Source organism: Prosopis cineraria, unplaced genomic scaffold (assembly GCF_029017545.1).
Source record: "Prosopis cineraria cultivar Desert tree isolate PC_DT_omini unplaced genomic scaffold, ASM2901754v1 PC10, whole genome shotgun sequence".
NCBI lineage: Eukaryota > Viridiplantae > Streptophyta > Magnoliopsida > Fabales > Fabaceae > Prosopis > Prosopis cineraria.
In genome coordinates this window covers 10751368-10816121 of record NW_026555341.1, presented here as the reverse complement: position 1 = coordinate 10816121, position 64754 = coordinate 10751368, and the positions used below count along the sequence as shown (strand labels likewise).

General features: G+C 31.8%; 3 protein-coding genes and 2 pseudogenes across 5 annotated transcripts; all 5 read right to left on the bottom strand.

Moving 5' to 3' along the window:
• Positions 1-9987: 9987 nt before the first annotated feature.
• On the bottom strand, positions 9988-11392 carry LOC129284602 (dof zinc finger protein DOF5.7-like). Its single transcript, XM_054920129.1, has one exon. The coding sequence runs from the start codon at positions 11137-11139 to the stop codon at positions 10231-10233; it is 909 nt and encodes a 302-aa protein (XP_054776104.1). The 5' UTR covers positions 11140-11392; the 3' UTR covers positions 9988-10230.
• A 9571-nt stretch (positions 11393-20963) lies between these two features.
• On the bottom strand, positions 20964-23615 carry LOC129322757 (probable mannitol dehydrogenase). 3 transcript variants are annotated; one of them, XM_054969127.1, is made up of 5 exons: positions 23252-23615; positions 23053-23158; positions 22446-22959; positions 22195-22348; positions 20964-21669 (listed from the first exon to the last, which is right to left on the bottom strand). In XM_054969127.1, exons 1-5 carry the CDS (start codon positions 23331-23333, stop codon positions 21461-21463), a joined length of 1065 nt encoding a protein of 354 aa, XP_054825102.1. In that variant the 5' UTR covers positions 23334-23615; the 3' UTR covers positions 20964-21460. The 3 variants fall into 3 exon arrangements, with proteins under 3 accessions (XP_054825102.1, XP_054825103.1, XP_054825101.1); XM_054969126.1 differs by having other exon boundaries at positions 20967-21669; positions 23053-23166; positions 23252-23612; XM_054969128.1 differs by lacking the exon at positions 23053-23158 and having other exon boundaries at positions 23252-23614.
• Positions 23616-29150: 5535 nt separating this feature from the next.
• On the bottom strand, positions 29151-31129 carry LOC129322758 (probable mannitol dehydrogenase; annotated as a pseudogene).
• Positions 31130-37290: 6161 nt separating this feature from the next.
• Positions 37291-43650, bottom strand: LOC129322102 (probable mannitol dehydrogenase; annotated as a pseudogene).
• Positions 43651-49143: 5493 nt separating this feature from the next.
• LOC129284447 (uncharacterized) lies at positions 49144-58277 on the bottom strand. Its single transcript, XM_054919933.1, has 17 exons — positions 58153-58277; positions 57773-57889; positions 55208-55289; positions 54970-55091; positions 54766-54801; positions 54547-54663; positions 54328-54447; positions 54113-54248; positions 52382-52558; positions 51249-51404; positions 51038-51144; positions 50837-50930; positions 50610-50751; positions 50320-50479; positions 50097-50213; positions 49865-49994; positions 49144-49727 (listed from the first exon to the last, which is right to left on the bottom strand). Exons 2-17 carry the CDS (start codon positions 57865-57867, stop codon positions 49479-49481), a joined length of 2040 nt encoding a protein of 679 aa, XP_054775908.1. The 5' UTR covers positions 57868-57889; positions 58153-58277; the 3' UTR covers positions 49144-49478.
• Between the last annotated feature and the right edge of the window lie 6477 nt (positions 58278-64754).

Here is a 64754-nt window from a genome sequence, read left to right as displayed (position 1 = left end):
CATATGTTAGCCCAACATTCTCATGAAAGTCATAACTTTTGCACCTTTGATTAACCTTTTTTTTTTTTTCAAAAAAAAATTTTTATTATTGAGAAGTCCTATAAAATTTACAAAATACTCTCACCTCCCAAATTAGTACCCAATTGTTAAATATCCTCTATCAAGTTGTAAATATATAACAATTTAAAATTTAAAAATATTTTGTGAATTTCATAAAATCTCTCAATAATAAATTCTCTTCTATAGAACTTATGTGTAAATTTTTTTTTTTTTTGTTTGAAGGTGATAGATATGAAAGGAAATTTATTGTTTGTAATTTTAGACTTTTCATATTGAATTTTGATTAATATAGATATGGTTATCTCTAAAAAAAAATAAAAGAAAAGTACACACAAGCATCATACAAGACATTTAAATATTATAAAATTCATTAACCAATTCAACAAATGAAAAAAATATTATTTTAATTGTCATTTTCCTAAATAATTGTCCATTGTTGAGTTGTTAATGGATGTTGTAATATTTAGATATACTATGCGGATTTCTTTGGCAATCTATTTATTGTAGCCATTATATATTTAACTAAAAAGGCAAATCACAACTTGAATAATCACGCTTGAAGAAGTGTAATGGGAGAGAGTAGATAAATTTCAGCTTCTTAGTTAAATAAATATATTTTATTTTATTTTTTCAATTTTTCTCATTCTTTATTTCCTTTTCATTTTCCCCTCCTTTCATACCAAACAAGTGAGAGGTGAAGAGAAAAAGACAAATTGAAACTAAGAAGTGAGATTGAAAAGAAGTACGTGGGACAAAAAGATGAAGAAATGAAAATAATTGAGGGCAGAGGAGGTCCCTCATTGCTCCATCCCAAACAGAGGAAGAAATACTATTTTATTTTATTTTTTCAATTTTTCTCATTCTTTATTTCCTTTTCATTTTCCCCTCCTTTCATACCAAACCAAGTGAGAGGTGAAGAAGAAAAAGACAAAATTGAAACTAAGAAGTGAGATTGAAAAGAAGTACGTGGGACAAAAAAGATGAAGAAATGAAATAATTGAGGGCAGAGGAGGTCCCTCATTGCTCCATCCCAAACAGAGGAAGAAGACAAAAAATCTGGGTTCTCTCCCATTTCCCTTCTTTCTTTTATTTTTTAATTAAACCAAAAATTTAAGTTTCTTTTTTTAAATTACATTGTATCTGCACCAAACGGTCATTCTATTCCAATAATGCAACCCAACATATCTTCCGACACAGGGGAGGCGTCGCTATCAACTTATGTCTTTACTATATTACGGAATACGGAATTGAATAATTCAAAGGACTTGTGAACAATGGCTTTGACAAAATTTTTTATTTAATTTCCTTAATATAGAGAATGCTTATTCTTTGCTTGGAGATAATAGAATAAAAATACAGGAGGGAGAGAAGTTAAAAATAGATGTTTTCTTTCCCTATATTTGGATAAACAGATAAAATTAAATTGCATTATCTAATAAAATTACAATTTTTAATCAAATAAAATTTTGTGTTATTATTTCTAATGATTTTATTTTAGAATAAGGTGTCTCTTAATTTTTTATTTTTTTCTTTCTATCATCATTAATAACAAAATCAATTTATATTTATAACCATATAACTAGAGTTAGAGTTAGGAATAAAGGTCGAGCTTGGAGGCCCTGTTTAAATAAAGGTTTAGGCTTTAAAATTATTTTTTTTAAAGTAACCGGGCTTGAGGGCTTGGCCCTAATAAGCCCTATAAAAAAGGGCTCAAACCTGGGCAAAACCCTCCAAGCTCGGTTAATTTTTTTAAATAATATAAAATAATAGTGTAAAAGTAAAATGTGATTTTTTTTGTCCAGTCCAAACCTCACCCTTATGTTAATGACTTAATGTAAACTGTAAAGCATGTTTGTGTTTTTTATTATTAATTTAAAAAAAAAAATTTGCCAATCCAAACTGAAGTTTGCATTTTCGAACCTCACTCTCACTCTCTCAGCCACGTGCCTCAATCCTCACACAGCTCTCAGCCTCTCACACAGTGAACCCTAAGTCCTCACGCCATCGCCATCACTCTTCTGCCTCATGCCGATGCTGGATCCCTCGCCCTTGCCCTCGCCCTTGCTCCTCTACCTCACAGAGTCATAGTCTCACACCTCTTGTTCTCGTTCCCCTGAATCTACTCATATTTCCTTCTCTCCTTCTTCTCTGTTGCAGCTTGTCGACCGTCGCAGCTCCCTCGATCATCTGAATCTCCATCTCCTTCTTTTTCGTCTTGCTCGTCTCGTCTATACTCTGCTCTCCTTCAGACCTTCATGCCTCACGTCTCTGCTTCTTGAATCTTGTCTCTCCTAGTCGACGTCTCTGCTTCTTGAATCTTGTCTCTCCCAGTCGCTCCTCTCGGCTTTCACAGGTTAGTCAATTTCCAACATATCATAGTTTTTTAATTATACATAACCGTGACTTAATCAGTTAATCATCTACCTGATTAACTTTATTTAATTTTTTGACTTGGATTATATCATAGAAAATAATTTATTCACTTGATTAAATAACAATGCTGTCTATCTTTGCTTTGATGTTGTGTCCTAATTTTTTGTAAAATGGTGATATGATGCTGTTGGTCTGAGTTTTGATGCGTGGTTTTTAATTTTGATAATGTGGTTTATGCTTGTTTGCACAGTATGTCATCCTTTAATGCCAAGAGTAATGAAACTAGTAAGAAGTCAGTTGAAGGGGATGGTAAAAGAGAATCAACTCCCACCCAATTTACTACATGTAGTCTAAAACCACCTAAGAAAGCAAAAGGTTTGACTTCAGATGTTTGGAGATCTTCTCTCGAGTGGTTAATGAAGAGGGGGTAGCAAAGGCTAAGTGTAATAGTTATGAAACTGTGTAGCATGTAGTGAAAATTATGGCACTTCACATTTGAGTCGTCATATTAAGTAATGTGTAACTCTTCCAAAGTTCCACAATGTAAGTTTGATGATGTTAGATAATCAAGGCAATATAAGATCTAGACAAATCAATAATCTACGTATAAGGGAGTTGTTGGGATGTTGATTGTTGCACATGATTTGCCATATTCTTTATTGAATTTCCTCTGCTTAGGGAGTTACTTAAGAAATGTAATCTTGATACTAAGCTTATGAGTAGAAAGACTGTGTGTCAGATGTTAGAAGATTGTATGAGGTATAAAAGGACAAGTTAAAAGTGATGTTATCAAAGTGTCCTATTAAAATATGTTTGATCTCTGATTATTGGACTTCTATAACATCCGAGGGTTTATATTTCTTAACAGCACATTTTGTGGGATGAAAATTAGAAGCTTAATAGTAGGATACTTTATTTTTGTAAAATGGAGGCTTCACATTTGGATATAAATTAGCCAGTAAAGTTTTTGAGAGCATAAGTGATTGGGGGATTGAAAAGAAATTTTTACAATTACTTTGGTAATACATCTACAAATGATTGTATGGCTAAGATCTTGAAAGAGAGATTGATTTTGCAAAATAATTTGATTTGTGATGGAAAATTCTTTCATGTGAGGTGTTGTGCACATATCTTGAAACTTGATAGTTCAAAAAAGTTTGAAAGTGACAATGCTGCAATAAATAAATCCGAGACAGCATTAAATATGTAAGATGTCTGAGTTCAGGATGAAAATTTTCAAGCAATTTGTTGAGCAAGTTGGCGGTATTGATACCTCAATGGGATTGTGATTAGATGTGCCTACTAGATGAAATTCTACTTATGACATGCTTGAAAGTGGAATTAATATAAAAGAGCTTTTGTTTACATGTCTTGTCATGACATTAATTTTAAGCATTCTTATCAAATGAAGAGTGGAAGAGAGTTGAAAGAAGAAATGTGCATTTTTTTACAACACCATTGCAATGATTATAACTTTGATTTCTGGCACATTCTATACAACCTCCAATATGTATTTTGGACAAATAGCAAAAGTTAAATTTTGTTGAATGATGCCATTAGCAATCGTGATCCTGTGATTTCTAGTATGGCAATTAGAATAGAGGATAAATTTGACAAGTAGTATTGGAGTGATTATAGTGTGATCCTTTCAATTGGAAGTGTTTTAATCCACGAGTAAAGCTTGAAGCAATCAAATATTCTTTCTTTGATTGATCCTGTGGATTACTACATGAAAGTTAATAATATCAAAAAAAAGTTGTATTATATCTTTAATCAATACAAAGAGATGGGTGGATTTTTCATTAATATCACATCAGTTCAACTCCAATACAAAGTCAACCAAGCTCAAGCACAGTGGAAGGATGGTAGAGAAGAAGAAGGAACCAACCATGTCTTGGACTCAACTTTATGGTGTAAGTTCTTATTTATCTAATGCACATTATCTCATTACTATTGGTTTATAATCCCTTATTTGATACTTTTTGTTTTATTTTTTAAACATAGGATTTTTTTAATTTCAAGAGTAAGGATGTTTTTTTTGTTAGGAAATCTGAATTGGATTATTATTGGAAGAAGCTTCTCTTGATGGTCACCAATTTCCAAAGTTAGATGTGTTGTATTAGTGGAAGACTAATCAATGACAAGTTCCTAATATTTCAAAGATGGCATGCGATATTTTAAGTATTCTGATCACTACGGTAGCTAGTGAATCGGCTTTTAGTATTGGTTCCTGTGTTCTAACAAAGTATCATTCTAGCCTCCTTCCAGTTAATGTGTAAGCATGATTTGTACTTGAAATTGATTACATGGTTTTCTTCAACCATTATGTGGTAATTTTTGTTTTGTGAAATATTGTCTTGTGATATATGTGAGTGTGTATATTTACTAATAACATAATTTTGTTCATTTTTATTGTAGTTGAGGAGAGAAGAAGTGGTTGAAGAGTATATTGATATTGAAGTCCGATCACTACGGTAGCTAGTGAATCAGCTTTTAGTATTGGTTCCTGTGTTCTAACAAAGTATCATTCTAGCCTCCTTCCAGTTAATGTGTAAGCATTGATTTGTACTTGAAATTGATTACATGGTTTTCTTCAACCATTATGTGGTAATTTTTGTTTTGTGAAATATTGTCTTGTGATATATGTGAGTGTGTATATTTAATAATAACACAATTTTGTTCATTTTTATTGTAGTTGAAGAAGAAGTGGTTGAAGAGTATATTGATATTGAAGTCCCTCCACCTTCAACAAAGTGGATCTACTCTGAGAGTTCTAATGTTTTATTTATAGATGATGAGGATGAAGAGGATTTAGGTTTTGATGATGAATATATATTGTTTAGATTTTCAAACATGTTGTTTAATTTAAAAGATTATGAGGACTTTAATTGTTTTCAATTTCAAAATATTTTAATTAACTTTTAACTTTTAATTTTATTTTAATTTTTTAGATCAAGTCTCTCGGGCCCAACTTTAAACCTTGAACATAAGAGCCAGGCCTCAGAAAAGGGGTTGAAAATGGAAAATCAGGCTTAAGGGCCTTAAGGCCCAGGCCCGCCCATTTTTTCAACTCTACATATGACATAACATGTTTTTATTAGATAATTTATAAATAATATAGTACACCAAATCTATACAGGATTTCTCACAATAATATCTATATGGATAAGATGGAGATTCTATTCTATCACCTATAACTCTTTCCCCCCTCATATAAAGCAATTATTATGAAAAGTATATTTTTCTCTCCAAATTTCTCCTATTTTTCAAAGAGAAAATTTTGGAAAGAAAACATAACGCCCATGCGTTTTTGGCTTCTTTTTTTTATTTTTTCATGTAGATATTGTATTGATAAAGTCTAAAGAGATAACCAAATAATAATGAATGCAATTACGTAAAGATGATATGTGAATTCTAGGCACAATTTTATTTATTTTTATCGTGGTATTCTTTAAAATGTTAAAAAAGAGAATCCAACTTATTTTAGTAGACTGAGTCAAAATAAAATTTTGACATGCATATGGTCGTTTTCTGGGCTGATTTGTTGATGTTGTAAAAAAGGGAAGAAACATTTTCACCTAAAAGATAAACGGAAGAAATATTTTCCTTGCATAAATACAAGTATTATACATAGTTTTTAGTTGCTACGCATAGCAATGAAATTCATATATGAAAAAATAATTAAAAAGTAGTGAATTATCAAAAACTAAAACTGGGCAATTCTTATGTTCAATTTTTGGCTTTCATGCAACACACAAACACACACCATGAAGTGCATCGTATTGTCAAACGAGACGAGAGTATTAAATGAAGAAGAATCATGATTCATGACTGATCTTTTTCATCTTTAATTCCAATCTGTCCATCTTGCGCAATCCATCATCATCCTAGTAAGATCAAGCTATTGGCTAGTGTTTGGATATGCCCACAAATTAATTAGTGTCCTACCGAGTCTTGTAAATGATTATTTTTAATAAGAGGATGCCTATACATATGCAATAAAAAAATGTATAACTTTTGATTTTAATTTTTTTTTTCAATGATCAATTCACTCCATAAGTTTTGACTTAACAACTCAATTTTTATAGTTTTTTTAATTCAATACAGCTCAGTCTTTATAATTTTTTTTTTGACTTAGCACACAATTCAATCATCATAATTAACTAAATTATATTGAACGCAAGACTTTTTTTTCTTAGTGAATTTTTAAGACTCAACTCAAACAATCTTTCTCATACCAAATAATAATGACAATGATAATGATAACCCATGTTTAAATAATATTTATTCACATATATAATACGGATCATAAATGCTTTTATATTATTGGGGATTGGATATGGTGGTGGGGAAGGAATTATCATTCATCAAGCGAGAGCATACATAATAATCCATGCATGCTGGGACCAGAGGCTTCGTTGTAAAGGAAGCAGAAAATGATGAGAGGGACAACCACAAAAACGTAAACATTATATAAAGAAAATAGGGGAAAAAAAGAAATAATAGTTTTCTCTATCCGACTCTATCACGTTAATCACGCTTCTTCATGTTCCTCTCCCCTCCCTTCTCGATCTCTCTGCGAACACGCACTCTCATGACGACTCACGAGTCATTCAAAGAAGAGTTACCAGTTTACTTTGAGTCTTTGACACAACCTAATAGTGATGGAGCCAAGATCCCAAGTCAAATGATGTAATATAATTTAATTTAAAAATTAATAATTACACTAAGATTAAAATTATAATATTAATATAAGTAAATTAATTATCATTTTTAAAAAATTATATTGAACATATTAATACGGTCTCTTATGTAAATATATCTTTTTTATATTTTATTTTAATCATTAAATATTACGTATCTAATAAACTTTTGAGTATAAATATTTTTTATTTAATTCAGGGGTGCAAAATATTAAGAGTAGAGAGTGTAAAGTTGCAAAATTTACGCACCCCACTTATAATTTTTTCCAAAGTGAGGGAGTACATTTGTCCACCCTCATCACCAAGCTAAGTGGCTCCGCTGCTGCAAGCTAACAATATAGGAAAAATTTTAGTGACTTAGTGAGTACTCTTTAATTTAACTAGATTTAATTTCAACTAAAACTTTTAAATTCTAAAATTTCATTGTACATGTAGGGGATTAAAATGAAATTAAAAAGATGACTGAAATAATTTTATTGTTCTTAGTAAAACTAAACATATGAATAACTTGTATAAAAAAATTAATAATTGATGTATGAAAAATGAACAACTGACAATTTGCTACTCTTGCTAATAACATAACACCATTATAAATTTTGCTGGTGTCATGCACATTAGTTGTTCATTTCTGTACATCAGTTGTTCATCTTCCCTCCTTGAGTTGTTTATATGTTTAGTTCACTTATATTTATAATGGAGTTATGCTGTTAATGAGAATCCCAAATTTTATCTATTTTAATGTTTATTTTTTATATATATAGTTGTTAATTTTTTTATACAAGTTGTTCACGTATCTAACTTTATTAAGGACAATAAAATTGTTTCAATAAACTCTTTAATTTTATTTTAGTCTTTCACATATATAGTGGAATTTTAGAATTTTAGAAGTTTTGACTAATTAAATCTGGTTAATTTCAAATCTGGTTAAGGGGTTTCACCAATTTAATGATATCACTTGTATTTCTAACGTTCTTTCACGTTCCTATATTTTGTATGGAAAAAGTAGAAAGCTTTGCATCACAAAATAAAGCAGTTTTGCATACGTTCAGAAAGAAAGGACAGACCCCCAAAAAGCTTAATTTAACAGGTAATAAGTTATACCAATTTAATCAGAAGTCAAGTTTGAGCTCTGAGAAGCATTGGAATTGTCATCTAGAAATATCATGTGCAGCACAATCTAGATAAATTTAGAACTTATTAAGTTCTCTCAACTTGATACAAGATAGGCTCACAATACCGATAATAATCGAAAAGAGGAAGAACGAACAAAGGGAAAAAAGAAAGAAGCCTGATAATTTACAGGAAATAATCTTTGCAAGAATATTAATAACAAAAACACTACACATAAAAATCATCGTCAACCTTTAGGGATGAGCTATACAGCTGGAAGACAAAGCAGTGATTTGAGCTTTTGCAGTGAGAAATGATTATGAGATTAATGTCAAGTCTAAAGTTTAACATGATTGGGAAGAGTTTACACGCACTCGTGTTTTGGCATGATAATTATGAAAGGTAAAGAAGGAGCTTAATTCTAGGTGTGGTCTAATCATTTTCATTATTGTAGGGTCTTGCTTTCTTGGCACAACAATGGGGATAGTGATGAGGAATAATAAAGACGAGGCAACGGAGCAATAAGTGTCTCCTTAGTTTTTCCCTCCCTTCACTACTGTATTATGGATTTTTCACCTAAATTAATCCAGTTAACAATTTGCAGATATCTTTAGTTATTGCTGCATATCGAGGATTCAGACTCGAAATTTCTGGTTAAATTGCATAATCATGTCTTTGATTTTACTATACATAAGGGGAACAAAATTGACTTTATCTTGCAGGTATCGAATAATAGAGGGCTCACTCGCCAACACACTCTTTAAAAAACGGCCAACGCATGACACTCTTTTGGTGCATGCTCCAAAAAACGCACCCTAAGCTTTATTTTCCTTATTAGTTATTATGTCTTTAATATCTCTCTGTCTCTCTCTCTCTCTCTCACACATTAATACATTGACAATCTTTCATTCAATTCACTTTCAGAACACCACTTTTTCAGACACCACCCAAATCACATCACGCTGCTCCTTATCATATATAACATAGTACATAATAAAGAGAGGGCCTTGCTAATGGTGGGCAAAATGGCAGGTGGCAAAGCAGTGAAGGCTAGCTAGGGTTATCCACACTCTGAGTTTTTCGTAATTTGCTGCAAAGATAAGTAGCTGGAGAGCTTTCAGATCTGAATTCTTATAAAGACACATGGAGAGTAACTGACTGATACATATACATATATATATATATGTATGTATGTATGTATAATTATATGTGCTCTGGTCCTTCGGATATCAAGTTATTTCAAATGACACAACAATCCAGAAATCCTTCACAAATCCCGAAGGCATTGAACAGAAGGGTGAGCTTATCACCTAACCCACCAAGCATAAACAAAATCCATCCCTAGTTATCATCAGTTATATTTGAACAGGAGTGAAAAAATACAATCAAATGAGAAGTAATTAAGTTTATAATTAGCATATCGAATTTTCACAAAATCGCATACATAATAGTTCTTGTGGTGGGATATATTTTCCTAGTTTGTGATAAGTTAAATTCCATTACTTGAATCTTGAAGCATGATCCAACCGCTGGAGATCTCTGAAATAACTTTCTCCTACTTATATCTAACCTACGGAATCTGCAGAAAGAATCATTATGCTTTCCATTTCATATGAAGCAGCTGGATTCAGTTTGGCAAAAGTTTACTAAGTGGACCGTAATGCATTTATTATAAAGAAATGAGATTTAGACAGTTGAATAATATCTCTACGTGATAAAATCGATGAGCATATACACAAGATTTAACTTATGAAAGTAAAAAGGTCAAGATTTTTCTGTTATATATTTCTCTTAATCAATTCGAAGCCAACATACAATAACACCATACATGGACTATCACTAACAGAGACCTACAAGGGGTTTAGAATTGAGATTTGTGATTATCATCAAACAATTCGGTCAATTTCTTCCATTCCTTCCAAGATTAATAGGGGAAAAACGGTCTACCTCAGTTCTTCTTCTTCTTCTTCCTCCTCCTCATCATCTAGGGCAAAGCACTGTATTGCTGCTGCACATCACCCCAACCATGAACACTCCAGTTACTGCTTCCATTATTATCATTGCCAGTACCTAATCCTCCACTGCTAGCAGTGGGTGTTGGAGTCACTGAAGCATAAGAACTTCCGAAGAACCACTCTGTAGGTGTATCTCTTCTGGAATTTCCAAAGTCGGGACAAATCTCTTCAGGCTTCGAAATCTCAAGATTCTGAAACAAAATAGGGTGTGGTGATTTCTGATGATGACTCTGGTTCTCATGATTAATGGCTGAAACGGGACGGTTATCTTTTAGAACGCTACTAGCAGTAGTATTATCTCCTCCAAACAGCATAGCTAGTCTCTGCTGCTGCAGCTTCCAGTGCAGGTCCTGGTTTATAGAGCTCAGGGACTCGATCGAAGAAGCAAGGCTGCTCTGAACGTTCATGGAGCTCATGCCTTGAATTACACCGCCATTAAGCGGGTAATTAAATCCGATATTGAAAGAACTCGAGGTTCCTTCGAGGTTAAAAGCTGGAGGCTGATTGTTCAGCCTAGGGAAGGGTAAGAAGCTAGCAGGAGTTCCACCAAGGTGAAAATCCAGAGAAGGGGAAAAGCCATCGTCATTTGAGAGTCTTGAAGATGACGATGATTTCAGTTTCTTGTTCTTCCGGCAACCGCCACCAATAGGAACGTTACGCAAGGCTCCGCCTTTTGTCCAGTATCTACGACAAGTCTTGCAGAAATGCCTCGGCTGAGTCAGGCTGTAATTATTGTAGTAGCAGAATTTAGTGTTGGGCGAGTCACATCTCGGGCACTTTAGCCCTTGCTCCACCTGCATCGCCGCCGCCGAGGTGCTTTTCGGACCACCTGAGCCCTGGCTCTCGTCTTTCGTCGCCGCCGCTGCCGGAGCTGACATGGTCGAGAAGGGGAAAAAAGGTGAAGAGTAAAGGAGGAGTCTTGTGAGATGGGAACGAAAGATTCAGTTTCTCAGTTTCCTTTTGCAGAGGCAAACATCCTTATCAGATGAATTGAATGAGTTCATGCATGGTGATGAAAGAGAGAGTCTTTTGATGATGGGTGCTTGTGATCTTCATCAAAGAGGGTGATTGGAAATTAGTGAACTTTTTCAGATCTAAGGGAATAAAGATAGCAAGCTATATATGTATGTACACACAAGTGCACCATAGTGATCTAGTCATACAGATGAGAGGCAGAGAGAGAGAGAGAGAGAGAGAGAGAGGAGGCGCAGATCTCACTAGAAAAAGGAGAAGGTATAACATATACTAGAGAGAGAGAGTTCAGAGTACAGAGGGAAAGTAAATGATCCAAAACTGTTGTGACAGTACGTAGAGAGAGAATCACCACAAAACTACAACTATGAGTCTCCACAAACAAGAACTATTAAGACTGAAACTCTCTCACTGTGGTTGATAATGATGTGAGATATGTTGGAGTTTGGTGAATGACAACTAGTAATAAGCTTATAGTTATCATCATTATTTGCTGCAAAGTGAAAACAATATGTACTCATACGATAATTACTAATATAACAATTCGGGCTGTTTTTTTTTTCAAAAAAAAAAAACCATTCTGGCTGACGTAATTAGTAATATAACTTACTTTTCTCAGCTCAGACAACTTTAACAAACTTTTTCGTCATACATTCAGACCTTTTCTTTTTGTCACACAGATTTTAACTTTAAAAAATTAACTCCTTTTTCCCGCTAAATATATTGCTGCAATGATTGATTTTATTGGATTTACTGATGATGACCCAGATCGGAAGCAGTTAATCTCTAAACCTCCAGAAGAAATTAATTTAAAATCAAAATAAAAAATTATGAAACTACATCGCATCGCATGAGTACTAAAGGATTAACCTGGAATTAAATAGTTATTGTGATCCTTTATTGGAATTCTCCCAATATTATCGCCTGTCTTGTAGGTCATGCACGGGTAAATGATGGAGGAGGAATTGACCAATGCATAAACATATATGATTGAGAGTACTTTGGTAAGGGTTGGAAAAAGACAGTAAAGTTCTGGATGATCATGTTAATGACAGTTAAAATCCATAAGTTTTTTTTAAATAATTTGCAATTATGAATTTAAACAGTAAGGGTAATTACATATAGAATTTAAATGTTTTATTTGTATCTGAAATTTCTAAATTTACAAGTATTTGAATTGATACTTTTAACAAATTTTTTTAGGAAGAATCACATTCAAAGACCCGTGAAAAATGTTATTCATAGACAAAAATTAATAATAAGTCATCATTTGAAAAAAAAGAAAGAAAAAACAAGTCCATATGTTCTCATTTTAACAACAATTCATTTTGTATTGATTTTTATTTATGAATAACATTCTTTACAGGTCCTTGAATGTGATTTTCCCAAAATTTTATAAGGACCTAACTGTTATTAATTTATTTTTCCAAGACTTGAGTGTCATTCCTTGAAAGATTAGATTTTGATTAGCTGGCACATTGGCTACTGTAACATACTTACTCCCTTTGGTTTAAAATATAAGCAATTTTTGAAAAAAAAAAATCTGCATACAAATAAAGTTCTCATTCCCATAAAAATATATTATATTATTTTTTCTTGTTACCCATAGTTTCAATTATCAAAGCACTCTATAAAGAGTTAGAGATATATTTGCACATAGATCTAGGATAATAAAATACAATAGGTAAAATGAGAAAATTTTTTTACATACAATTGATTGTTTATATCTTGAACCAATATTAGTTGAGAGGAAATGCTACAAGATTTGCATTAGCAATAGAATAAAAGCTACAAGATTAGAGCAAGTGAGCTACAAATTAAATGATACTCCCTCTGTTGTGCATATCAATAAAATATAATAATGATACTTTACAAATTTATTCTTTTAAAAAAAGTCCCTGCATACTTAATTATTACTCCTTTGGTTCTATTTATAGAATAAAGAGTGAATAAAATATTTGGTCTTATTATAGGACACTTATCAATTTTCAATGCTTTTCTTTATATTTTTGCCCTTGTTAAATACTTTGAATAAAAATACTAGTAATGAGATTTAAGAATATTTATTAGAAATAAAGGTGAAAATTTAATAAATTTTAAAATAAAATTAATAAAATTTAAATTTTTTCTTGATTATAGTAAAACATGTTGAAAATAACTTATAAATAAAACTAAAAAGAATACACTATAGTAAAAAATTTCAATTTTCTCTCTATTTGAAAAATAATATTTAAAAAAGTACCTTTAATAAAACTGTATTTTTTTCAAACTATTCTATATTTAAGGATAACCATATTCTTTCAAAATCGTTGACACTAACCAAGGCAGTAGGGGAGGGGGGAGGGGGGAGGGCGAGGGTGCATGGTGTGGAGGCAGCACTGTACAGCAGCACTGGATGCCAATGGTCTGGCCTGTCACGCCCAACAGTTTGTCTAATATTATATGATTTTATTATTATTATCATTATTATTTCTCTCTTTCTCTTTTGTTCGAGGCATCATGTCAGTTCATTTTTATTTGAAGCGTCCCTTTTGAAATAAAGGGCTTAACCCTACTTTACTTTCATCTTTGAAGACCGCAAATAAAAGCTTACACGTGTGCCATATCCCTCCAATCAGGCTTTTGCATTCATATTATTAATGCTTCTATATCTCTCATCATTAATATAACTTTCGTTAATCTTAATGAAGTGGCGGTGTGTGTATGTGTGATCTCTTTTGCCCACCGCTAGCCACATTCTATTACAGCATGGGCCATACCGTCACTATGTACGTACCTTCTCTGCTTCGTCCCTTCATTAAGCTAAAGTTTGAGAGAAGTACAAGTCCTTCTTAAGGTTATGACTCAGCTGTAAATGGAAGTTGATATCTTCAAAATTTACAGTTTAAACTCACAGAAACAGGTTATGATGTCGTTAATTAAGTGTGCCAATCATACAAAAGAACAGACCAAAGCAAACACTACTCTCTCTCCCCCACCAAACAAACAAAAGAAAAGGAGCCAAAGAAGCCTTTATTTGCTCTTCATATTCTTCATATTTGATGAGTCGTCTGACATACTAGAACAAAGCTACAGCGGAATGAGAGAGAGAGGGAATATGTAGTAGAGGGAAAGAAAATCAAGGTTTTGACAAAAAACACCAGTCAAAATGATGGTTGAAAGGTTAATAGTTAAAATTTTAGTTGAATCATATTTTCGTTATAAATAAAGCATTTTATTAAATCAGTGAAGATATTGGTTTAATAATTTACTGATTCAATCAGTCGAGTTGACCAGATTTTAATACGATATATGAAATAAAAATGCCCTAACGACTGCAAAGATACCCTAACCATAAGAGGACTTTAACGGTGGCATGCTCAAGCGCTGGGTTGTTTGTCTTGATGTAGCTTTTGTTGGTGTATGGAAAGCCTTTCTGGGAACCAGGAGATATAGTATAACGTGTAAAAGAAAAAGATAGTTACTGTGTGATCACCATGCATGATCATCTGCCAAGCTATATATGCGCATCACACACACACACACACACACACACACACACAGAGAGCTGCGAACAGTACTTAAAAGGTCTCTGCTAAATTTCCTCCCATACCCAGAAGAGAAAGAAGGCAGAATTGATCAGTGACAGCAGTAAAGTTTTGAACTTTATTTATTCATCAAGAGTCTCGTAACAGGATCAGAACGGTACATTAATGAGTTTTACTACATGCAATTAGAGGTATTCCCGGGATGGATGGAACCGAGACACCCCTATCCTGTGTCCTGTCTTGAATAAAAAATTAAAACTGAATTTTTGTCTCACGTCCCATCCTGTCTCAAAAGTCGTCCCGTCCTATTAAAAATTGAGACAGGATTAGGACAAAATTGAGATGTCCCACTGTCCCAATAAATCAGACAATGGTTGAAGAAAGATTCGGATAATAACATTTTTTAAAATTTGAAATCATATAATTTATTAAGTTTAAAATTAAAACAACACAAGCACATAAATCACAATAATTTAAAGTTAATTATTAAATTATATTAATCATAATTACACATTATGATAGCAATTACAATTTACAAGTGATCTTTAGACTATAAAAGTAACAATAACAGGTAAGCCAAGCACAATATCAAATCATTATTCTTCTACTTTAGTTGAGATATGCTAACTAATTACTTTTTTAAAAATAAAACAAGAAATACAATGTAAATAAAAATTATTAAATAGATAGATATAAGAATAAATTGTATTAATATAATTAATATATTATAAAGAAATATATCACCCTATTTACTTTATGTCATTAAAATTATCAATATAAAAAACTTTAATTTTATATAAAAATGACAAGTATTGAAATTATAATTGATATAAATATAAATTATATTAATATAATTAATATATTTAATGTATATTTTTAAAATAAAAAATAATATATATATATATATATATATATTCGGGATGGGATGGGATGAGATGTCCTGATGGTAATCTTGTGTCCCGTCCCGTCCCGAACCCCTTTCGTCTCTTGTGCCGCAAAATCTCATTCCGATTGTCTTTAGACTGGGATAAGACCTGTCCTAATATGATCGAGACAATATCGAGTTAGTCGGGACAGGTATAAGCTGAACACCCCCACATGCAATAATATTGTTTCAAAGAGACAGATAGGTAGCAAGGCATATAGGCATAATGGAAGCAGGACGTAGGTAGCGACAGGCAAGCAATTCAGTGATGAAAAGGAAAAGAGGGACAAGTAATTAGAAGGTGAAAACAGATGAGATAGGTGCAGGCGAGAGAGGGAGGAACACGTGAGAGAGGTGGCTGGATTCCCGTGAGAAGGTTTCGTTATTCATTCAACTTAATTAACCAGAAGCTTTCCTTCAACGTTGCATCTCACGAGCTGTCCTCTCTCTCTCTCTCTCCCTCCCTCCCTCCCTCCCTCCCACATCCCATCCCTCTAACCACTTGTATCATCTTCCATTTCTTTTTCAACGTTCTTTTTAATTAATTGCGGTTGGGTTTGCAGATGTCCTCAAGTTTGTCCAATTGCGTCCAAGGATTAAAATATAAGTTGGCAAGTAAACTAAATTTTGTAACTTTAAAACCCCAAGAAGGTCGGCGGTATTATATTTTGGAAACGGAAATAATGGCTTTATTTTATTTTATTTCTTCGGGGGAGGAAGGAAGTGAAAAAAGAAACTTGGGTCTGTTGAAGTAAAAGAAGAGTGTTTTCGAATCGACAGCTTAGTTGTATTATACTTTAGAAGGGGCTGTGACCAATTGCATACAAATTTTTGGATTTAAAAATGTGTCAACGCAAAAAATATCTCTGAAAGCCTTTTTTGATTTAATGCTACTCTGCTCAACTTTCATTAAAATTCAATCATACCCAATCACTTGCCCACTCAATAAAAAAAGAGTTACCTCAAACGATTTCACGATACTTGACTCGGACATGATGTAATATCATACATCAGACATTGTATAAAAAATAGAGGGCTACCCAGCATTTAGGATTCATTGTATTGGAATCTAACACAACAGTACTGAATGTCATATATATTGTATAAAAAAGTGTTTTGAATTTTTTTAAAAATATATCTTAAATCTAATGCTATCGAGTTATCGGCCAATTCAAACAAGTCCTGAATGAGCATAAGCTATATGTGGTTTTTGTTGAAATTGGTTGTTCCTGAATTTATTATAATGCCCGGCCTGAACATATGCTATTTTTTTTATTTTTTGAATAATATTTATTTAATGATATTATTTTTGGTCGAGTTTTTTCATGAACTATATTATTTTTATAATTTTTTTGGACATTTTTTATCATTATAATTTTTTAAATCTCTTTCAAAATTTAAAATTTTTTTAACTTAATATTATGTAAACATAAGTGACAATGATTGATCATGTGTAATTTAAAAAAATTACTTTTAGTTCTAATATTAATTTTTATAAAGAATATATTTTAAATGATAATAATTTTATTTTTTTCAAAGAAAATTTTTTATAAATCTTTTCAAAAAAAAATATTTGTAAATTTTTTCTTGAGTTGATCGGGCCAAACTAGGCCCTAACTTACATCAAGTTGAGTATCGGACAAGAGTGCCTAACCCTACCCATGTGTAATCCTAATTTCCAGCAAGGAAAATGAAGAACATTCTAACTAATTGGCCAATCTAGCATGACCCATATCTATGGACCTAAGTGTTTAATATTCATAATTTGGCCCATCAACAAATAAATTATAAATATCAATCTAGTCTCTGCACATTAATTCCATATTTATGCTAAATTATAATAATTCCCACACATTTTTAATATTTACATATGTGGTCTTATATGCCGAATTTTATTTTCCAACAATTTTTCCCCATTCCAATGAGGCTTAAACTTGAGAATAAACATTTAATCCTTTTTATTTGATTCAATTGTTGTTGGTAGTATTTCTCAAGGTCATTATTATATATTATACAGCTTATGGTGTTGATAATTTATATTTACATGTAAATTATAGGGCATTAGCTAGTTAGCCTAGAGAAAAGCTAACTTAGCCTACTTTTTTTTTTTTTTATCTTTTAGCCCAAGGACAAACTACTTTTCATATCAAGTGTAAATTGTAACAGATTGATTTACTTAAACCATATATCTTGTCATTTGTATACATCACTCATTCGTGATTAGGAATTATATGAAGAAAACATTCGAAATATGTATATACACATTATTCAATTCCAAAGCTCAATTTGGAAATACCAAACATAACATAAATGCTATTAAGAAAAAAATTCACTATTCACTATTCACTCAATATACTAAAGTTTTTTTTTTTTTTTTTGCCTTTGTTGCCGTTTTGTCTGTTCTTGATTTTGAATCAATGAATGGTATTGATGATTGAACTCAAAGAAAAATTGAAAAGGAAAGAGACTGAGAGAAAAGAGTACATATGCGTCGCAGCTGAGTTGACATGTTAGGGTTTAGGTAGAATTGAAAAAAGAGCATGCAATGAGGCATATGTATAAGGCAACACTGTAAGCTAACCACAGAGAGAGAGAAAGAGAGAGAGAGCCCCACTTCCATTGAATTTTTCTCTTTATTACGATGACAGTAGTACAAATACAAGCAAGCAGGAAGGAGTAGTAGATAAATCAGTCTTCATTCTCTCATCCATCTCTCAGATATTTTCATTCCACACCAGTTATTTACTGTGACCGAATGTGAAAACCGAAGTGTTAAAAGACAAAATATATAATCCAAAGCGATATTGAGCATGCAGTTTCCAAGGCCAAGTCCAGCAATTAAGGTGCGTCAAATGAACAATCGCTTTCACATGAGATTGACTGATGCAAAGGCAAAGAGAAAGAAAAAAAGAAAAAGCAGAATATAGAATCAGAAAAGAGATCAAAGGAAACATATATAAGTACATATACATGTGTATGTACTTTATGTTTAGTGAGATGGTGTGGGAGGCTATACTGGTAGTTGAGGAATGTAAAAGTGAGAGTGGTACAGTACAGAGAGATCTGAGTGGATGGTGAATTGGTGATGGAGGAAGAAGAGAAGAAGAAGACGATGAAGATGAAGAAGGAGGAGGGAAGAGCATTGAATGAGAATCAGAATGAGTCGGGCAAAAGAGTACGGAGCGATGAGCGTGCTTGGTGCAGGTCTGTCCCCTACTACTTCAACCCTTCTCTCTCACTTTATTGTTATTATTGTTAACAATCTCTTCGCCTATGCGTACGTAGCTGCCCCATCGTCTCTTCACTCTATTATTAGTTATTACTATCAGAAATCCATCACTTTTCTTCCTTTTTGTTCTTTGATTTTCTGATTCTTTGGTTCTGCGGAAAGCTGACATCTTCTTCTTTTATGTTTCCTCCCATATCAAAAAAGAAAAAAGAAAAAAAAAAGAGTAATTGAATTTATAAAAAATTAAAAATTCACCGAAATCGGTTAAGACTTTTCTATTTCCATTTTTAAATGAGCTATTGGAGTTCAGTTTTAAGCTTTCTGTCAAGAACACATTTAATTAATTAAAGGGGATCTATCTTTTTACGTTAAGGTATTAATATGCGCAACTAGTAGATGATACTTTTAATATAAATAATATATATATATGTTAGGATCTTAAGCATGAATAAATTCATCTTGACGTAGGAGAGTTTCCCATTTGATAGAGTTTTGTTTAATCAGAAATATATAGTGGAATCATCCATATACTCACGCTTTACAAGTTTTCGTTAGATATGACGTCAGCCTTTTACATGTGTATAAAATATATATATATATATATATCCACAAACTCATGCCATATTTTTGTTTTTTTTTTGTTTGAGTGGCGTCCATGCTTTCTCTTGCGTTTTTTTTTTTCCTTTTTATTGAAGTCAATTTTATTCAAAGATTTGTTGGGTTTTTTTCTCAGCAAAATTCAAATTTTGATTCATCATGATATGATGAAAAATAATTCTTTTTGTTAAACTCAATTCCATTAATTGTTTTTAGCTTTTTTTTCACTTTTTTTTTCCTAGGCAGCAGGGTGATTTTAATTATATTATGCCCAATCTTTTGTGGTAAATTGCTAGGTAACAAAAGGCCTCCCAACACAGCGGATCACAAGCAGAGACACGAACTAACAAAGCTATGGGCTTCATCACTGTAGATTTCAATAATGTAGACACACCAGTGGCCCATGGACAAAAGATCTTTTGGGTCATGAGTTTGTTTTTGCCTTTATGGTTTGTTGCCTTCCATCTGGCCCAAAAACATTGTCATGCCTCTCTTGCCAGATCCAGATATGAGGAAAAGGCCTGCGTCTTGTAAGGATGTTCAAAACCGATCGAAACCGAAAAGACCAATCCAAACCGAAAAAAAAACCGATTAAAACCGAACAATAATCAAGTCTGCTTCGATTTTTATGATATAGAAACCGATTGGTTCGGTTCAAGTTCGGTTTTGAGTACTAAAAACCGATCCAAACTGAGCCAAAACTAATTAAAAAATACTATTTATTTGTTTATAAAATATATAACTATTTATCTACAAGAAGCATTTTGTTTTGACTTTTTTATAGTAATAAATAAACATTTTTAAAATACTTGAGTGAAAATGCATAATATTAAATAATTATAATAATCATGCTATAATTATCATTTAATTATTTACAACCTAAAAGCATTTTGTTTTGAATTTTGTATAATAAGTTTTTCATTATTTATTAAAATATAGATACATAGATAAACATTTTTAAAGGATTTGAATGGAAATGCATGATATTAAATAATTTTAATATTAAAAACTTATATCAATTTTTATGATTAATTATTATTATCACATTAAAATTTTATTATATTTTTATACCTCTATTTATGAAAAAAAAGGAGTCAAAAAGAATTAAATTTAATTTTAGTAGATAGTACCATTATGAAGATGGAAAAAAAAATTAAATAAGTACATTAAAGCTTGATTCAGACCTTAACCAAACTGAATTAAATTGAAAATAAAACCAAACCAAACCGAATTTCTTAAAAATCGATCAGGTCTCAATTGTCAGTAAACCAAATGGTTCGGTTCGGTTTGGTTTTTATTCAAAATCAAATCAAACCGAACCTATGAACACCCCTAGCGTCTTGTATATAATTTAACAATAATCATTAGCAATAGAGGTTTTAGTTGATAGGAATTTGACTAGTGGTGAGTGATTTGTAAATATTTATCTAAGTATTCTATGAGCCTATAAGAATGTCTTAGCCCTGTTATGTCCCCAAAACTCAACTTAAACTTTTGTATATCAAAAGAAAATTGTCAATATCAATATTAATCAGTGTAAAATATTATAAGTGCTGACCCAAAAAAGTATAAATTATTAAGTATACGGTTTAAAAGCTATAGATACTAGAAAAATTTATCTTAAAATACGTTGAAAGCCCTTGTCTTGCCTGTAGTATCAAAAGATCTTATCCAGTGACTTTATATATTTGATTTTGAATTACACACAAGATGGCGACCCCTTTCTTAGTCCAATCAGGCGCCAGTATCTCTAATAAGCTTGAAAAATCATCTCTCTTTATCAACTCGAAGTCCGCAAATCATAGATGGCCCAACACTGTTCCACATATTCACACCCTCACTTTACCATCACCTTCCATCACATTCAGATCCTAGCTGCCTCATGATCGCAGAAAAGCACGTTATAAAATAAACTTGTATAATTGAATTACAAATATATATATGGAAGCTCAAAGAGCTTCACTTCTCAACGTGTTTCCAATATCAATCACAAATCGATATTTGACATCAGCTTTCAGGAGACGCTCTATTGCTGTGTTCACGTAATTCATAGGAATAACCTCTACATCAGCTTTTATGTCGTGTTTTGCAGCAAATTCAAGCATTTCTAGCACCTCCTTCACTCCTCCAGCATTACTTCCAGCTACTGTCTTTCTCGCTGCCAAATACCCCAAAATATATGGACTTGTTACTCACAAGCTTATCAATTCGATGACAATTTTATAATTTAATGACTCTGCTCATGATTTGCATTGATAATTAAAGCATCCCTTATATACAGTACTACTTCGTTATCATCTCACAATTCAGAGCTGGAGGAGGCTATATGTCACTTAAACCATACACTTATGCCTAAGGTCATGCTTGTTTACTAAAATAAAATGGAATAGAATGAATTGAAAAAATAAAGATGGAAATAAAATAATCAAAGGAGATAGGTGATCACATTTATAAGAGAAAAAGGTAATTTAATTAATGAGGTTGAAAATCATGATTTATGAAATTTTTAGAAGGTGTGATAATTCCCACATTTGTAATATATATTAATAAGTTTTATCATGTTTATTATAAGGAAAAAAGTGATTGAATTCATTTTTGTTTTGATTTTTTAATATATTCCATTTCATTATATTCTAGTAAACAAACCTGACTTAAGAGTAATAACAATTGCTTATATACTTACCCACCACTAAAGGGAATACTGGTAGCTCTAGGGGCTTATCTGGAACTCCAAGGAATACAAGTTTCCCATTAGGCTTCAACAATCCAATCAAAGGCAACACAGCATGTTCTGCAGAAACTGTGTCAATAATACCATCCAAAGTGCTCGTTGCAGCCTGCATGTATAGATACAGATGAAACAACATGTGATTCCAAGAATATCATTTACTTTATAATTTATTTGTGATGATTAAGCACATTTGTGATAGGCACCTGCATCTGATCTTCGTCACAGCTGATCAAGAAAGAGTCAGCTCCTAGATGTTCAATGGCTTCCTTCTTTTTGTTGGGAGATGTACTGATGACAGTGACCTTAGCTCCAAAGGCTTTTGCAAACTTGACGGCCATATGGCCAAGCCCACCAAGACCAACCACACCCACATGAAGGCCTGGCTTGTCAAGATCATAGTATCTCAGAGGGCTATACACTGTGATTCCAGCACAAAGCAGAGGAGCTGCAGCATCAAGAGGTAAAGCATCTGGAATGTGGAACACAAAGTGTTCATCCACCACCATCAAGTCCGAAAAGCCTCCGTAGGTGGTGGTGCCGTCGATGTACTTGCCGGCGATTGTGAAGACCATCTTTGAGCAGTGAATCTCAAGATCATTTTCACAACTTTCACAGGAGCCACAAGACCAAACCATGCCTCCTGCACCAACCCTGTCTCCAACTTTGAACTTTTCTACCTTGCTTCCCACCTCTGTCACCATGCCAACCATCTCATGCCTGCACTTATTTTTTCATCAGTGTCACTTCAAAGTGTAATACAATATACGTATAAAGGTTTGTTAGAGATCATGCAGAAGAAAAGGTACGTGCCCAGGAACAAGCGGGTAGGTGGAAAATCCGAGTTCGTTGTTGATCATGTGGAGGTCAGAGTGGCATAACCCACAATATAACACTTTGAAAGACACATCTTTTTCTCCTGTCTCTCTGCGAAAACAATAAATAATTTGAATAAGCTGTTGAAAAATACATCGCTTGGGAAAACATGCTTAGGGTGATAGGACGAGAGAACCTTCTGGAGAAGTGAAAAGGGGAGAGAAGGTCAGATGGATTCCTAGCTGCCCATCCGAAGGCCTTCCTGGGATGCCCCGCATCTGATTGCACTGCCATCTCAATATGTTCTGTGTATGTAATTATTTCACGCTTCAATTATTTCAGGGCCGAAGGAATTAAAGGAGAAATATCAAGGTGTTGAGGAGGGGGGGAGGGGTTAAAGCGTATAAGAAATTAAAGAAGACGAGTGAGAAAGATTCGTGGAGGCCAGTGTGGTTTTTATTGGTGACAAATGGGGAACTGTTGAGGTATTCGATGACGCACTTCAATCCATGCAGTAATTTCAGGACTGGTTGAATATTCGCCAATGGATTTCGGATCCTCTGAAGTTCAAATTCATAAATTTTCCTGTGGTTTGAATATTTCTTGCTCTGAATCTGATCGAAGTGGAGAAGTCAGAGAAGTGTTCCTTTGCTTAATTTCTTGGCAGACAATCCAAAATTGCCATGAGAAAAGTCTCTGCTAATCAGTCTGGAGGGGCAACCATTTCCAAAATAATAACGACGACGACGACAACTATTTTATTTATGATTCATGCATCTAAGCAACTTACTTTAAGTTTTATTTAATTTTCTCAAAATGCTGGCAAAAAAGATCTAATTTTCTTAAAAACATATGGTTATTATTAATTATTTAATTAAAATATGATAAGTGTATAATTTATGAGAGAATTACATTGAAGTCTTATACAAAAAAATCAATTATTATAAGATCTAGTGACAACTGAATTAAAAGATTGACAATTTATGAAAGAATTACATTGAAATTTTATATAAAAAAATTAATTATTACAAGGTCTAGTGACAACTGAACTAAGAGATTGACAAATGATTGTGTCGTCAATTTTCTTAATTTAATTGTCAATAGACCTTATAACAATTATTTGAACCTATTTGAGCCGGCCCGAACATAAAAAAGTATGTTTTTTAAGCCTTAGCCTAAATTTTATCGGGCCAGTTCAAACTAGCATATCGAGTTTGGTCCAAATTATCAACTTTAGTTTTTTTATATATATGTTTGATAAAATTTCTTAACATATACTCCCTCCGTCCCTCTTTATATAATGTGTTTTTAATCAAATCTCGCATATTAATAAATGTTTGTTATTTAATTGAACTCATATAAAAATATAATGATTTTCTAGTTTTACCCTTAATTCTGTCATAATTAATATCACAATGGTGGTAAAGAAAACACAATTAATGATCTATTTCATTTTTTAAGACAAGGGTGAAATTGTATAATTATTTAAAAATATTATTATCATTTTTTATATTTAAGAATAAAATAAATTTTTAAAAAATATATGGAAGGAGCAACAACTACGGAATCAGCTGGGCCATTTTCCATGTCCATATGACCATGCAAGTGATGCGACGGGCCGATGACTCAACAAGCTTAGCCCGAATTGGGACAATCAAGTTATTCAGGCCCGCTGTTGGAGACCAGGGTGAAATCCGATCCTGTCCAGCGTCCAGTTGTATACAGATTTTTTTTAACTAATTATTTTATAGTATCATATATATTTCATGATATTTTTCATGCATAATATATATTGTTTTAATAATAATTAAGGAAATTTTTTAGTACTTTAATTTTTTTTAATCTCTTTCAAAATTGTAAATTGATTTCTGTAACTTAATACTATCTAATGACTTTTATTAATTATACATAATTTTAATATATGATTACTTTTTTTGGTAAATAAAAATCATTACTTTGTCTTTAGTATCCTGGGGCAGATAATCTCGTAGTTCTCAAAACTTACTGCTTGTGCAATGGAAAGAAGAATAAATTTTGAAGGAAGATAATTCTATTTTTTAATGAATAAAATTACTACGTACTTTTTACAGAATAGCATTCTGACGGAGCTTGATCAGTTGTGGGCTAAAATCCTAGAAGGTTTATACTTCCCAAACTCTGAATTTTTGGAAGCTAAAGAAGGACGCAAAGCTACGTAGATCTAGAGTAGTATCACTGAAGGCCGTAAAGTGTTTGAGGGAATAGTTTTTTCTAGAATTGCTAATGGCAAGAATACAAGATTTTGGAAAGATGCATGGCTGCCAACACTACCAGGTATGTGCATTTCTTCTCCTTGCCCTTTGGAGGAATTGAAGGATGTGACAGTGGATGTTGTTCTTCGTAATAATTTCTGGCATTTGGGTCCTTTTGTCAGTTTTATTTATCTTCTGCTGAAATTGATGCTATTTTGAGCATTCGTAGAGTCTTATCTTACAGGGAAGGCAAATACGTTTGGGTGGGAACGTGGTAAAATTCCTATTCTGTAAACGAAGGCTATTTAGTTGCCAAAAATTTGGAGGAGGGGAAGACTGTTTCCACTGCTAGTTCTTCTCTACGTGCCTCAAAGACACTTTGGAAGGTCATCTAGAAGTTTAGAACCCTTAACAAAATTAAATTTTTCACGTGGAGATTGCTTTCTATAGCCTTACCAAGTTTTGAAAATCTTCACACGAGAGAGTGTATACCTGTGCTGTATCTGTAACAAAAATGCCCAATCTCTTGAGCAAATATTTCTATTATGTGATTGGGCTAAGGTTGCTTGGTTTGCTCATTCTTTATCCTCGTATGTTAATGAATATAATATATCATCATTGAATTGCTGGTTACAAAGATGGCTTATTGAAGGGAAGCTAGAGAGCTGGGATAAATCGCTTATTGCTTGTACTCTCTAGCAAATTTGGAAGGCTAGATACTCTTATTTATATGATCACATTATGGCGAATCTTGTTTTGGTCAATAGAAGAGCTTTTGAGATGCTTCATGAATTTTGGATGGCTAATGACTGGTTTAAAGATGAGCAAAGTAGTTTTACTCAATCTAATAGGGCTTCCCCTCCAAAATGGGTTGCCCCCGTGGGTAATAGTCTGAAAATCAATTCTGATTGTGCATTTTTAGAGGAAAAAATGGAAGCGGCTGCATCGTTTGTTGTCAGAGATTGCAATGGGTGGCTGCTAGATGGATCTTCTACTATTTGTAAGGCAGCTTCCTCTACGGAGGCACAATTTATAGCCTTGGACCTGGCTTTGGACTATGTTATTCATTGCTATATCAATAAGGCTTGTTTTGATGCTGATTCTAAAGTTATGGTTAATTGCTTAAATTCTTCTTTGGCTCCCCGAGTAATGGGAGATCTCTTGTCCTGTTTGAAAATATTCCCTTTGAGAGAAATCTCTTATACTATGTTTGGATATACATAGATTTGGATTTAAATTTAAGTCAAATTTATCATTTAGATAATTAAAAATGTATGGATTTGGATTAGACTCAAATCCAAATCCAAGTTCTCCCTTAATTTTTTTATAATTTGAAATAATTTTTAAACCCCTATTATTTCAAATTCTAATTCAAGCTCTTTTGTAATTTGACCCAAATGCATGAAGGCTTGATTGACCTCTTAATAGTAATTGGACCGAATCGCTAAAGTTCACAAAAACAAGCTGCCATTGTTGATCGGGATGGGATGACCGACTTCCACTAAGACAGGATTGATGATGATGATGACGAGGATTGGATGCCTGACTTCCAACAGGAGTGGACCGATGGGAATGATTGGGATCGAATGCCCAATTTTCACAAGGAACGAACCAACAGACTGAATGGCCGACTTCCATAGAGATTGAACCAATGACGATGATGAGGATCGAAAGTCTCACTTCCATCGAGTGAGGACTGGAAGGCTGCCTTTTATAGCCATTATCGTCGGTCCAGTTCGGTGCTGGTCGAAGTTGGCCGTCTAGTCCAAGTTGTTGCCGTCAGTTTGATCCTAGTAGAAGAATTACGTTTGGTCCCCATTATTACTGTTGGTCCGGTCCTGGTGGAAGTCAGCCGTTTGGTCCCTGTTGTCCCCCTCAGTCCAATCTCGGTGGAACTCGATCATCTAGTCCCTATGGTCCAATCCTTGTTGTCCTCATCGATCTGATTCCAGTGGAAGTCGGCCTTTTGATCTTGGTGTTAGTGAAAGTTGGCTGTTCGGTCCTCGTCATAGCCTTTGGTTTGATCTCGATGGAAGTCAGTCGTTTGATCCCCTTGTCATAATCGGTCCAATCCTGATGGAAGTTTGTTGTCCAGTCCCTATCGGTTCGGTCCAACTGGAAGTCAATCGTTCAGTCCTGTTATTGCCATTGGTTCGGTCCTTGTTGTCATAGTTTGTCCGTTCCAGTGGAAATCAGCTGTCTAATCCCTGTCATAGCCATCAATCCCATCTTGGTGAAAGTCAACCGTCCGGTTCCCGTGATCCCCCTCAATTTGGTCTCCATTATTGTTGTCGGTCTAGTGCTTATGGAAGTCGGTTGTTCGATCCTTGTCATCGCCATCGGTTTGGTCTTGGTGGAACTTAGTCGTCCTGTCCTCATTGTAGCTGTTGGTTCGATCTTGATAAAAGTCGACCTCTGATCTCAGTTGTCGTCATCGATCCAGTGCTAATGGAAGTCAGTCGTCTCGTCCCCGTTGTTGCTATGATTCGATCCTGGTGGAAGTCAGAGTTCCTATCCTGATCATCACCAGTGCCACAGTCCCAGTCGGCTTTATTTGTCTGATCCCGTTGGAAGTTGGTCATTCGAATCATCAAGTTTGACTAATTTTTTCGGTTTTTACGTTAGATCCAAACAAAAGATTTTAAAATTTTAATTTAAAATTTTTTATATTATCCAAACAAAGAATTTAGAATTTATGAATTTCAAATGTAAGATTTTAAATCTAAATTTTCAACTTAAATTTACCTATCCAAACATAACTTTAAAGAATTTTCATTTTTTATGGATTTTTAGGGAAGTGAATTTGGTGACCGACTGGATTGTTAATGCTTCTTTAAAAGTATTGTGCCCTTCTGATTCATTAAATCCCCGATTCCTCTTCAACATTTATTGGAGTTTGATCGTGGTGGAGTTAGCGATGCTGACTTTTTATTTTTCTTTTGCATTTCTGTTCTTGTGTGTTTGTTATGAATTGCTTCGTTGGTTAATGTATTTCTTTTTTTCTTTTGTTGGCAAAAAAGAAAAACCAGCTTGAACTACGCATTTGGGGGGGGGGGGGCATCGAGGCTAATGTGAAGTCGGATCCTAATAAACCATAAGAATTTTGATGTGCTACTTAGTTTTGAGCAATAAATACGCCCGTAATATATATAAATTGGGTAACGAAGTAAGTTAAAAAGCTGATCGCAAAACCCCAAAAATAAAAAATAAAAAGTCCTAATTAATGGTTATCATCAAACACGCACGCACGCACGCACGCAAGAGAAAAATGTTGGTGAAAAAGATATGTACTTTACCAATGTATGAGCACATTTAAAATATTTTTTTATTTTAAATTATAAGATACTTTTAAATAAAATTTTACATATTAATAAAATTTATTAAACACACTTTACAATCTTAATTTTCAAAATAAAATATAAAATTTTAAAATGTCTTTCATTTAATGCTTCATTAATAAAAGAATATTAAAAGAAGAGAATATATGGTAAGGACAATATTAAAAAAATATTATTGATAAAATTTTATTTTTATTAAAATGTCTTATATTTTAAAATACTGAATCTTTTTTAAAAGTATTTTATAATTTAGGATGGAGGGAGTATTTAAAATAAGAGTTACACTTTTAATTCTCCAGCTTCAAGTGATGTCTTGAATAAAAGTAAAAACTGGTGGAAGAGTCTAATGAAAACTTTTGCCGTCTTAAGATTTGATATATTTAAGAGTTTCGTTTCATCACATGATGAATTTGCTCTGCTACATTGCAAAACGCTAACACGCTTGCACGTAAGCGATCCTTGGTCTCTTTTCCAAATTAAAACGATAGACGATCTGATCGCAAGTCTCCCTGAGAACTTTCATTTTCTCATTTCCTTGATAAGTAATCTTTGATGAATCTCGGACAACTAATAACCCTTCATTCATTTAATTATAAAAAGCGACGATATCAAAAACAAGATCCCTCACAAAAAAAGTCAACAAAGAAAGAGCGTAAATTAACATAATAGGAGCGAGGCTGGCTAAATATTACTATTGTCTTTATTTTGGCTCCAAATGAACTCTGATCAGTATATGTATCGATCTGCTACTCGGCCTCTAGCCGTTCCCAAAAATCTTGAATCTTGCTATAATCTAAGAGGTGGCTGGCTTCAATGTGGTTCCAATGTCAATCACAAAACGATATTTGACATCAGCTTTAAGCAGACGCTCCATTGCGGTATTCACGTAATCCACTGGAACAACTTCTGTGTCAGGTTTCACATTGTGCTTAGCTGCAAAATCCACCATTTCTTGGGTTTCCTTCAGCCCTCCGATAGAGCTACCACCTACCATCTTTCTCCCTGCCAACATGTTACCACCTTTGTAAGCTAATAAACATTTATATTGTAATATTCAAATCATTCTGAGAATTGTGCATTTCTTATGTCTGCATAACAAAATTAATCTATCACATGAAACATGATAATGGTAATACTTTTCATATGCATACCCGCAAGTAAAGGAAACACTGGCAGCTCTAGATGCTTTTCAGGTGCGCCAACCAAACAAGCTTTCCATTAGACTTCAACAGACCAATCAAAGGCACGAGAGGATGCTGTGCTGAAACTGTGTCAATGATCCCATCCAAAGTGCCCATTGCAGCCTGCATAGATACATACAAGTGATCGAACATAATAAGATTAGCAGATCTGGTCTTTGTTGTGACTAAGTATTGTGCATTATAATATATATGTGTGTGTGTGTGTGTGTGTGTGTGTGTGTGAGCAGATCTGTGATAGGTACCTGCATCTGATCTTGCTCGCGGCTGACAACAAAGGAGTCAGCTCCTAGGTGTTTAATGGCTTCCTTCTTTTTTTTAGGAGATGTGCTGATGACAGTGACCGTAGCCCCAAAGGCTTTAGCGAACTTGACAGCCATATGGCCAAGCCCACCAAGACCAACCACACCCACATGAAGGCCTGGCTGGTCGAGACCAAAGTATCTCAAAGGGCTATACACTGTGATTCCAGCACAAAGCAGAGGAGCTGCAGCATCCAGAGGTAAAGCATCTGGAATGCGAACCACAAAGTGCTGATCTGCAACCATTGAGTCAGAGTAGCCTCCATATGTGGTAGTGCTATCGACGTCCTTGGCACCATATGTGAGAATATACTTTGAGCAATGATTCTCAAGGTCGTTGGAACAGCCTTGACAGGACCTGCACGACCCAACCAAGCATCCGACACCAACCTTGTCTCCGACTTTGAATTTTTGCACCTGGCTTCCCACTTCTGTCACGACACCAGCAATCTCGTGCCTGTATCAAAGAAGTTCATTTTCAACCTTGACATTCAATTCATATCAAACAGGTATATAAATTTTATCAATAATATAAACCCAGGTACAAGTGGATAGACGGAATTGCCCCATTCGTTCTTGAGCATGTGGAGGTCGGAGTGGCATATTCCACAATACATAACTTTGAATGTCACATCTCTGTCTCCTGTTTCCCTGCAGAAGTGAAATAAATGATTATTTTTAACGACAAAAATGATGGAATATTAGATCAAAAGCGAGCATTATGATGAAACACTTGCAAGGATCTACATACCTTCGAGAGAAGTTGAAGGGGAGAGAACCCCCGAGTCATCCCTAGCTGCCCATCCAAAAGCCTTCCTTGGATGCTCGAACTCAGGTTGTACTGCCATTTAATTTGAATCTGTGCTATTTCGATTCTGTATCAGTCACACTCGCAGAGGCAAAAAGGTATAGAAAAATCAATGGACAGGGAGTGTAGAAGCTGGAAGAGAATCAGTGGCAGCGTCGGAGCGAGATTTACGAAGGGGTATGAGGAAGCAGACACGAATAAGGTACGAGGATTGAGTGAGGAACAAATGACGGAGGTGCTATTTATAATTAGCAGTAACAACTAACAGAGAAGGGGTGAGAAATGTGTTGACGTATTCGATGACGCACACCAGTCCCATGGACGTGTAGGTCCGCCCGGATCTGACTTCAGTGCTTTAATTTTCTGAGGCTCATTGTTCGGATTTTCCTGCCAAGTGCCAAGTGTGGAAAAGGTACGCCGTTTCTAACAAACAGCCATGTGCAATTCTGTGTAATAATGATTAATAGTATATTCTCATCATTTTTATTTGTTAGAAAAAAATGATGTCACACAATTTAAAAAAATTAATTAATTATATTAATTATATATATAAATGAAAAAAAATTAAATTACAATATCTTTTATTAATTATGTTAATTAAGCTTTCATAAATTATCTCTTATAATTGTAAATTATAAACTTATGAGAAATAATTTAAAAAGTCTGTAGTTAATATTTATTAAAAGATATAATTTTATTAATATAAAAAAATAAATTAAATATGATATTTTTTAATGAATAAAAATAAATGGAGTTTCACACTTAAATTGGACTTTGATTGAAAATCACGTGAAGCCACGTCCTTTGAACTTTGACCTCATGCCGTCATCATCATCTACGAATTTTTTAACATAACAATCATATCCTTCACGCCATAATTTTAATTTCTTGGAATTTTAAATATCTAATTACTTTACACACACGCACTCCTACTGTATATTATATATATATATATATATATAAATTTCTTGGAGTATATAAAGTGAATATTGTTGTAATTTTATGTATGTGCGTAAAAAAAAAAATCTCACATTATTCAAGATAAGAAAGCCTAGTGTACATAGACTAAGATGAACCAACAAAATGAGTGAATGTACACATACGTACGTTGTACGTGAGTAAGATATGATATTGGGTTCCTTTACTGAAAATATTTTGCAAATTTCAAAAAAAAAATTGACTTGCCTAATTTATATTCATACCTTTAGAGTTTTGTAATGCATAATGATAATTAATGATTCAATATATTAGATTTTTGAAGTCTGTAACGTCTTGATGAGTTTCCTAATTTAGATTTAGTGCTCAAATGTTTAGAAACCATAAAAAATTTTAATGATGTTAAATGTCGCCCAATGTTCATGCACATTTAGTGCCTACATAAGGCATGATTGTGGAGTGTTTAAAATTAGAGACAATAATTTGATTCAATCCAAATTCACCCAAAATTTTTTGAATCAAGGCCAAAAAAATAATAATTTTTTAATATTTGAGTTTATTCGTCAGGCTAAACCTAAATAGGCTTGGTTTGAATACTCACATAAAAAAATAATTTTTTAAAAAATATAAATATAATAAATATTAATTAATTTTTAAATTTTTATGTTATTTTATACTAAAATATCATATATTTGAGTGTATTATTATAATTATTTTTTAAAAAATTTTAAATATTTATATTTTTCATATTTTTATTATTTTTAATTAATGAAATATCTAAAAATAATATTTAAATATATTTAAATATTTATTGTTATGCTTTAAGACTCAATTTTTTTTTAAAAAAGTTGAGTCCTATACATCATTTGCGTATCTAAAAAATATATTTTATATTTTTTTATAAAATAATAATATTAATTTTAAATTAAAAATAAAATTCAGGCATATATAAATTCACGGCTCTACTATTAGATAAATATAATAAATAAAATAATATTTTTAGATAATTATTTGGTTATCGTCCATATTAGACTTGGTTAAAAATTAAGAATAAACTAAAATAAATACTTTTTATATATAGGGGTTAAAAATATAAATAATTCAATAAAAAAAAATTTAAAAAAAATAGTATTTTAATAATAATTAAATGATTTTATTTTATATAATATAATGATAACTATTTTTCTCATATTCTTAAAAATAAAAAGTATAGTTTACCTAAAAACTATCAAAACTTTGAACAATTGGGACAATAATTTTAAGTTAGTAGTTTAATCATGATTGAATTGAGATCAACTTGATCAGAATTAAAATATATAATTTAATTAATATATATAATATTTATATATGATTATGATAAGAGTAATATTAAAACAACAAAGACATTAATTTACAAGTAAAGTAAACATTTATGAATAAATTACACATAATAATACAAAACAATAACATAACTATTTAAGTACAAAGTTGATGTGTTATTATTTTTTATTTTATTCTTTTAAATTTAAAATAATATTTTTTATTTAACAAAATTATTTAAAAATTTAAATTGGTTCAATAAATAAAAAAATATTTTTAAAAAGGTTCAGGTATTTGGACTGACCCAAATAAGCTTGAAAGTGTTGAACAATAAACCAACCTGCCCAAATTATGGGCTTTATTTAGAATACACCACCTTCTTTTGAGTATTCATCTTCCATCCTTCGAGTTCTTCTTTCCAGTTTGCATATTTTTGTTGTTTTGGCACCATATTTTTTTGCAAAAATAATTTGTTTAATCTTGAGAAGTTATTGCAGTCATCCTATTACCTATATGGTAAAATAACTCTTAATAACAATGATGGTATCATCAGGCAAGACTCGAATCAGATTATTTATATAATTTCCAACAAATTACTATATCCTTATATTTTTTTTAATAAAAATTCAGTTTTCTATCATGCGCCCTCAATATCGCGGAGAAGATAATTAATTAGTAAAACTTACTCCTTATACATAAAAAAATTAAAAGTACATTTATTTTATTTTAAAAAAATTAAATATTTAAACTACAAATTGCTCCTCTTCGTGAAACATCAAGCGATCTAAATTTTAGATATATGTTAAGATATGCTTCATCCAATTCTATTTATAATTAAGTTAGTTTTGACATATTTTACAGAAATTAAAAAAATTTTATTATTAACTCTCCCTAAAAATTTAATAACCTTATAATTTTATCATATTTCATCATATTAAATATACATAGTTTAATAACATATTTTCACTTATTAATATCTAACTAGGGATAAAAGAATAAATTTGTGAAAAATCATTAATATATCTTATGCACTGGATAAAAAATTTATTACTTTACCTTATAAATAACTTTGAAGGAATGGCAAAAAAAAAAAAAAAACATTGAAGGAACACTTGAGTCAATGAAAGTAAATGAGGTTCGTGAAGATCGTTTGAGTTTTATTCTAAAAAAAAATACTCTCTGTTAAAAAATAGAAAATATGTTTAATCAAATTTCATCCCCTCAATAAAGTAATTACCTACTTTTAAATTAATCTTATCTTTTCATATTTATCCCTATTAAATACCCAATAATAAATATAAAATTATTTATTAATAGGAGCACTTTTTAAAAAAAGGTAATGATGAAGACTAAAAATATTTTATATTTTTGAATATCTAATTCTTTAAAAAATGCCTTACATTTTTTAATGGAGGGAGTATATAAATTTGGAATCCCTAAAATACCCTTATTGACTTAGTAAAAAAACACACCCCTGCCATTCATGGCATCGAAGAATCAACAATAAAACTAAAACCTAGTCAACAAAAAAATCATAACCAGATCAACAGAAATGACGAACCATATCATAAAAATCTAAAAATCAATAAAAGCAATATATTATGAGGGAAATAAAAAGGAGAAAATTTATATATTTAACCTTACATATTTAATGTGCTTGTTTTCAATTAAATAAAGACATGTGGATCTTATATGGATCATTTATTCTATAATAAATTCTTGTTATTAATTTTATTAACATATTAAGATTCACTTGTCATGATTTAATTGGATATAAGTATATTAAGTATAAAAAGTTAAATATATAAGTCTTACCCAAAAAATAAGGAGAGTGAGTAATATGACGTTAACAAAGAAAGGGTGCTAACTAGTGATCAATCAAAGGGAGAAGGAAAGTGAGGGATTGCAAGGCTATCAGACTTTCGTTAGCAATACAGAAGAAGAAAGAGAATGGAGCTTAGGAGGGGAACGATGCACCGTAAAAGATAAAGACGTACGAACTTGGGTGTTGAAGTTGAAGAAATTAATGCATGAAAGCAAGCGGACATATATTCTCACAAAAAAAAAATGACGATTCTCTTCAATTGGTAGGGATAATTTGGTCCTCTCCCATGGCGTACTCAAGAGGACACAGCTTTGTCCCCAACAAGCTAAGTAACCATCACGTCTATGACATCAAGCTATTGGAAGAGCTACAAGAAGCAGTTTGTTTGTTGAAAAGAATCAAAATGGAATGAATTAAATAAATAAAAATAAAAATGAATTAAATTAGCCTCTTCTCACGATAAACATAATAAGATCAAATGTTACATAACACAAATATAAGAATCATGCATCACACCCTCCACAAACTGATTATAACTTTTAATTTTGTGAATTAAATTACTCTATTATGCTCTCATAAACATTGTTGACTTATATTCTTACCTGTTAGGTTGTTCAAGTGTGAGAGGATATAAGATGATGTAAAAAGTCTCATATCGAATAAAGTTAAACTTAATAACTAATATATAATTAAAAAAAAAGACCCATAAACTTGAGTTTTAAGATTTTGAATTAATATGCAGTGTTTTTTTATTGCTCTTACTTGTCTCTCCTCTGCCTCTATTCTTAGGTGGTCGCTTACCATTTCTAGCAACTGGTATCAGAGCCCAACCTTTCGTTGATTATTTGTTTACTTCCTAATTCCTAATAAGAGCTGTAGAAGGACATTATGTTTATAGGTCCTTCCTCATTATTATATATTAGTTATTAAGCTCAAATTTATTTGATATGATACTTTTCACATTATTTTATATCCACTTATATTTGGACAATCTAATATCACCATATCTTGATCATTATATTTTTGTCTTTATTACTTTAATCAATCACGTTTCTTTCCTTTCCAATAACCAAATGGGTGGGCCCTAAGGATTTTAGATAAGAATCTGGTTTAGTCAAGTTTTATGTACGATGAACTGATTTGATTCGATGTATTCGCAAGAGGAGTTGTTTTGGTGGTGTTTTGTGCAAAAAAGAGGAGGAATTAGCACGTAGGAGGATGAGTGGATAAGTATGTGCACGTAGCTATTAAAGCAACAAAAGCAGAGGTGGAGATGGAGACGTTATTTGGTGACATCCGTGATATCCAATTTGTTAGGTGATGAAATTTGAAAATAGGCGTGGGTGCCTTGTTTGAAAGCCTCATGAATCATGAATTGCTATTATATAATCAAAGGATGTATAAATTAAAATATTGTTTTATTGATTTTAAAATAAATTTATGATACAAATGAAATTAATGAATATTTTTCAACTTCTTCTATGATTTATTTAATTTGTATATGACGTCAATTAACATCTAGAGTTATACATTCTTCAAAATAGTAATATTTATATTTGGTAAGAAAAACCCCAGAAAAATGTAAAAAGGTTGTCATCAAACTTCATTTTCTCATCATTTCCGTGATATGATAGGTGATCTCTCTCTCATATATATATATATATATTGTACAACTGAACCTACATTCATTTAGATGTACAAAACTATAACATCTAAAATACGTGATCCCTCACGAAAAGTCAAAAAGGAATGAGCGTATATCAGTATCAATAATACAACAGGCCAGCTAAACATTAACACTACCAATTGCTGAGCCACATATGCCCATTTAATTTAAAAGAAATTACAAATAAGTAGCATAGATTTTGTTATTCTATCCTCTCCAGTCACAAAATTTTGCACCCCTTGAAAGCTATATTTTTTTTTGTAAATGTTTTATTTTAAGCCTAGTTCGAATTCATTAACTCCATATTGATTTTTAGAAAAAATATATATTTTTTTTAAGTTTCTGGTTAATTATTTTTATATTTTTTTATATATAAATATATTTTTTAATATGGAAGGAAATATTTTTAATAGCATTTGACAATAAGCAAGAGACAATTATAAAATATATGAATATTTTTTAAAAAAATATTAAATAATTATTTTTGAATTATTATTTTTAAAATTAATTTGCACCTATTTGACATGAGGCCCTGGCTCCACCCCTCCCACACAAATAATTTTTTATAATGAACTCTCAATATATTGCTCTCGTCCAAGACATTCCCAAAAATCTTGAATCTTGCTATCAACTAAGAGGTGGCTGGCTTCAATGTGTTTCCAATGTCAATCACAAAACGATATTTGACATCAGATTTAAGCAGACGCTCCGTTGCGGTATTCACATAATCCACTGGAACAACTTCTATATCAGGTTTCACATTGTGCTTAGCTGCAAAATCCACCATTTCTTAGTGTCTCCCTCATCCCTCCCACAGCACTCCCAGCTACCATTTTTCTTCCTGCCAATATGTTGGAACACTTGTAAGATTCACATATCCATTCCAATCTTCAAATCATTATGTTTATTCAGTTCTTTATTTCTGCACTAACGCATTACTGGAAACATACATGATGAGTTATATGGTAATTATTTTCATACATTTACCAGCAAGTAAAGGGAACACTGGTAGATCTAGTGGCTTTTCTGGTGCACCAACCAAAACAAGCTTTCCATTAGACTTCAACAGACCAATCAAAGGCACGAGGGGATGCTGTGCAGAAACCATGTCAATGATCCCATCCAAAGTCCCCACTGCAGCCACGACAGATACATACAATTGAACATAATAAGATTAATTAGAAGATCTGATTTTTCTTAAGACTATGCATTGTGCCTTATAATAATAATAATAATAATAATAATAATAATAATAATAATAATATATATATATATATATATAAGCAGATCTGTGATATAGGTACCTGCATCTGATCTTGATCGCGGTTGACAACGAAGGAACCAGCTCCTAGATATTCAATGGCTTCCTTCCTTCTGTTTGGAGACGTGCTGATGACAGTGACCTTAGCTTCAAAGGCTTTCGCAAACTTGACAGCCATGTGTCCAAGGCCACCAAGACCAACCGCACCCACATGAAGGCCTGGCTTGTCGAGACCAAAGTATCTCAAAGGGCTATACATTGTGATTCCAGCACAAAGCAGAGGAGCTGCAGCATCCAGAGGTAAAGCATCTGGAATGCGAACCACAAAGTGCTCGTCCGCAACCATAAAGTCAGAGTAGCCTCCATGTGTCATAGTGCCATCTACGTACTTAATTAAAGGGTATAATTCATAGTATTTTTTAATTAAGACATCTTATTAAACAAAAACAAATATTAAAAAATTAATTTTAATCTCATTGACATTGACTAATAAATTTAGTAGTGCAAATTAATTGAAAGTGCTTCATATTTTTATAAAAAGTTAATTTGATATAAATTAAAAATCTCAACATTGGAGAAGTATGTTCGTTTAAGTTTTATTCTCTTATGAAAAATAAATATAACTACTGAATCTGTGTTATATATACTTGACTTGATGGAATAAACAATGCCCTTACATAATCGAAAGATCAGCCATGATTGCTTTCACTTTAATTTTTTAACTACACTTTTACAAATCAAAATCTTTATATGTAAAAAATTGTAGTACCAATACTTCATATTCTTGTCTTGCCAATTTTGTGAACAATCAAATATTAAATTGAAATAAAGTCTAATAGGAGAGGAGGCATCGTATTTGATGAGGATCGGATGAGGTTTCCTTTTCTCAACCATACTGTCTCATTAGGTGTCAAATTTTATAAGGATTTAAATCCTCTGAAATTGGGATGTGTGAATTTTGTTATTTTTAGTTTTTTTTTCATTGTTTTATTATTTTTAGGAAATATAAAATATTCTCTCTCTTTTTTTAAATTTCAATGAAATTCACAAATTCTAATTTTAGATGATTTAAATCCTTTTCACAGATACTTCAGTTAATTAGAAATTTTTTAAGTTTTCATGGTGATGGATACTATTAATTAGTTCTCCTTCTGAACACTTTTTTTGTTTTTTTTTTTTTTGTTTGGGGGGTTCTGCAAGCTGTGAAAGAGAGCTCATTCATTGAGATGGGTGATCATGACATGATAGGGATCGAGTCATCGAGATGATATGGACCATCGCTGGCAACTACTGCAGCACGGGATAGAGATGATGCACCGGCCAAGGTGCTCCCGGATTGGGATGAGGAGGATCGCCGAGGAAGAATGGTGGCGCGTGGTTTGATGTACCTATGGACGCGTGAACGACTTTTCATGCTGAAGAAGGTGATAATGGGTCCAAGTATTGGGAGCAGTTAATGTTGGCAAAACGAGAAACGAGAATTGAAAGTGTTAAGAGTATTGAGGTGCCAGTGAAGAAGGAGGTTATGCTTAGTGATTTGTGGGAAGGTATTCCTATAACTATTGAGACTGATTGTGCTGATGTTTTCGAAGCTATTCAGTGGCGGAAATACTCAGCATGTCCCTGGAAGTACCGTGAGGTTTTGTCTGATGTGCTTGAATAGATTGTGGATCGAAGAATGATCTCTGTGTCTCCTATTTCTCACAAGAGAAATTCTGCAGCAGACTGTTTAGCTGCCTTAGCTTTGTTACCTCATGGTCTGGTTTCTGTACCGCTACCTCCTCTGGCTCTTATCATTCTTCAGGAAGCAACCATGGATAGTACCCTTGATAATGACCAGCGTTTCCAGGAAGCGAACCGTGAAAGCATCGGCTAATTCCTTGGATGCATTGTGTTGTTTATGTTTTATTGCTTCATTAGTGTTTTGTACTGGTTTATATGTTTCCGTTTCTGAACTCTCAGCTACTGTTTACGTACTAGAAATGAATAAAATAAAATGAATTAAGAAGAACGAGCAATTTAATTTATAAATTTTAGAATCATGATTCATGAAATTTTTTAAAAGTATAATGATTTTCATATTTATAATATATATTAATTAATTTTATTATATTTATCATGATGGGGAGAATTAATGGTGATTAAATTCATTTTTACTTCATTTTGTCAATCAATTTCATTTTTTTAGTAATTAAATATGGCCTTAGTATTTGTAATTCTATTTGCTTTGCATGTGAAATACTTTTGCTGGTAAAATAAAAAAGATAGGGATCGATATCAAATTAATAAAAAATTATGCTAACAGATCATGATTTGTCTTTGGAGTTTGTTACAAAAATATAAACTTTGAATTTGGTGTCTGATTTACAGACTGGGATAAATAACGGTAAAGCCTAAAAGGTGATCATTTTTTTATTATTTTTGAGTAAAATATAATCATAAACATTTTGTTTTGCTAAGATTATATATTGACCTCTCATTTGATTTCAAAATTTACAATACAGTTCAATTTTTATTATTGTTAAAAATATTCAGTTAAAAATTCTAATATACTTAGTTTTTAATTTGTAATTATGTTGAAAAATTAAAAATTATTAATTTACCCTTATAATTTAATTGTATACTCTCTTTCAATAAAGGAACTTTAAAATAATTAGATAAGAAAAATTTAAATAAATAATTTAAAAATATTATACTAAATTATAAAATTTAATGAAAAATAAATATAATTTATATTGAATAATTTATTTCTTATTTCATTAAGTTTTATTTTAGATAATTTATGGATTTAATTTTTTAAAAAATACTAAATATCTAAGTTTTCATAACTGGAAAATTTTAAATATGAATATGAAAAGGTAAAACAAAAATATGTACTATCCGGATAACTTGAATGTTATTTAATTAACATTTATATTTAAATAAAGATATTTTGATTCAATATATGCACGTCTGTGAGACTTAATGATCAACTAATGAATAGATAAAAATAAGATCTTAAAAGGAGAAAGAAAATGTATTTTGTAACTATTAATTTTAAAAAATGTTGGCATAACCGCATAGATTTTAAAAAAAATGTTAATATATAATTTAAACTTATAACTATATTTTTAGGGGTGATTTAAATTATAAACATATATTTTGAGCTCTAAACAATTAAATTTGAGATAATTTTGCCCTCATTAAATTAAACCAAACATTTGCTAATTTTTTTTTTTAAAATGGGACTTGATGTGTAATTTTCCTTAAAAAAGTGTATGAGAGATAGGGGTAGTAGAATTTTGAAAAAAAAAATTGCACACTAAACCTTATTTTTTTCTAAGTAATGGATATTTGATTTAATTTAACAGTGAAACTGAAATTGTCTCAAATTTAAGCCTCACTGTTACGTTCACCAAAAACACTTGTTACTTATCCAATAGCGACAGGTGTGTGTTCCTCACTTTGAATCGCCACCTCTTCATACTCAACAAGAACCATAAACCATCAAATTAAATTTATGAAGCTCAACCAACAAGACACCAATGGTATATGTATATATATATACTATATATTACAGAATTAATTAATAATTGGCAGAATCCTGCATCATCATCATCTCGCAAAATCTGGAACTGCATGCAGAACTAATGGCTTGGCTTCAAGGTGTTGCCAATGTCGATAACGAAGCGATATTTGACGTCTGCTTTGAGAAGACGTTCCATTGCACTGTTCACATAATCTATAGGAATAACCTCAATGTCTGGTTTCACATTGAGTTCAGAAGCAAAATCCATCATTTCTGGTGTCTCCTTCATCCCTCCAATGGCACTTCCAGCTATTGTCTTTCTCCCTGCCAAAACATTCCAAAACTTGTAAGCTTCAAATTAGTACACCAACAACTCTTACTCAAAATTAAGTTACTTCAAATTGCATGATGCTCTTTTGATTACTCAAAACCTTAATCTTGATCAACATGTCATAATTACCCATGAGTAAAGGTAAGACTGGCAGCTCCAGAGGCTTCTCCAGTGCACCGAGCATTATAAGTTTCCCATGAGACTTCAACATACCAATCAAAGGCAACAGAGGATGGGTTGCAGAAACTGTATCAATGATTCCATCAAAAGTTCCTAATACATCCTAGACAGATGTGAACATATCAGTGATTAGAAAAGAGTCATCTGATATTTCATATATAGAACTATGCAATAAATAAACAAGTTTCTAACAGTGACACCTTCATCTGAACTGGCTCAGTGCTGACCACAAATGAGTCAGCTCCAAGACGATCGATGGCTTCCTTCTTCTTGTTAGGAGATGTACTGATTACTGTAACCTTAGCCCCAAAAGCTTTGGCAAATTTGACAGCCAGATGACCAAGGCCGCCAAGACCAACCACACCCACATGAAGGCCTGGCTTGTCAAGGCCGTAATACTTCAGTGGCTATACACTGTGATTCGAGCACAAAGCAGAGGAGCTGCAGCATCAAGAGGTAAAGCATCCGGGATTCGAACCACATAGTGTTCATCTGCAACCATCAAATCAGAATAGCCTCCAGGGCTGGCAGATCCATCCACATACCTAGCACCGTAAGTGAGGATCATTTTTGGGCAATAGTTCTCAAGATGATCGGAGCAGCTTTGACAGGATTTGCAGGACCCAACCATGCATCCCACCCCAACCTTGTCTCCAACTTTGAATTTTTCTACATTGCTCCCCACCTCTGTCACTATACCAACAATCTCGTGCCTGTGTTTACAATCAGATGAATTGAACGATGTTTGTAAGAGATATATTCACAAATGCTTCACTGAGAATAGGAAAAAAGGCCCGTCAAAGTCTAGTCTGAAAATTATGATGTACATGTTCCTGATGCATGAAAAGGACAGGGATCTATAAGACCTTCTGTGAGTAAGTATTTTATTCCACATTGAAACAGAATTTTCAAATAGATTAAGCTGACAGTTGAGCAACGTAATCTATAAAAAAACAGTAAAGCGAGTTGAAAACTTTTTGTTTTTTAAAGACAGGTCTTGGACTCTTTGCGTCGGCCAAATTTGGATCTAATTTTTTTTTATCACCGGTGACATTTGGATCAAATGATTACGAGGATCGTATAAAAGAGGACAGTTACTGGCCAGGACATAGCATACCCAGGAACAAGTGGATAGGCGGAGATGCCCCATTCATTCTTCAACATGTGGAGGTCCGAATGGCATATTCCACAGTACAACACTTTGAATGCCACATCTTTCTCCCCTGTTTCCCTGCAAAAAGGAACAAACTCAAACAAACAACGCCAACACGACGACCATAAGGTCAAACAAACCAACTCTCAAAATATTTGGTCAAGCAACTAAGGATCTGTAGTCTGGACCACCATATGATAAAGGAATAAAATCAAACACCTGGAAGTGTTTTCATGATTTTCCAATAACAACTAGAGACTGAGTTCTTGAAAGCATCCATATGTAATTTACCAAAGAGTCTTGAACTTCAGGCCAGTCTAATCAACTCTAATCACTTTACATGTGAGACTTGATAGATCATAATAAAAGGGGGAGACGGAAAACCTTCTAGAGAAGTTGAAAGGGGAGAGAAGACCGGAAGGATCTCTGGCCGCCCATCCAAAAGCCTTACGGGGATGCTTAGCGTCTGGTTGCACCGCCATTGGAAGTGAGATCTTGGGTTTCAGATGGAAACAGAACAAAGATGATGAGAAGAGACACGAGAGGGGTGTATTATGATTTATGAGGGTAAGAGTGACTAGAATCTAGAGCTGTGGCTTCAACGTGGTGGGTGATATCATAATGAAGAGAACACATGGCGCAATAAATAAAATTCATTACTGCTCAACCAAAAACCGCTGTTCCATCATCTGTGGTTTTAAATTTTCATACTATCCAAAGGATTTTGTGGATAGCCCAGACTCCATATACGGATACCACATTCATCAACGTCTACATATTTTGAAATCCGAGTCAACTCGTTCACAGTTGAACCGACAAGTTATTGAACATATTTTAATTAGTTTAATAAAATAGTTTGTTGATCACTCTAACCATAAATGGACTACAGTATTTTTTTTTTTACCATTAATCCTTAAACAGTTTGATGATTAATTTCATTGTATGAAAAACCAAACCGAATTGGTTGGGTTAACTTGAAAACCGATAAATTGACCTCTCCATCGATCTTGTTTTCATGCTAACCCAGCCAACTTGGTTCAATTCGATGTAAACCGGATATCCAATGGGTTAGTCGGGTTAACTAAGTTTCATTTTGCCTTTAAAAACCCCAAAACAACTAAAAAAAGGGGGGGGGTCAACTAATTAGTTTAGCTCAGCTGAAATTAGAGATCAATCACATAATAGAGGACATTCGATGTTGGCCACCCTCTCTACGTTCAAACTTGGCTTAGCTCTTTTCTTAAATTGTGTGTGTGTGTGAAGCTTTTATCTAGTCTCAGTTTATTCAATGCATGAGTTTTCTTAAATTGTGCGTGTGTGTGAAGCTTTTTATCTAATCTCAGTTCATTCAATGCTTGAGTTTTCTTAAGTCAACTTATTTGAAATTTAACTCCTTAAAATCCATGGCTAAAAATATTTTTATTATTATTGTTGTATTGGTACCTTATATAAGAGATTAATCTTGAATTTGATTGAATACTTTTATAATTAATGTCTTTTTATTTTAATTATATTATTTTAATCATGAACGATTGGCCAACCTATAACCTAGTGCTTTGATTGGTTCAATAATCAGTCCATTTTAAATACCTTGATTAATTTAGTTTTTGGTGCCTTGTTATTAGTGATTGAATCAGAAATTTTAAAATATGGTACATATACATGCATTTTATGAAAGCATTGATTAGAACTAAAATTATTAACTATATTGAAGATCATTTATTTACAGTTGCCCCCATTAATTGTAACGTCGGGTACTTCACTGGTACTCCAAGGTATAAAATTTATACAAACTCCAGATGTGCTGGAGGCCAGGTAAAGTACCATATAAGTGTAATATATTTCCATTATTTATACTATTTATGAACTTGCATATATCTACGACACGTAACAATCTTTTTGAGCATAAATACTATAATAGCCCTCCGTTCTAAATTATATGTTTTCCCATGGAAAAAAAAATTCTTTTATTTTATACATCCTTTTGGAGTAACTAATTTTAACTAGTTTTTTTTTAATTTAAACTCCCTCCGATCTTTTATATAAAGTGTTTTAAATAATTTTTTTATGTAAATTAAAAAAATTATGTTTATACACTTGTTAAGACTGGTTAGCGACCATGTGGAAAAGGAAAAACAAGTGATATTAATATAAAGATATTATATTTTGGCTCAAAACCTTACGGTTTAAGTTTATGAGTTATTCTTCTTTCTTATGTATTAGTGGTTAACCTCAACTTTGACATGAAACTTTTAACATCATCTTAAATTCACTCACACTTTGACAACTTAATAATACTTATAGTTTCATCCAGTTTTGTTTTTAATCCTTATAGTTTTTTTCAGTGTTTTTAGTTTTTATAGTTTTAAAAGATTAAGCAACTTTTGTTTTTTAGGTCCCTATAGTTTTTATTTTTTTTTTCAATGGTTTTAGTCCTATAAGATCAAAAATACTGAAAAAAACTATAAGAACTAAAAGTAAAATCCGATAAAACTATAGAAATCAAAGATTATATTTTTCCTGTTAATTCAATTATACCTTTATTAATTCATGTTTATATACTTCATAAAAATTAAAGTTATTAGAATAAAAATGAAACATAATTTAATGTTTTTAGAGTAAAAAAATTTGATAAGTTGTTTGAACTATAGTATAGAAATTCGGAGCAACCCACCTAAATGAATCAATAAATTGTTAAACTATTTTTTAACTGGTTTAATAAAATGATTTGTTTATAACCATTTTGATCACAGTTTCACAATGATTTTGACAATTAATCCTTAAATTAATGTCTTTAACAATAATGATCATTTTACTTTTCAATATCTTATTAATTTTAAACTCAAGAAAATTATACATAAGTACCACTTAAAATAATTAATTAAAATATAATATGTTGTCATTCTTCTAAACTCAATCGTCAAGAAAACTAGAAGTAAGTAATTATATTGAATTAGATTTTAAGTAACTCTCCCTTTAAACTTTGAAGGGCGACAAGGTTCCGCGAATCCACGTACACCTTTTCACCAATTTCTGATTTCTCCCTAGCCAAGACCACTCAAAAGTGGAGGGCTCGTATCGTAGGTCATAGAATATTATAACGCACCACTGTGTCATGTTCTCCTTCCGCCGACGAGGAAAGTGACGTCGAACGACCTGATGAAATGAAATAGAAGCATACTAAAGGCTTTTTTTTTTCTTTTTTTCTTTTTGGGAGTAAAAAGGAATTTCATTAAGTGAAAAACCTGTACAAGAGGCAACTGGAGAAATCAAAAATTACATCAGAGATTTGTAAGTAAACTGTAAAGGTATGATTATTAGCTAAGACTCTAGTGTATACGAGAAAGTTATCTGCTGTGGTTGTTGAGTCAGCAAAAATCTGTTGGTTTTCTAGCCTCCCAAAACTTCCAGCAAATGATACTGAATCCAATCTTCCAGCAGATATCCATACTTTTTGACTTCCGAGAATTGAGCATCCACAAATCATTAGTGTCCTTTTAGAATTCGGCATATAAATCAGATGGCAGAATCTTCTTCCAAAATTTAAAAGCAAAAGTGCACTCTTTGAGAACATGGTCAACATTTTCGATTGGATGATTACTTCCATTTCTCATCATATTGTTCCACTCCATAGATTGGGAGGCTATATAAGCTGATTTGACTGTGAATTCTCCATTGGAAGTAAGATGCCAGAAGCAAGAAGGATTCTTAGCTTCAGTAACGTTAACAGCAGTATCATGTATTTTCTGAAAGTAACATAATATCAAGTAATAAGTGATTAAAATGATCCCATGTCCACTCACCATTAATTGCCAGTGACATGATCAAAAATTGGTTTTCTGTTGTTCGGCTTCATCGATTTATGCAAATGAGAGATACTTTAGGGGGCCATTATCGCCAGCCCAAAAATCACTCCAAAACTTGATAGTTCTACCGTCTCACTAGGTTCCATTTTACATGCATCTTGGTATCGTGCCAAATATCAGCAATGTTCCTCTAAAAGTAAGAGGAGTTTTGTTTGCGCAAAACCAAAGGAGAAGGTCCTTTTATCCCCTATTTGCCTCGTAGTACTCCCACCCATAAAAGTTCTGGCTCAGCAATTATTTTATAGGCCAATTTAGAGAGAAAAACCTTGTTTGGGGCTTTCAAGGAAATAATACCACAGCCACCATTATTGAGAGGTTGACATAAATCATTTCAATGGTTTTGATATAGATTCTGTTTTTTTCATTGCTCCAAGTTTCTTTAGTTTAACTCATTTAAAACATTAGTTTTTTTATTTTTTTAATATGCCTCGAATCAAGGACGATAAAATGACGTTAACAATATTAAATATGTTAACTTGTGATTAAAATTGTTAATCTGTGCTAAGTGGGATTATGATTCAGTAGATGAACAGCACTGTTCACCTTATTTTGTTTCACTTTCAATATGTTAAAGCATAATTTCACATACAAAGATTAGCTACTAGTGGTCACATGTCAACATATTTAATATCGTTAGTACTATTTCATCATTGTTTTGAACATGTTAAAAAATAAAGAGACTAATGTTGTATACAAGATAAAGTGTAGCGATGTGAAACAATGAAAAAAAATTCAATGATCTACATCAAATTATTGTAAAACTATAAGAACCATTGGATCAATGGTTGTATTTTTCCTTGACTTTTTATGACAAATTTTTTTTTATCTTCCATTTAATATTAGTTGGAGAAAATATATTTTTAAAATATATGTCTTTAATGGAAAAAAATATGAAAATTTATTAAATTTTTAAACATGATTAATATTCTTGATTCTAATAAAATATATTAGAAGTAATTTATAAATAAATTGGAATAACCAATGAGAATTGAGTTTAGTGGAAGATGCTCGTCTTTCATAATATAATAAACCAATGTTTAAAGTTTCTTAAAAAATTTGCTTACCTTTAGCTTTCAATGCTTTCAACTGTATCTCGAATATAATTATTTTTAATAAAAAATACATATGACCAATAAAAAAATTGGAAAGAGTAACCCAGCTTATGGGCTATTGCGGAAATTCAAGTTGTCATCCTGGCCTCAAAAACAAGTTGCAATTGCCCAGAGTGTAATTTGGTATTTAGGCCCAAATATTCACTGCCGAAGTTTCGGGCTTATGTTTGGGCCTCAAGTGCCTTTGGTCATGTCAACTAAAGAAAGCTACTACCTATCACCAGATATTCACCAAAAAATGTAACCAAAAGAGAATGAATATGTAAAGATGTTTCTCCATTAACTTTGTCAATAGTGTATATCTAGTTAATAAGGATACGTCTCCCAACTTATACGCGCATGACTTCCAATTGCACAATAGATATGAGATATAGTTAGTGGGTAATCTCTAGATTTCGTCCAAAATTTCCCTAAAAAATAGTAAAATTCTGCATATTGTAAAATAATATTAAAATTTTAAAAAATAACAATTTTTTGTAAATTTTTAAAAATATCATTTCAATAAATAGTAAATGAGTAGTGATAGATGATTTGTGTTTTCTTGTTAATGTTACGTCAGTGAAATAAAAAATAAATAATGACAAATAATTTTTTCTGGGAGCCAGATAATGTTAAATATTAACTGTGATTTTGTACAAAATATTAATCGGTCGATTGCTTCTTACCTTTAATTAATTAATTGCTAGTTTTATTGTTCACATCCAGTGCTATATGTCATCCCCTACTCATGCCTCAAGCCTGCATCAAAACTTGTTTTTAAATGGTTTATTGCATACCAAAATGACTAAATAAATTATTCAAAGTATTTTAACTAAAACTTGTTTTAAAATGGTTTATTGCCAAAGATCTTAATCTTGTTAATTACCTTAATAGTTTCATCGTGATGTTTCTGATTATTCAACATTCTCATATTGTCTCTTGTGGCCTGACTCTCTCTCTCTCTCTGTTTGTTTGTTTTTCTGTTTGTTTTTTTTTTTGAATGAAAGTTTAGGTGAGTTAAATCTGGGAAGCTTACTAGGACCAAAACATGCCTTTGAGTTTAAAGGCACTTACAAAGCTACTTACATATCACTTATGAACAAGGTCTTCATATTGATTTGAACCTATGACCTTATAAATTATGAACCAAAGTGTAATAAAAAAAATAGACAAATAAATTATTCATTCTACCTAGAAAAAATGATCATTTTACACAAATAATAAATGAAAAAATGATAAGTAAGGACCTTATAAAAAAATTAATGTCAAATCAATAATTTTAGTATTACAATATGGGAAAAAGAATTATGAAGTTGAGAACTTTAGTTGTGAAGAAACCCTAATTTGACATTAATTTTTTTACAGAGTCCTTACTCGTCATTTCCCATAAATCACCCTGATTATACGGTGTCCATTACAAAGAGAGAATTCATATCCTTGAATCAGTTGGAGGTCTTTCTAAACGGAGATAATCATACAAAACACCTTGAAATGAGTCTGAGGCTTCTGACTGCTTGAGATAGATAGTATTGCTTCCCTTCTTAAACCGATCACTTGCTACTTCAATACTGATCAAACTATACAACCCGTGAATTCCATGCCTCGCTATTGCATTGTCTTTTCCCATCCTCGCTGTCTCATAGTGGGGATCAACCTCGCTCGCATCATTGAACCAAACCTAACAATCAACCATCTCATTATATATATATATATATATTACTGAGATCACAAAAGTTTCTCGTGTTGATTCATGACTGTAACACACACACGGGGGCTAAACATGGGAGAGATATATATAGACGAACGAGGGTATACCTGCAACTTAGCTTCATTGGCTGACGCTAAGGCCACTTGAAGCGTGTAGTTTCCTGATGATGTGACATAATCGTCAAGTTCAAATTTAATCTGCCATGTTGCTGGTTGGTATGTGTCATTTCCTGTCCTTCTGCTCACAAAGAAATTATGATCAGAACCAGCTGACAGGGCTTATAAGAACAATATAATGAGCAGCTACATTCGATTATAAGTAAAAGACTATGAAATTAACCTGGAAATGTGAGCAAAAAACCAATTCTTGTCATGCCTATCGACGCCAACATTATAAACGAGGTCTTTCTCCGGGTACAAGTCAGTGTAACGCTCCCACAACCCATATTGTCTAAACCTGTCAAAAGTGAAAAATGAAATTGGTAAAAAGGAGAAGAAAGATCAGTTCAATATGTATATAGCAGCAGTTATATATTATTGTCGTCTAAGGCTTTTGTTTGAACCTGTTTCTCGTATCATTCTGATATAATCTGTTCACAAGCTTAGGGTCAGGGTCTGGTACGTATAACTCTTGGGCTGACCGATCTGGGATACCAATTTCCCATATCGTAGGGCCATTTCTTGAAGGACTAAATACAAGTGGACCCAATTTAATGACACCGCCTGCAAGAACAACCAGCCAACTTATTTAGGAGGTTTTATACTTCAGGTCAAACGACTAAGCTCAGCAACACCTGACATGCATAACATGTTTTCTTTTCTTTTTTTTTTTTTTTTAAAATGTTTCTTGTACCTGGTTTGATGCTGACTGTAGCATTATATCTGTAATCACCAATAAACCCAGGAACCCAGGCATACAGATTATAGTCCCCTGGTATAACGTATTTGATTTCAAAGTAGCCATTCTCATCAGCTTGAGCCCAGAATTGATAACCCTATATAGACATAAGTAAAAATTTTACTTATTTATTCTCGCTGCCAGTTTATGAAACTTATAACACCGAGTGGTAATAGAAATACCTTGCTCTCTATCTGCCATGATCCATTTTCTCCAGGCAGAGCTAGACCAACATAAGCAAACTTAGCGTTTAAAATTCCCCATCCCTTCTTAAACCTGGTAAAGCAAGCAAGCAATAACTTGAGCTTGTCTTCGAATAAATTATTAAATGAGTTTATTACAGTAGAAGAAATGTAAATAATTAACTATGCAGGAACTTGTACCAATCTCGGACTTGTAATTGCCCATTTACTGTTCCACGTTGACCCGGAAGAATGAAATCTGGAGATCGAGGGAAATCATAGGGCCAGCTTTTGACTTCCTCGTTGAACTATTAATGGAGTTTGAAGAACAAGAAGAAATCAAATTCAATGATATACAAAATTAAGAGTACTGTGTAATCGAACGTATTGTTTAAATGGTAAGTTATAGTACCTGTCGAACAGCATCAGACCAGAGCGTATCTAAATCCTCGTTGGTTGAAGCAGAGTTAAGATAGACAAAGATAGGGCCAAACACCTTCTTGTAAGTCTCCCCTTCTTGGAAGTTAATCGACACATTCGTCCCAGCGTAGTGAGTGCTCACAAACATCTGCGCATTCATTAATCTCAACAATTATTCTCGATTGAGATTTAATTTAAGATCGCGTGCTGTGTTTGTCACGATAAATGTTTTAAGGTTGTTGTATTTAAATATCAAGTAAATTTTCGCCTTTTTTTCTATTATTTCCGAATATTCTTGTAAAACATTACTACATAGAAATATGTTTTCAATTCATAATTCATCATTGATGAATATGAAATTTTGATAGAGTTGAAATATTTATAAGTCATAAATATTATTATGACTCTTCGTGTTTGATTCAATTCTTTTATTTTTTTCATTTAATCTTTCTCCCCACATTTTAGTGAATTTTTTAAATTTACTTATTATAGTCTAGCTTAAAAATCCTCTCAAAATTTTAAATTGTTATTTATCATATGCATTGTATAGGAACCTAGACTTATATATATATATATATATATAATCACAATGTGAGCCTCACATGCATGAAGTTTAATTTAATATAATGATGTGTTTGGATGAAATAAAATTTACTTGCATAGATGAATTTTTATCTACCTAAATAATGAATTCAGCCTGAGTCCAAGCTCAAATATCCCTAATTCATCTAGTATATTAATTTTATAAAATTTTAAATACATTCTTATTCTAACCTCATTATTTCAAGTATTCACTCTTTTTTTTATAAAATGAAAATAAAAAATTATAAAAATATTTACTAATCACCCATCAACAAAGTTTGATTCCATGATCTTGTGAGCTATGGGTTAAATTTTTACTAAAAGGACTAATTTTTGTTAGTATTTCAATATATGAGTTATAATTTAAATTTATTTTATACTAATGAAATAAAAAAAATAAAATAAAAACCCATCCATTAAAACATTAGGACCACCCAACGTCACCAATTTAATTATAGATTGAAGATGACGCACGTAAGGTTGAAATAAGGTCATTAGATCATTTGACTAATCGTGGGGACCACTAGGAGAGAAGAGACTTACAGCAAGGGAGGTGGGGCCAACATGAGACGTAAGATCTTGTTTGTGGGGCCCAGCATTACGAAACTCATTACTGGGCGCGATAACCCAGAAGCCGGTGTGTGGTTCTGTGTCAAAGCTAATCCATCCATGCACACAGTTGTCTTTGTTCTCCGCCGAGTACTGGTATTTGTCATCCACCTAATCAAACCCACCATAGACCAACATTTTTTACTAATTAACCCTTAAGTTTTTTTTTTTTGGGTAAAAAAACCACCTTATTACATTTAAGAGAGAACATAATCATTAATTCTTATGCTTTTAATTATCGAGAACATAATCATTAATTCTTATACTTTTAATTATCATGTTTCGTTATTGGTATTTGTAGTTTAATTTTTATTACTCCATGTCCCTATAATTTTTCTCATCTACAATGTTAATACTTCTATTTTTAATTATATTTGGAGAGACAATGATGTAATTGGAGAGACAATGATATAATATTAACAGTATTAAATTATCTTACACCTTGTTTGATATGATTAAAAGTTTTTGTTGGAATCCTTATATTATTTTTATTTGGTATGTAAGATATAGAAATAGAATTATAATTAAAAGACAAAAACACCAATTAAAATTAAAATTAAATATATATATGTTAAATGCTTAATTGTGTTTTAATTTCCTCATGTATTTATTATACAAATAAAATATTACATATAAATAAAATATTTTATAAAAGAAATATTATAAATATACAAATACACACACACACACATGATACTATATATATTATATAATTTATATAAAGATTTCTATGGCCAGAATAACACCTGGGCAAAGAACAAAAAAAAAAAAAAGATAAAGACGGCCGAAAAAAACACAAAAAAAAAAACCTCAACGATCATCATCTGAAGGACTAGAAGTTTCGACACCCACACAACACAAGCTTATTTGATTTACAGGGCAAAGTTGTCTTTCCAAATTTTTATAAGGATAAAATTGTCTTGAAAAATAAGATTTCATGAAATTAGTCCAGATTTCATCGCTTTAAGCAAGGAATCTAATTTAGGCTTATTTCATGGAATTATGATTCGTGAGAATTCTAATTTATATGAACCAAACATCACTTAATATTTTTATCCCAATATCATTTCTATTTTAAGATTCAGCTATACCAAACACGGCCTTACATGTAACTAATGTTGCTTTGTTAAATCTTGAATGTTGATAAGAAAAAAAGAGAAAGCAATCATAAAATCCAGAGTTACAAAAATCAATGAGAAGGAACTGAAAACTGTATATGTTTGACCACATGTAGACAAAATAAACCCCAGCATCAACATTAACCACAAAAAAAAAAAAACAATCACTAGCTTTAAAATCAAAAAATAAAACAAAACATATTATATTGTTGTTACGATCAAAACCAAGCAAAGATAAATAGACAAGTTCGAATTAAAGTTTGTAAAAACGAATAAAATAAAACTTAACTTTTGTTTAACGCACAGTAAAATGATGTTAGTTACATGTTAGATAATTTAATATTGTTAGTACTATATCATCATACCCCTCTGAACATATTAAAAATAAAGGGACTAACTGCAGACGAGAAAAATTATAGGAATCTAGGGGAACCAAAAAAAAAAAAAAAGCTAACATCATTTTACTGTGAAACCATAAAGATCAATAGTTGTGTTTTCCAACTATTAATACACAATGTCAAAATCATGAGAGAAATTAAAGACGAACCTCTCCTCTAATTCTTGGGTCCTTCGCATTGGTCAAAAGAACAGCTTCAGGATAAGCAAGTTTCTGTCCGGTGCTTCTATCCTCAGCTGTTGGCATCACTCTTTGCCTCTTCCCTGATATAGCCATATAGTGGAACCTGTACCACGTTTCTTTTCTGTTAACCTCACAATCATTTTTCTCGGATTTCAATTGAATTTGTAATTATTATTAATTACTTGTCTTGTCGGAGCTTATAAACTAGCCTAATCTGAAAAACCCGAGCTGCTGGAAATCCTTTTGGCCGCTCAAATATTGCGTACGAGTAATATCCCGAGTCGCCTCTTCGCATTATATACCTATAACGACAGTAATCAAATTCTCATTTATCGCATCTGTTTAATTTGTTCTTGGTTTCAATTCATGGTGAAACAAAATATATCGGATGTTCTGTTCACCTCATGTCTATTTTTATAGGGACTGATCCGATCATGGAAGATGTCCATTCTCTTAAAAATGAAACTTCTAATTGATCTTCAGTCTTTTCTATAACTGAGAACTTGGTCCCTTTGATTCTGCTTATACAGATGCAAAACAGATTCTCATCAGATTACTTCAGTTTAGAAACAGCAGGGTTTGACATAACTAATAATCTTAATTAATTCCAAGAATCTTACTTCTGAAAACCTTGATTCCAAACAACGTCAAGATACCTGCAAATATGAAATGATAATTGGATAGGTACGTAAGTTTCCATTATTGAATTGCGACTTGACTTATTGTTAGTTAGTTTAATGGGAAAAGAAAAAGAAAAGAATGAAAATGAAGGAAACAAGAGAGAGTGATGTAATAATAATAATAAAGTAGGTACATATACAAACCCTCTATTATCATTTCCGTTTTGAGCTTCGAGTACATTGTCAATTCCATTATAAGATATTGCAAGGACGTAGCCTTCTGGTCTGGACAACGTAACGCGGATGATTCCATTATCCATCACAACCTGAAAATCAAACCCATTTTGGCCATAGATATATGTATGTATGTATGTATGGATTTGTATGGTCAAAAACGAAAAATTTGTTTCTTTTCACTTTGAACCCAAGGAACTTTTCACACCTGGTTATGATTTTTTTCATCCAGCTTAACAGCAGGCGAAGTTGACGGTTGTGTGAGGTTATTATTCTTCAGCAAAGCTCTTCTGCCATTGGAGTATATTTATCAGGTCATCATATCAAAGATCAAATAGTCAAACATTCGTGTTCAGTTTTAACTTTTAACGAATAAAGCTGAGTAAAAGACAGGCATAAATTAATGATCTCTCTCGGACTAGTAAAAAGGGTACAAATTATTTCTTTCTTCGTCGCATTGGAAGTGTTTAGTTTTTCTTATTCAGAAAAGTCGTTTTTGATGACTTATTGGATATGAACGGAGGGACCTTCCCCCCCCCCCTCCAGCTCCAATCAAGAAGAGAAGAGGTAAATATCTATATTTAACCATTAACTATTTTTTCAAAAATATTAGGTAATCTATACTATAAAATAATATAAAATAAATTCTCAATTTTTAAAAATAGAGCATCTAATAGTCTTCATTAATTTTTATTTGACGGATGTTAACTTTTCATGTGGGTCCACAATTTTGACTAAAAATAATACATGACATGTCACCTTAGCAAATAAAGATGCTAATCTAGCCATGGACTATTTTTTAATGAGCACTGGGTAGCCTACTATAAAAAACAGACCGTATAACATTTTCTCATCAATTTTGACTAAATGCCATTTATTTTCAAACTCATGGGACCCACAATGTGTTAATCTTTTCAATTTTCTTACAATCATTATTAGTCTCACCTTGAGAAGAAGAGACTCAAAATGTTTTTATTTAAAGACATTCATTGAGACAATGCCAACAAAGCTTGAGTCAATCTTCTCCCATGCATAATAGTATCGTAATTCAAACTGCTACTTTACTTAAATTGTCACATAAATTTAAACAAAACCCTATCTTTTTTTTTTCCTTTTCTTCTACTTCATTGGCATTGTTCTCGTGGGTATCTTTAAATAATAACTTTTTGAATATCTTCTTCTCGAGTTGAGACTGAGATTGAAGGCAAGAAAATTGAAAAGACTAACATGTTGTGGGTCTTACAAGTCAAAAAAAACAAACGTTTATCAAAATTGATAAAAAGGTGTTGGATAGTTTGCTTTTTTATAGTAAAAGCTACTTAGTACTCCTTAAAAAATAATTCATGACTAAATTTGTACATTTATTTGCTAAAGTAGATTGTCCAATGTCATTTTCAATCAAAAATTATGGGCTCCATATGAAAAGTTAACGTCCGTCAACTAAAAATTAATGGAGGCTATTAAATGCTCTATTTTTAAAAGTTGAGAATTTATTTTGAACTATGTTATAATATAGGTTACCCAGTGTTTCTGAAAAAATAATTAAAGACCAAATTTGTACCTTAACCCAAAATTAATGAGGCTAAATCGGTTGTTCAAGACACACAGAAATTGCAGAACCTTGAGGCGCGCAGCTAAAATTTCCATTCTTCTTGGTCTCAAATATTATTGGTCAACTAATTGGAAATTAAATGATATATTTTTCTTAAAATCTTAAGATGGGCTAGTTGATAGTTAATAGTTATCTAATGGAACAGGAACGGGAACATGAACATGAATCCAATTAGAAATAATTAACATGTGAATTCTCTCTCTGTCTACCTAGCTAAGCTAGCTCTCTCTCTCTCTCTCTATATATATATATATATGTTTGAACGTGAAATACTCTTACTTTTTTATATGCTAAAGTATAATTTTAATCTTCTAACTTTATATAAAATTTTGATTTGATCTTTTAATTTTGTAAAATATCTTTTTATTCATTTAACCCTAATATCATTACTTTCAAATGATTATTTTTGTATTAATTATTGTTACTTAAAAAAATAAACTTAATATGTTAACATCTGATAATATTTTGTCAATATTATTTGAAAGTTCAATGAAATTTTTTTTTCAATAAAACAAATGATGTTAAAGTTAAAGAACTAAAAAAATAATTTATAAAATTAAAGGACTAACATAAAATGTTATATAAAGTTAAAGGATTAAAAGTATACTTTAGCCCTTTTTATGTTATAATTACTAAATTACTAATACAAATTCCTAGCTATTGATTAACAATGCTTTATATAAATCTGATGATGGCGGCCATTAAATAAAAGAAAGAATTTTTCACAATTATCTAATATTAAACAATGAATACATTGATTGAACTAATTTTTATTCTGAATATATCAAAACAACTCTTCTTCAAATTAAGCTTACATATTAACAAAGATAACAATAACATTATGCTTGAATAATACGGGCAATTGCCCAATTTTCACCCAAAAAAAATAGATAATAATAACGTTGCTCTTTTTTCCCCCTTTGACAGCCACATGCGGGGTGTGTCGTTTCAGAAGTTTAATTTGTAATTTCCATAATAATTAACGACGTTAACATCTTGAAAAAATGTTTATAGCACATTAATTGAAGTTCTTATGAAAATAAAGTAGCTAGGTTGTCTAATAAGAAGCCAATACTATATGATATTTTCTGTAATTGACCATGCATTTTTTTGTTTTTTTGGGTTTGTAGCTATAAGGAGAAAAACATGAAGAAGCAATACCTAATTGAGGCGGAACCCTCAGAAGAACCACTAAGCAGCAAGAAACAAAGCACAGTTATTGCAAACCACCGCAGCAAGGGATTACTTTTCTTCATCTTTCACCAATATAATCAAAACCTGCATGCAAACAACAGTTTTAGCTTTAAAAGATCTCAAGAAACCATGAAGGAAGAAAGAGTACTGTTAAGATAATGCACCTACTTATACTCTAGGATTGGAAACGAAATCTACCAACTAATTAAGAGCCAAAAAGAAAGTTACCCAAATTGTTCAGTTCTCAAACCCGGCCTTGTGCTGGTTTGCTCATATTGAGAAAGAAAATAACAAACATGCAGTTTCTGACTAAACAAAAATTTATAAAGATGAAAGACAAAACTGACCGAGTTATTTTTGAGGAAACGAATTTCTTTCTCTTTGTCACTAAATTCTCTTTGGAACTTTAGCATTCAGGTACTTCAAAATCACAGTTTCAGCCATTTGCGTGAAGCAAAGTTAATACGCTTATATAGAATTCAAGTCCTTCTAGCTTCTCTTTGATGTCAAGCTCTTTTTTTTTTAATTATTATATTTGACTAAAATATTTTGCTTGATGAACCGGCGAAATGTACGGGGGAATAATCGACAAATTAAATTAGTCTAATTAATAATAGACTAGTCTAATGAACAGGCACTCAAGGGCAGGATAATGTGTATCACACGCTTAAGCAAAACTCTGACCTAAGAAACATATGATGGCTACCTTAAATTTATGGGGGCAAAAACATGGGAGATAGAAAATAATGTCAAAGTTTGACAAAGGACTAAAATTCGTATTAAGGAGAATTTGACTTTGATTTCCTTTTTCCTTGGTCTCAACAAAGAATATAGGTATTACGAAATGTATGTTGTGCCGTTATACCAAAGATTGACATGATTAATCATAGACCTTTTCGTTGACGTAAAAAACTTGCCCCGAAGAACTGGTAGTTTATATAATTCAAGGAGGTGCTTGGTGTACACCTAATTCGCAATCATAGTCAGAAAAATCATCTATAGAATTAATTATATACCTAACTTAAGAGCCTACAAATGGTATACGGTTGAATTTACTCTACCAAGCCTACCAACCTTAGACAAATACTGAATATATGAATCAAAATTTTCAATATTCATCAGCGTAAGGGCCACGATAAAACACAAATTAAACGAACTAATTAAAACTCTTTGTGAACTCAGTGGAATTATCCCCCCTATACAAATCAAACTAAATTTGGAAACAAAATTTCAGCTCCACGGAGATCAATTTTAAATTTTAAAGCTCTCGTTTTCTTTTTGTGTATGTCACCTCTATTTTCCACTCTTGTTCATCGATGAATCTGATTCTCTGAATTACTTGTTTTATATTGCTAGCGAAGAAGACAGGTGTTTATAGCTCACTCAAAAGAGATGATTTATATTCCAGGATCAGATAATTAAATATTTAAAGTACGAAAGCGAGATCTGAAACGATAAATTTGAAGTAGGAAAAGTAAAAGAGAAACCGAAGCACATTCAAATATTCAATTCGCAATTCAAAGAGAAACAGATTTAAGAGATTGTACTTCTGTTGAATATGTATATCTAATTAATATATAAATCTAGAAAATAGAATTGTAAAATACCTACAGGAATAAAAATATTCTCTCCTTGAAAAATGTAAAGCATTTTTTTTATTGATTGGATGTTTAAAAATGTAAGGGATTCTTAGTTTTTCAAGGTATAATTATTTTCTTTTCTCTAAAAGTACTTTTATTGAATAAATTACTTTATATTTATTTTATGATAAAATATTCTATTAAATAAGGGTAAATATAGAAAGATAGAATTAGTTTGAAGACAAATGACTACTTTATTGAAAGTAAGATTCAGTTAAAAATACTTTATATTTTTTAACAAAAGGAGTATACTCCAAGTTATATTGAATCCAAAACCACAATGTGAAAATCAAAAGTAGAATATTTATTTGATTCCTAAATGAACATTCGTAAATATACCTAATCACAACTCTGCGCGCATATATGAGTAGCTCACTGTTTCTTGAATGTCGTTTATTTAATCATGTGTGTTGTTGTTTTCTCTTATACTATATTTTTTCTGTTTGCTGCCGGTTTTTAATCCGATTAATTATAATCGAAAGGGGACATTCCAGAAAGGGTAAAACAATTTGTTCCATATTCATCGAAAAGAGGGATGAGAAAATAAAGCTAATGAAATACTCGCGCATGTCATGATTTGTTAGGGAGTAACAGATCGGTCAACCTAAGTTTTTGAAGTTGAAAAACGCATACGTTTACTATTCGCCCAGAAATATCAGAGCGCCTGCAATGGTCATTATTTATGTTCTAACTTTGGTTTGAAAAGTCCATTATCCGCGTTTAACATTTACATAACTGTAAAGGTTGATTTGTTTCAATTCTCACCTACCGTTATCTAGACACTTGCTTCTCTTGATCTAATTGATTAAGAAAAATAGTTAAAAGATTTTTTGTATAATTAAAATGATAAAAAATTATCACTACTTTTCAAGATTAATTTCTAATTAAAATCAATTTATCTTATTTTTTTATTTCTTTTTTATATAAGATCTCTCACTGCAATATAATTAATAAGGACATTTGTGGAAAAGAAAAATTAATATTATTGACTTCTTTGCAAAGTGTCATGCATTATTTAGGCTAACACTAGCAGGAAAAAATGTTCTACATTTTAGACATGGGCAATATGCATGGTTAAAACTTGACAGCTCGCTCCTCTTTCTAGCCCCACTGGTTGACACTTGAGATCCCTCTACTGATTCTGTTATCTTTTATATTTATGTATTTATGATTTTTTTTTCTTGGATATATTACAAAAATTAGAAGATTAGAAGAAATGAATCCATGATGCAACAGATTGAAATTTTTTTGAAAAACGTGCATTCATGATGATTAAGCAAAGCTTTCACAGGATTTATATCATCGTCACTAATTAAAATATCTAAAATTTAAACTCGAAGATCTAAATATAGAGTTACAATAACACCACTAGTGACTCATTCAACTTGGAAGACTAATCAACCATTCTTTTAGAGTCATAATTAAGTATGAAAACAAGGCACGTTTCTAGAGCGTAAAGCGAGACTAATATAATAACTACTACCACCACCACGTTTCGAATTAATTGTTCCCAAACCTTAACCAAATTAAGTACATGTTTGAAATTAGAGATTAATCTGTGTCCTCCAATTTCTGCGGGTTTCACTGCTCCTCATGTTTTCAAATTGATAATGAACTCGGAATTAATAACGACCAACGAAAGAAGCTATAGTAGTAGAGATTATAGACGAAGAAAAACACATTGCAATTAATAAGCAGAAAAAGTCTGGGCTGGAGATGGATCTGTACCTTTCAGAGAACAAGAGAGATAGAAACTATTAGTCGTAGAGGACTTGAAAGAGATGATAATAACAGTCGTATTTGTGTGTGTCTGAGATTTCAAAGCACGGTGCGCCAGTTGCTGCAGAACTATGAAAATGAGTTACAGCTTTTGAAAGAGACACAAAAGGGAAGCGGAAGAAAAAATATGAACAGCTGAATGAGCTCTCAGACGGAGCCCAAAAAATTTGTTTGGAGGCCGAAGTAATCAAGTATATATGATAATTAAAAGAAAATTAAATATATATATATATATATATATTATTAACATAATAATATAAATATTTCAATCTATATATTTATATTTAATTTTACACACACACATAACAAAGATAAATATATATTTTTATTTTTTAAGTTTTGTTGCATAAGAATAATTAATTATCATATTTATTATAAAATTTTTAAAAATTTCCTTTTCAATATAAACTATCATTAGATTGTTGAAGATTTTATACTCTCCATAAATATTGAATACTTTAAATGCATTCTTAAAATTTAAAGTTTATTTCAATATATTTTACAATATATTACTTACTTATTTATTATTTAACTTTTTTTATTTGATTTGTTCTTCATTCAATATATTTTACATTTTTTGTCACAGTGCTTCATAAAATTTATTACTAATAATTTTTATAATTTCTTTCGTCAAGTATAAAATAAAAATAAAATTAAATAATATCAATGCTTTAAGAGCAACTATAATATTATTTTGTTAAAAATAAGTAGACCTTATAACAATTATATTAAGCTACTACAACAGTTAAACTATACATGTATGAAAAAACTACTATAAAATTAAAATAAGAATTTCATTTAGTGTCTCAAAACTTTTGTAATATGCCAACTTAGGAAGTCAAAAATATATAACCTCTATATTTTACTAAGAAAAAATTAAAAAGTTAGAGAGGTCATGACCCTACTATGTTAATTTAATATAATATGTTTATTTTATTTCCCCAAGCAGGCATCACTTTTATTTTTATTTTTTATTTTCAACGAATTTTTTTTTTCAGATAGAGTTTTACCTTAAACATCAACCTTATGAATGAATATGACATTTTTCAAATTTTGCGGCGCAAAAAATACAATATTAAATAAATTAAATGAGGGAAAGAAAGAATCAAGTATTTAGTAAAACTCCAACATATATAAAAAAATACAGGGAAAGAAAGAATTGTAAATATCAAAATAGGGAAATAAATCTGTCTTGTTAATTTTATATATTTTCTAGGAGTCTCTTAAAAATAATGCATTATTATGTCAAGGTAATGAAGATTATAGCAAAACCATCAACCTTTTATTAATTTATATAATTTTGTCAAGGCGGTGATGCCCTTTTTGGCCAAAAAGGGTAATATATAATTCGTATTTCGTTACAACTTTAAACATAAACGCGCTCTTTGTTTTCGGGTCAGTTACAGACAAAGGCGCATTAAAGGGCTCCACAGGGTAGGCCTATGGATCTAAGATGGGCTGAGAAGCGCTGAAGCTGGATTTCTAATTTGGTCCAAAACTTTCTGGTTTTTTAACCATTTTTTTTTAGCTAGGCTAATAATTAAAGGTACTTTTTTTAAAAATATATATATAGAATATATTTACATAAAAAAAATTTGAAACAGGTTTATTTTTTATTTTGTTAGAAAATATTTTTCTACCCATCAAATATTGTATCTAGGCCCCAAAAAAACATAACACTTCTTGACGAGAATAAGCCCTTCCACAAAATATTAGTAACAATAAATATTCACTCCAATCTTCAATGTAGGAGCTATTTAACAAATTCATATAAATTTAAAAAATTATGTAAGTTTGTTATTTGTAAAAAATGTGAGTAACTTTTCTAAACTATCCCTCTTTTTTATAATCATTTACATTAGAGTATTATTAACCTAGCTTATCTACCATAAAATCTAAATAGGGGTGATTTGGGGAAAAATAATAAGTATCGGAGATATATGAAGACTTGGATTTTACATTTAGAATTAAAAAAACATCAACTAGCTAGCTCATATATTTAGTGTGGGGAGTAATAGTACTAAATTTTAAAGCCAGTAATTATTTAAGCATGTCAAATTTGTTTGGGTTGAGCTCCATTTGAGCCGACTTAAATAAGCCTAAATTTATTATATAAAAAAATATCATAGTCAAGCCTAATTTTAACAGCCTGGCTTTATTCGAGTTAGGCCAAATATTTGAATTTTCAAAATTCTTTAATTTTTATAAACAAATTTCAATTTTTATTTTAAAACTAATCATTTTTATTATTATCCAAAAATATAAAATACATATTGGAATACTTAAAAAATTAGAAGAACCAAACTTTTCTAAGGAATATAAAATTTTGTGCAATGAGCAGGAAGGGCTGGCTTATAACGCTGCCCTGGCCCATCCCGTTTTGTCCAAAATGGACTAGGCCAGCTCGTACCCGTTTGTAGCCGTTTCAGCCCATTTGAAAATGGGCTAGGTGGGCTACAAACGGATCTGGGCAGGTTGGCCAACTTGTTTTGGACAAATAACACCCTTTTGCCTAAAAAAATAGAAAAAACATTTCACACTTTAAAGTTCTTTTTAATTTTACCTGAAAATAGTTTAAATATCACCATCATCAAAGAAAACAAGCTCTAATATTAGCAATTACATATTACAGTCATCCAAGGCTCCAAGCATCATCAATCTTGAAAATATGACATTAATCAAATCAAAATAACCACACAAATTGACAAATAGTCTTGCCACAAGACACAAGTAACAATCCAATATAAATAGTCTTGCCACAAGGTAACAACACAACTAAACAATAAGTAAAAAAAGTTTTTAAAACAATCAACCACATATTTAATTTTGCATTGGATTATTATCTTCTTCTTCTTCTTCTTTAGAATCAATAGAGATGGTTGAACATTGAGCCCCTGATTCTTCCTCTACAAAACAAGTTAAGAAAATGATATTCATTAATATTTGAATAATGTGAAGGAATATAAAGTAAACATGTTAATGAAATTACAAACAACAAGATTGTTAGACTCATCAAAATTATCAACATCAAGCTCTTTCAATTTCAAAGTAGGTTAAGAAAGCCAACTTTGACCATAGTTGAGTATCTCAACCATCTTTGTAGATAGGGAGCTCTTAAAAATATCCAGTACTTGACCTCCTGTATTAAAGGCAGATTCTGAAGGCATAGTAGAGATAGGTGAAGCCAACACTTCATATGTAATCAAACTCAAGACTTTATACTTAACTTAAAAGTATTCACTTTCTATCAAGCTACAACATTAAATTTGGATCACGAGAAGCAACTAATTCAATGCAAAGATATTCATCCACCTCTGAATTTTTTCCTCTTGGCATTCAGTGCTTGCAATTATATAGAATTGTCTCATTATTTCTTCATTCATGACTATCAATATATCAACGTTGGGAATTGACTCTTGATTCCCCCCAACATTGTCATCTCCTTGCTTTGCTCTTGCTTGAGTTTGAGAAGCTTCACTGTTAAAGACATCCTTCGAATATTTATCATATAAGCTATGTAAGACATCCAT

Excerpts from the sequence above, each read along its gene's own strand:
- LOC129284602 (XM_054920129.1), bottom strand. The coding sequence starts at position 11,139 with ATGTCAGCTCCGGCAGCGGCGGCGACGAAAGACGAGAGCCAGGGCTCA.
- LOC129322757 (XM_054969126.1), bottom strand. The coding sequence starts at position 23,349 with ATGGCAGTGCAATCAGATGCGGGGCATCCCAGGAAGGCCTTCGGATGG. Across the intron at positions 23,167-23,251 it reads CCTTTTCACTTCTCCAGAAG|AGAGACAGGAGAAAAAGATG; the intron begins GTTCTCTCGTCC and ends TTGTTTTCGCAG. Across the intron at positions 22,349-22,445 it reads GTGACGAAGATCAGATGCAG|GCTGCAACGAGCACTTTGGA; the intron begins GTGCCTATCACA and ends CTATACATGCAG.
- LOC129284447 (XM_054919933.1), bottom strand. The coding sequence starts at position 57,867 with ATGAAGAAAAGTAATCCCTTGCTGCGGTGGTTTGCAATAACTGTGCTT. Across the intron at positions 54,448-54,546 it reads CCTATAAAAATAGACATGAG|GTATATAATGCGAAGAGGCG; the intron begins GTGAACAGAACA and ends CTGTCGTTATAG. Across the intron at positions 50,214-50,319 it reads CAGAATGATACGAGAAACAG|GTTTAGACAATATGGGTTGT; the intron begins GTTCAAACAAAA and ends CACTTTTGACAG.